Genomic DNA, 72,089 nt, shown 5'->3' with positions numbered 1-72,089 from the left:
CGAGTGCGTCTACTTGAAGTTCAAGATTTAGATTTATTAGAGGATGACACGGTCTATGCCTCACATTGATCAATCTAGATGTCTAGGATAGAAGGACAATGTCACATATTGTGAGGAGTCACAATTAGTAGTCACAAGGTGATGTTGGATCTCAACATTTCTTGTAACTTGGGTAGCAATGATGTATTGCTAGATGCCGCTCATTGCTTATGTTTCTAAAAGAGTTTAGAAACATTGCCAACGTTACAAGAACCTATTGGGTCACACACAAAGAACATGTAGATGGAGATTAGGTTCATATGATGAACCAATAGGATTAGGTTCATATGATGAACCAAAGATTGGATTCGAATTAGACTTATTGAGTTAGACTCAATTAGATTCAATTGTTGAATGAGTCTAATTTACATTTGATTTATTGAGTCAATTTATATTAATGAATTGAGATTCATTAAATTAAAATTGACTTGAATCAAAGCTTGGATTTAACTCAACAAGGAAGAGATTGGGTCAAGTTTGACTTGACCAAATTGGAAGTTGAAACATCAAGTTTGACTTGATGCATTGCCACATCATGTAGGTTGACTCATCCTACATGGCATGACACATAGTTGCCACATCACCTCCACCTCATGAGGTGTGCCACCTCATTGGAGGTTACACTCTCCTTTCTTTAATGTGGCCGGCCACATTAATGAGAGGAGTTATGTGGCCGGCCACACTTAATGGTGTGGAGTTTTTTCATTTGTGTGTATTGATGTGGTTTGATTGTATCATCTTCCTTCTTGCTTCCTCTCTCCATGGCTGATGGTTGCCGTTCACTTCATTGGGAGGAGAGGTGTGAGTTAAGTCCAAGACAATAAGAGAGTGTGAAGGTCACAAAGGAGAAGACTACTAGAGCAGTGGTGAGATTCTTCTTGTTTTCTCTTCTTTTCTCTTCTTTCCAATCCCATCCGAGAGCATCTAGAGAGTGCTAGCACACTTGTGGTGCTCTCTCTTCCATCCTTGAGAGTTAGAGAACCCTCCTTGTTCGTGTGGATACCGAGAGAGAATTGTCTACGTTGACAATCTTGAGATCCGACGATTTTGGACCTTGTGGATTGCGAAAGGCACGCTACAAGGGTAAACACTTTTTCTCGTAGATCTAAGTAGTAGATCGGTTTTTGAACTCATACAAGAAATAGTTTTTCGAATTTTGTATATGAATCTTTGCACGGATCTACGGCTTTGGGTCCTTCGGGGTTTCCGCGACGCGGAAAAGCCCAACAGTGGTATCAGAGCCACGTGCAAAGACTTGTACGAGTTAGTTTTTGGTTTTTGGAAAACAAAAACTTCTGTGATTTTCTGTAAAAATTCAATTTTTATGTTTTTATGGGTAATTTTTCCTTATAGGCGAAGCACAAGTGTCTCGGCACTTGTAGGCTTCGGCTATCGGGAAGAATTTTCCCAAACGGCTTCGTTTCGACCCAAAATCTTTTGGGACAGCGGACTCGGGTGCCTTTAGATCACAACGGAGCAACTCACGATGGTTAGATCGTGGGTAGGGGTGTTGCCCCTAACCCCGCAAGGGGATTTGCTCCGCGATCGCACCCAAAATCGCTAAAAACGAACCCGTCGGGAAGATTTTTCCGAAACGGTAATGTCTCGGCCCAAATCGTTTTGGGACAGCGGGTTTGGGCACTGTTGGATCGCAATGGGACCCTTGCGATGGTTAGATCGCGGGTAGGGGCGCTGCCCCTGGCCCCGCAAGGGGATCCGTTCCGCGATTGCGCCCGAAACCGCTAACCGAGACCGCCGGGAAATTTTACTTGTAAAATTGTAAAAAAAAATTATTTTTAAAATTACAGAAAATAAGAAAATATATAATTTTGAATTATATATTAATTTTGTGATAGTCATGGCCCAAAACCCAATATGATTGGTTGTGTTGTAATTCATAATACGGCCTGCGTGCCGTGTTGTATTTATTTTATTATTCGCGACCTGCGCGTCGTGCCTCGTCTTTTATTCTTGTTGTAAATTAGATTTAGACTCGAATGTAACTCGAGTTTCAAATTGTAATGTACAAATTGGAGCGGTGGAGGGTCCACACGAGACGGAGTTCCGAGGCGGGCACGAGCAACACAAGGTGGTCAAAGGGAGGAGCTTGGAGAAGCTGTTGACCCTAGGTTGACCATTCGATCTTCTCATTGGCTTGAGAAGATCGTAGTAGGGCCATGACTAAATCACAAATAGATTAATTAATTAATTATTATGTATCTGATGCATGTTTAATAGTTAATTAATTAATTAGTGCCTTAACGATTAGATTAGATCTAAGTCGTGCACATGATGCACCCTTGCGATTAGATTAGATCTAAGTCGTGCACAAGATGCATCCTTCTCGATTAGATTAGATCTAGATCGAACCAACTCTAAATGCCTAACCGTGCCGTGATACCTATCACTACCTCGATCACATGTATTGTTGAATCTGCCAAAGCAGAGCAATACATATTATCTTGGTAGAGTACGGAGGGACAATCTTGGTCCCGCCTATCAACGCATGGGTGAATACAAACTCAATTAGATTGATTATTCCTAGTTACTCGGTTGGATCGAGTCAACTATAGGCATTATTCCAATGGTTGGAAAAGATAGGTCAAAATCACATCTATATTAACTCTCGGGCGTATTAGCCGAAGCTAACTCGAGTTTTAATATAAATGCGGATATTGATTCTATAAACAAGAGTTGCATAGAGATGTAATTGGTAATCGTTACCTACCGATCATACTAAGCCTTGGGCGTATTAGCCAAAGCTAACTCAAGGGTTAGTATGATGTGGATCTTGTCCCACAAGAATTATAGAATTCAGTGGGAGCATCATTTAATTAAAAGCCTAATTAAATGATTTTTAAAGAATATGATATTTATTTCTGCAAATTTTTGTTGTAGATAACCATGACGTCAAATACGAACACTTTCTCCCTGCGTTCTGTCCTTGAGAAGGACAAGCTCAACGGAGCGAATTTCCTGGACTGGTACAGGAACTTGAGAATAGTTCTCACCCAGGAGCGTAAGCTGTACGTTCTGGAGCAGCCCATTCCGGAGGCTCCTCCTGCCAATGCCCCGCGAGCCGACAAAGATGCTTATAAGAAGCATCAAGACGACGCATTAGATGTGTCCTGTCTAATGCTCGCGACCATGAACTCAGAGCTTCAGAAGCAACATGAGTTGATGGGCGCTTACGATATGGTTGAGCATCTTCGCCAACTATATCAGGGACAAGCGAGGCATGAGAGATTTGAGATCTCGAAGGCACTGTTTCAGTGCAAGATGTCAGACGGGGCTCCTGTAGGTCCTTATGTACTCAAGATGATTGGGTACATAGAGAACCTACAAAGACTGGGGTTCCCACTTGGCCAAGAGCTGGCCACTGACTTGATCTTGCAGTCCTTGCTGGATAGCTATAGTCAATTCGTTCTCAACTATAACATGAACGAGATTGACAAGCCACTGCCGAGCTACTTAGTATGTTACGAACTACTGAGATTAACCTTAAGAAGGTTAAGCCCATTCTGATGGTCCAGAAGCATAAGGGCAAAGGCAAGCCCAAAGATAAGGGAAAGTCCCAAGCCAAGGGCAAAGGCAAGGCACTGAAGCCTAAAGGAGGGGTCGCCAAGGATGCTACCTGCTTCCACTACGGTCAGACCGGGCACTGGAAGAGGAACTGCAAGGTATACTTGGAGGATCTTAAGAAGAAGCGAAGTGACACTTCCACTTCAGGTATATATGTTATAGAAGTCAATCTATCTATTTCTACATCTTGGGTATTAGATACTGGATGTGCTTCTCACATTTGTATTGATGTGCAGGCGCTGAGAAATAGCAGAGCATTGACAAAGGGCGAGGTGGACCTACGAGAAGGCAATGGAGCACGGGTTGCTGCTGTTGCTGTAGGGATTTACTTTCTATCTCTGCCCTCTGGGCTTGTACTAGAGTTAGTCGATTGTTGTTATGTGCCTGCTCTTACTAAGAACATAGTTTCAGTTTCTTGTTTAGACAAGAAAGGATACTCTTTTATAATAAAAGACAAATGTTGTTCTGTTTATTTGAAAGATATGTTCTATTGTAGTGCACCACTAATAAACGGACTCTATATTCTACACCTTGAGAGCCCTATCTATAACATTAGTACCAATTGGTTCAAGTCAAATGACATGAACCAAACATACCTCTGGCACTGTCGCTTAGGTCATATAAATGACAAGCGTTTATCCCAGCTCCATAAGGATGGTATGTTGGACTCATTTGATTTAGAATCATATGAGATATGCGAGTCATGCCTACAAGGCAAGATGACCAAGACCCCTTTAGTGGGCATAGCGAGAGAGCAACTGATTTGTTAGGACTCATACATAGTGATGTATGTGGCCCTTTCAATGTCGTTGCTAGAGGCGGTTATAGATACTTCATCACATTTACTGATGACTTCAGTAGATACGGTTATGTGTACCTGATGACACATAAATCTGAATCCTTTGAAAAGTTCAAGGAATTTAAGAATGAAGTACAGAACCAGCTTGGCAAGAGTATTAAAATACTTCGATCAGATCGAGGTGGTGAATACTTAAGCCATGAGTTTCGTGACTATCTAGCTGAGTGTGGGATCCTATCCCAACTCACTCCTCCTGGAACACCACAGAGGAATGGTGTATCCGAAAGGAGGAATCGCACCCTATTAGATATGGTACGATCTATGATGAGTCACACAGATCTTCCAACATATCTCTGGGGTTATGCTCTAGACACGGCAGCTTTCATTCTCAACCGAGTTCCATCCAAGGCCGTGATAAAGACACCATATAGGATATGGACTGGGAGAGATGCCCAGGTGTCTTTCATGAGGATTTGGGGTTGTGAGGCTTACGTACGACGTCAAGTCTCAGACAAATTAGGACCCAAATCTGACAAGTGCTATTTCATCGGATATCCCAAGGAAACTAAGGGATATTACTTCTACATTCCCAGTCAGCACAAGGTAGTTGTGGCAAAGACTGGGGTCTTTCTAGAAAGGGACTTTGTTTCTAGAAAGACTAGTGGGAGCGCGTTCGATCTTGAAGAAGTTCAAGATGCGAACAATAGCACTGATGCCTCGATGGAAGTTGAACTGGAACCACAAAGTGTTGTGGATGATGTTGTTCCACAAGGAGTTGAGGAACAACAACCGATTCAAGTAGACATACCTCTTCGCAGGTCTGATAGGGTACATCGTCAGCCTGAGAGATATTCATTTCTCGTGTCTGACCATGATGACGTTGTGCTCATAGAGGATGAGCCTAACACCTATCAGGAAGCTGTGATGAGACCAGATTCCAAGATATGGCGGATGGATATCAAAAACCACGTTTCTGAATGGAAACATACTCGAGGATGTGTACATGACACAACCTGAGGGTTTTTGTAGTTCCACAGCCATAGGATCTATCATGTATGCCATGTTATGTACTCGACACGATGTCTCGTATGCTATGAGCATGACGAGCAGATACCAGTCAGATCCGGTGAAAGTCACTGGATAGCGGTCAAGAATATTCTTAAGTACTTGAGAAGGACAAAAGAATATTTCTTGATATATGGAGGCGATGATGAGCTAGCTGTAAAGAGTTACAGTGATACTAGCTTCCAGACCGACCAGGATGATTAAATCGCAGTCGAGGTTCGTGTTTTGCTTGAATGGTAGTGCTATGAGCTGGCAGAGTTCACAGCAGTTCTACAACGTTTCCATCTCATTCGAGAGATTATCGATAGAGGAGATGTGAAGATTTGCAGAGTACTTACAGAGGCTAACATTGCAGATCCCTTGACCAAGGCTTTGGCACAGAGGAAGCATGACGGTCACACTAGGTCTTTAGGCCTTAGAGGCTATACTGATTGGCACTAGTGCTAGTGGGAGATTGTTAGTTAGAGCCCTAGAGCCAATCATTTGATGATTGTATGGACTCATGTATATCATATTATTATATTAATAAAGGCAATAGTTTGGTTATTATGCTTATTTGTTTTAGTGCCAAATAAACTAAGTATAGTAACGTCCTTGAGTAGAGCGTTCTTACCTATATCAATAGATTGGTTGAATCGATAGTGAGATGATATAGGGAACACTACTCTTAATCATTCCTAGTCGAGTATTAACATTCAGGGACGATGTTAATGCAATAAGACTAGCATGTAGGTCAACTCGATGACTTGATCTCACAAGTCATGGATATGGAGATATCAAGTTGACACATGGGTATATATTGGAGAATGTATACTGAATGACCCGCCATGAGAAAGTATCATGGATCGTTATATGAGTGTCATATACTTTCTCATGTGGCTATTAGTATGACTATTAGTCCTTAGACCTGAAGTCACCATGGATCCCTACATAAGGAGTTATGTACTTTGATTTCGTCAAACGTCACCCGTAACTGGGTGGACTATAAAGGCGATTACTGGGTATATAACGAATTATGCAGAGGGATGTGAGTGATGTAGATGGGATCTATCCCTCCCATATGACGGGAGCGACATCGCTATTCTTGATAGAGTGAGACCACTAAGTGCATGGCCATGCCCAAATGAGTCAACATTAGATGTTGAGCTCATTTGATCGAGTGCGTCTACTTGGAGTTCAAGATTTAGATTGATTAGAGGATGACACGGTCTATGCCTCACATTGATCAATCTAGATGTCTAGGATAGAAGGACAATGTCACATATTGTGAGGAGTCACAATTAGTAGTCACAAGGTGATGTTGGATCTCAACATTTCTTGTAACTTGGGTAGCAATGATGTATTGCTAGATGCCGCTCATTGCTTATGTTTCTAAAAGAGTTTAGAAACATTGCCAACGTTACAAGAACCTATTGGGTCACACACAAAGAACATGTGAATGGAGATTAGGTTCATATGATGAACCAATAGGATTAGGTTCATATGATGAACCAAAGATTGGATTCGAATTAGACTTATTGAGTTAGACTCAATTAGATTCAATTGTTGAATGAGTCTAATTTACATTTGATTCATTGAGTCAATTTATATTAATGAATTGAGATTCATTAAATTAAAATTGACTTGAATCAAAGCTTGGATTTAACTCAACAAGGAAGAGATTGGGTCAAGTTTGACTTGACCAAATTGGATGTTGAAACATCAAGTTTGACTTGATGCATTGCCACATCATGTAGGTTGACTCATCCTACATGGCATGACACATAGTTGCCACATCACCTCCACCTCATGAGGTGTGCCACCTCATTGGAGGTTACACTCTCCTTTCTTTAATGTGGCCGGCCACATTAATGAGAGGAGTTATGTGGCCGGCCACACTTAATGGTGTGGAGTTTTTTCATTTGTGTGTATTGATGTGGTTTGATTGTATCATCTTCCTTCTTGCTTCCTCTCTCCATGGCTGATGGTTGTCGTGCACTTCATTGGGAGGAGAGGTGTGAGTTAAGTCCAAGACAATAAGAGAGTGTGAAGGTCATAAAGGAGAAGACTACTAGAGCAGTGGTGAGATTCTTCTTGTTTTCTCTTCTTTTCTCTTCTTTCCAATCCTATCCGAGAGCATCTAGAGAGTGCTAGCACACTTGTGGTGCTCTCTCTTCCATCCTTGAGAGTTAGAGAACCCTCCTTGTTCGTGTGGATACCGAGAGAGGATTGTCTACATTGACAATCTTGAGATCCGACAATTTTGGACCTTGCGGATTGCGAAAGGCACGCTACAAGGGTAAACACTTTTTCTCGTAGATCTAAGTAGTAGATCGGTTTTTGAACTCGTACAAGAAATAGTTTTTCGAATTTGTATACGAATCTTTGCACGGATCTACGGCTTTGGGTCCTTCGGGGTTTCCGTGACGCGAAAAAGCGGTTTTCGCGGCTCGAAGAACCCAACAGCAGGTTCTGATTTGTTCCAAGCTCTATAAGAAGAAGCTTGGTATGACCGGCCAAGATGATGAAATTAGACTTGGTTAAGGTCTAATTAGTAGTCTACAAGTACTCAAGAGTTTCCCTTGTGTCCAAGAGGTCTTGGTGAGTTTGTGGTGAGGTTTCTCCACTCACAAGGAGGTTTGAGCTAGCCGGAGGTCTTTCGGGGAGTAATCCACCGACGGATAGGGATCGTCTACCTTACGGACACGCCGTGGAGTAGGAGCTTTATCTCCAAACCACGTAAATCGGCGTGTGTTGGTTTGTTTGCTCTTTCTTATTCTTTGTATTTGTATTTAGCTTTCGTATTTGTGTTTGTATTATTTGTATTCCGCTGCGAAACTAACAAATACGTAGAAAGCGAGTGATTTGGGGACGCCGTCTATCCAACCCCCCCTTCAAGCCGGCCACCGATCCTCCAACAATTGGTATCAGAGTGAGGCCGCTCTCCGTCGGACTAACCACCGAGGAAGCAAAGATGACCGGCTTGATAGATCCGCCAAAATTCGAAGGAGGAAGCTTATGGGACATCACCTTTTGGATGGTGAAGATGAAGAACTTCTTCGAGACGGATTGGGACACAATGATGGTGGTGGAAGAGCCATTTGAAGTCCCAAGAGACAAGAAGGGAAAAAGACTCCGACCATGACATTGGACGGAGGAGCAAACCACACGATCGGAGGCAAATTCAAAGGTAATATCAATGTTGATTGAAATTTTGCCTTCTAACGTGATAAGTGGTGTAGGTGAATATAAGAACGCCCATGATTTGTGGAGCAAAGTGAAGAAATTTCCATGGGAGGAATTTTTGCCTACACAAGAAGAAGAAGAAAAATCCGAAGAAAGTGATGAAGTGATCCAAGAGGAGAAGAAGGACCAATCGGATGTGGAGCCCAAGGAGATGGGCTTAGTAGCTCAAGAAGAGGATGTGGAGAAAACGGAAGTTGAGTCATGCTCAACATCCGAGGAGGAGGAGAAAGATGAGACATCGTCAACACCCTTAAGAAGAAGAATCCAAGACAAGTGAAGGTGAAGAACAAGAAGTCTTGGAAGTAAACATAGCAAGCACCTCCACCGAAGTAAAATCAAAAGACCACATCATTTGCTTCAGGTGCAATGAGAAAGGACACTACAAGAGTAGATGTCCTATGGGTAAGAAAGAGGTAAATTCTAAACCCATTCAAGTTGATTTGAATACTAATGTGGGTTGTGGAAATGATGGTGCCAAGAAGAAGAAGGAGAAGAAGCACATTAGATGCTTCACTTGTGTTGAAATAGGGCACTACCACACCAAATGCCCAAAGAAGAAAGAGCTCAAGAAGTTGGCGCATTTGAAAATGTGGGAGAAGAAGTGGAGGAAGAATGGAGGCTCATGTCAAGGGGGAGCTCCAAAGTTAAAGGGTAAGGTAAACCCTAATTTAAATTTGAAGTCAAATTTAAATTCCTCCATGCATGCTAGGAAAAATAATGATTATCATTATGTAGCCATGCAAAATTTTGGATTTAAATATCATGATAGAAATAGGGTAAATTTGGATCATAACCCTAGGAGACCTATGCATGATAGACCTAGGAAAGTTAAATTCTCATTACCTAAAGAGAAGAAGGTAATAGAGAACCAAGGCATTAATCCCAAGAAGGGGAGACATATGCCTAGAAAGGGTAGGTCTAGGAATGTCCAAGGTGGACATGTTGACTCTAGGTTTAGGAACCTAGAAAGGGAGAATCAAGCTTTGAAGGCAAAGCTTGATGGTTTAGAGAAATTCCTTAAGAGATTCACTATTGGATCTAAGGGATTAAGTATGGTGTTGGGGAGTCAAAAACCCAACAATGATAGATCGGGTTTGGGATACCGATCTAGTCCCTCCAAGGTCAAAAGGAGACCATGTGCTAGGGTGGCACATGATAAGGGCAAGGGAGAGTCATCCAAGGCCAATAAAAAGAAATATGCTAGGGTTGCATATGATTATGGCAAGGATGATGTGTCCAAGGTCAAGAAGATAAGGAGATCTTCTAAGAGACATCATTGTGGTTTGGTCACAATAGATGAGTCACCTAGGGAGATGGCTAAGGCTAAGAGCTCTAGGGAAAGCTCAAAGAGTCAATTTGAGACCCATGGCCAATGGATCTCAGGTGGGTTCTACTTGGGATTCTAGATGAGTCATGGAATGTGCCAAAAGGTTTAGAGACGGATTTGAGTCTCAACCTTAGGGAATTGGCATAATTGGTGTGTGTTTCATGCAAGAAAATATGACATTGGGGTCATATAGCATGATAAATGGTTTTGGATGTATAGATGCCATATAAACCAATGCTAGGGATGCATTGTGGGTTGGTATGGGCAAATACATCAAGAGGAAGCCAAAACTTGGACTTTAGGTCAATGTTCAATTGAACAATTTAGATAGTTTTGGATTTTTGTGTCAATCTTGGGATTGGTGATAGATATATTTTGTAATAAATTTTTCCCAAGTATAAACTAGTACAATAGACCTCTCCACAAAATTTGGGAATTTTTGGAGGTCTAGGGAATTTCTGGTGCATTTCTGAAGTTGGCCTGAAAAGGTTGATTTTTGCATAATTAAGGTACCAGTCGACTGGTGCAGATACCAGTCGACTGGTAACAATGTTTTTGAGCACAGAATGGTTCTGTAAGCTCATTTTGACGAGGGCAGTAGACTGGTACCGACACCAGTCGACTGGTAACAGTATATTTCGACCACAGAATGGTTCTGTAATGATGCGTCGAAGGGGGCAGTCGACTGGTACTTGGGGCAGTCGACTGATACCAGCTTGAAAGTGCTTTTCAGCACTGTTCTTGACCATGTCAACTTGTTTAGATGTATGGGATCCATGGGGGATAAATACATGAGTTTAGGGTCAATTTAGATGACAAATTTTCAACAATTGGGATATTGTTGGAGAACTTTTTGGATGTTAGGCAAAGGGGGAGAAGTAAGGTTTAGTTGGGAAAACCTGAAAGTGCCTTTGAGTAGGGGGAGCCTTGGGATAGGTTCTTAAAAAGCCCTGTGGGAAAATCCTAGCTCAATGGGGAGCTTAGGTGTAGGGGGAGCCTTGTGATAGGTTCCAATGCTTGGTGCATTGTTTTGGCGGTTGCCAAGTGTGTAGCCTTGGCAATGTAAGTCCATTCGGCGGAGTAAGTCCAAGTGTGTAGCCTTGGCATCGTAAGTCCATTATTTTTAGCTTGTTTATTTGCTATATGTTTTCCCTAACTGAAACGTATTGCCAAACACCAAAAAGGGGGAGATTGTTGGAGCAATCCCAATGGTCCGCGGGACCATGTGTTTTGGTGTTTGGGCAAAGGGTTTAAGTTAGGATTACCCTGGTTATTTGATATGTGTACTTGAGTTGTGCAGGACTGTAGGTGACACATGTGACTCAGGTTGACGGCTTCGGGTCCGGTGAAGGATCGAGCATCCGAGGGACCGTGGACAAGGCAGCGAGGACAAGGGCCGAGGGAAGCGACTTCGAGGCATACGCGAAGGATGGCATTGGGGACGAGCCACGGGCTTGGATGCATCCGAGGGACGAGAGCCAAAGGAAGTAGGCTTGAAGGTAAGAGGTCAAAGCTGTAAAGAAAGCATCAAATGAGTCATAAGGGTGAGGGTACGAGTGCATGAGAGATTGTACTCGGAGTAAAATCCTAGTTTTAGGGTTTTACTGTAGCGGCACTGTAGCAGTTACTGTAGCGTACTGTAGCAGTTACTGTAGCGTACTGTAGCAGTCGACTGGTGATGGATCAGTCGACTGATGTACTGTAGCAGAGCCGTTGAGAGAGCCGTTGGGCTGGCACCAGTCGACTGGTGCAAGGACCAGTCGACTGGTAACGGGCAAATCAGGTTCTGATTTTTTCCAAGCTCTATAAGAAGGAGCATTGGTATGACCGGCCAAGGTGACGAAATTAGACTTGGTTAAGGTCTAATTAGTAGTCTACAAGTGCTCAAGATTTTCCCTTGTGTCCAAGAGGTCTTGGTGAGTTTGTGGTGAGGTTTCTCCACCCACAAGGAGGTTTGAGCTAGCCGGAGGTCTTCCGGGGAGTAATCCACCGACGAATAGGGATCGTCCACCTTACGGACACGCCGTGGAGTAGGAGCTTTATCTCCGAACAACGTAAATCGGCGTGTGTTGGTTTGTTTGCTCTTTCTTATTCTTTGTATTTGTATTTAGCTTTCGTATTTGTGTTTGTATTATTTGTATTCCGCTGCGAAACTAACAAATACGTAGAAAGCGAGTGATTTGGGGGCGCCGTCTATCCAACCCCCCCTTCAAGCCGACCACCGATCCTCCAACACTAACTACATAGCCCTTAGGGCTCACAATCATCAGCTAACACGGCTGGAACATATACCATACAATAATAAGACAATCCATACAGTTAATAATAAATCAGCCTCCGGCTGACTACACAACCACACAGTTTATAATAATACCTACTCCACTACAACGAGGAAAAATACAACACAACATAAAACCTTTGTAGCGGAAAACATGGGCATCATACCCAAAACACAATATAAAAATCCATAAGTACAAGAACTACACATCATAAGTATGTAAACATAACAAAGCAAGGAAACAAATAAAGTCCAAAACCAGAAAGTCATCTCGACACCTAGTGGGGGACTAGTGACTGGAACCTTCTGACAGCTTCAATCTAAAATAGAAAATAAAGTAACGGTGTGAGTCCAATGACTCAGCAGGTATCAAGCTGACATGCATAGTAAAATATCAAAAGAGATAAGTCAAAGGTACCGACCTCAAAAATGGAGATTGTATCAGATAGATCCCGCGTCGAGACACTCATCTTGAATCCAAGTCCTGTAACAACATGCATATAAATTTTAGCTAATTTCAAATGCAACTAGCTAAACTAAATCCTAATCCTCAATTTGGATTGTCCTAAACAATCCAACTAAATTAGCTAACCCAAATTGGATCTATCATACTTATTTATCAATTCCTCCGTAAACAATAACCACCAAAAATCAACACATCCAACATCAACATCTAGGTTGATTGCTAAATCTAATCCCATACTTAATGTAATAAATCCATAGCACAACTTACCCAATTCTGAAGCCTCAGCCGGTGATCCACGACCGAAGATAACTTGCTGCTAGAAAAAAGTGGCTGGTCCTAGGAGAAGTTGCTGCTGGAAACCATGGATGGAGCCACCTAAGCTTGTGCCGACAGCTTTCTCTTTGCCGGAGACCTAATAGAAAGCGATTGTTGATATATAGGTGAAGAGAAAACTGGCGATAAATGGCATGGCGAGGATAGCACTGCACAGTGGGTGATGCAATCGAAAGAGGGCAGTGGATCCAAGCTAGGGCACACGGGATGAGTGGCCGATCGGTGGAGATAGAGGAGGAGAGGGTCGACGTCAAGTGATCGGGAGATCTAGGGCCCTTGTAAGCCTTGAGTGTCCACCTAAAGGAGGAAGATAGTGGCTGGAGAGGGTGGTGGTAGTGGCGTCGTTGTTGAGCGATGTGTAGGGGGAGTCATCATTGATCATGGCGGATGAGAAGAAAAAAAATCGGGAGAAATGGTAGGGGTCGACGCTATTTGGAGAAGAGGAAGGGAGGTGTTGGGTTGGGGAAGTCAAGGAGCTCATGGAAGAGGAAGCGCTCCATGCCGCGAGAGGGAGAGGCGGCGTCGGGTTGGGGAGGAGAGGAAGGAAGGGTGTTCGGCGCAAATGAGGGAGAGGAGATCGGGAGGAAGGAAATAAAAGGAATAAAAAATAATTTTTAGGAAATTAAACTTAGGTATTTTTAATTAAAGACTAGGTTCAATTCCTCAATCAACTCCCACTTTTGGGTACTCCAAATTGGCTTTTCCCAAGCCTATAAATTTATCCCCTTAAACTCGTCATACGAGCTCTAAAAAAATCTCATAAAATTTCTAAAAATTCCTAAAAATTCTAATAAGATTATTTCGTCAAATAACCTTATTATTAAATTATTAGTTAGGTGCCGTATTTTACAGTAGTTTTAAGATAACCTCGCCATTGTCTTGGAGATAATATCTCGATCCCTTAACTCTGAAGTATCTGTAGAGTCAAGGAGAGAAAAGTAATATCGATTAGCTCAATCTTGCTAAGGGAGAGAATGACCCTATCCAGCTGAAAGAGGTATACTAAACAAAGTTAGCACAGAATAGGTATACTAAATGAAATATTGACAGTCAACGAACTGTCCGGGTCTGACTTCGGATTTCTAATCGGAAACCCTAGGTCGACCTGACGCTTACTGTTCCCTCTACGGGGAACGCGCCCTCACCTACTCCCCTCAGGAGAGATTACCTGGTGCCAGTCCGGTCCTCCAGACCGACTGGACTTTCTGCCTAGGGTTACCACCCCCTAGGACCTAGGGTTACCACTCCCTAGGGTTTTTCTCCACCTAGGGTTACCACCCCCTAGGACCTAATATTACCCCCCCTAGGATTTTCCTCCACCTAGGGTTACTGCCCCCTAGGACCTAAGGTTACCGCCCCTTAGGATTTTCCTACCACCTAGGGTTACCACCCCCTATGACCTAGGGTTACCACCCCCTAGGATTTTTCACCTGCCTAACCGCAGTTAGGACTTTCCTGCAATCTCATTTAAGCACATTAGATAACAAGTAATCTTAACTTTGAATCCCTTTGCCATTATCAAAACTTGGGTTCAATCGTCGGATGCTTCCTGCACCAACAATCTCCCCCTTTTTGATTATAGCAATCGAAATTCAAAGTTAAGTAAAAAGAAAAGACAGTGATAGCACAAGTATGAATTTAGCAAAAACATATAAAACATAAGCATAAATTCAGCACACACATAAATAAGCACATATAAAGCTCCCCTAAATAGAAGCTTACAAAAGATCCTCCTTAATAAAAGCTTTCCCTTTAACTTAAAATTTTTATTTGAATTTCCTTATACTCTCCCCCTTTGCCATATATCAAAATAAAAGGAGAGTAAAAAGAAAGTGAGAGATAAATGGCCTTAGCTAAAAAAAACTTTTTAATACTTAGCTTAAATTTTGAAGTAATACTTTGGTAAATTTTGAAAAGCTTCTAAAAAGTTAGGTAAATGCTTAGAAAACTGAGTTGGAAGGAATTTTCTAAACAATACTTAATTAAATTCGAAAAGTTTTTGAGAAAAATATTTAACTTAGTTAATTTTGAAAAAAGACTATAGAAGACACTCAGCTAAATTTGAAAAGAAACTTTAGAGAATACTTAGCTAAATTTTAACAAGCCTTTTGAAAAACACTTGGCTCAATTTGAAATGGTTTTGAAAATACTTAGCTCAATTTCAACAAAAATTAACTAAACTTAATCTTTTGAAACTAATTGTTGTTTGAAAAATGAGCTATTAAAAAGATTTTGACAAACACTTAAAGGTATAAATACTTAACCCCTTTTTTAAAAAAAAGATTATTGATAAAAGATTTGCTTAAGTATTTAACTTTAAAAGGATTTTCATAAAAACTTAACTTAAGTACTTAGCTTTGAGAGACAGTTTCTTGCAAAAAAAAACAAAGTAAAAGATTTGGATAATTTTAGTGCTTAGTTTTGAAAAATGATTAACTAAAAATCCAAGCTTTTAAAAATAATGTTAATTCAATATTAAGCTTAATATCATATCTATTTTAAAGCTGAATCAAAAATAATTTTTTATTTTAAGTCAAGTCAAAAATAATTTTTAAAACCAAGTCAAAGATAATTTTTATTTTAAAGAAAAACTAACTTGAGAAAAAAAATTCACTCCCCCTTGATTAATACCTTAATAAATTCTTAGGATCATTTAGTCCAAGCATGTATTTAAGAATTATTTTCCAAATTTTCCATCTTACTCATTTTAGGTTATCAAGCATGTTCAGCTTATGAGTGAGTGTGAGATGGAGTTGCCTTTATTTAAGTTTAAGTTTAAATTTCAAATGAGTGAATATTTAGAATTTTGATGAATATACTAAAATTAATACTTTGATTGAAATTAATTAGCCTTTAAAAATTAATTATGATTTGAACCTTAATAATTAAAGAATTAAATAAAATTTTTGAAATAATATAGAATTAAATAAGATTTATGATTTTAACATTAATTATAGAATTAAAATGTTTTTTAAATAATTTTAAAATGATTTCCAAATGTTTTTAAATGATTTTCAAATGTTGTTTTTAAATGATTTTCAAATAATTTTGAAATTGATTTTAAAATAATTTTAAAAAATTTTGAAATTAATTTTAAAATATTTTTCAATAATTTTGAAATTGATTTTAAAAGATTTTTCAATAATTTTTAAAAGGATTTTAAAATATTTTTAAAAGGAAAAACGATTTTTTAAAGATAGTTTTTTAAAAGGATTTTTAAAATGATTTTTAAAAGGGTTTTCAAATGATTTTTAAATGATTTTTTAAAATGATTTTCAAAATAATTTTCAAAGGATTTTTAAATGATTTTTTAAAAGAATTTTAAAAATAATTTTTAAAGGATTTTTAAATGAATATTTAAAAAGATTTTTAAAATAATTTTTTAAAGTAATTTAAAATGAATTTTTAAAATGATTTTCAAAATAATTTTTAAAGGATTTTTAAATGATTTTTTAAAAGAATTTGTCAAAATGTTTTTTAAATAATTTTTCAAATAATTTTTAAAATATTTTTAAAAAAAAATTCAAATAATTTTTTAAATATTTTTAAATAATTTTTTAAAATGATTTTTAAAATAATTTTTTAAAGGAATTTTAAATGAATTTTTAAAATTATTTTCAAAATATTTTTTAAAGGATTTTTAAATGATTTTTCAAATAATTTTTCCAAATGATTTTTAAATAATTTTTCAAATAATTTTAAAAAGATTTTTAAATATTTTTAAAAATGATTTTCAAAATAATTTTTTAAAGGATTTTTTAAATTAATTTTAAAAGAATTTTAAAAATAGTTTTTAAAAGGATTTTTAAATGAATTTATAAAATGATTTTCAAAATAAGTTTTAAAAGATTTTTAAATGAATTTTTAAAATGATTTTCAAAATAATTTTTAAATGATTTTTAATAGAATTTTTAAAATAGTTTTTAAATGGATTTTGAAATGATTTTTAAAAGAATTTCAAAAATAGTTTTTAAAAGGATTTTTAAATGATTTTTAAAATAATTTGACATTATTAATATATTTGAATTAATTAAATTAATTATGTTTAATTGATTTTGACTAAGTTCAACCTATATCCATCTCACCCGATTCTAAGTTATCAATCAGGTAATCTTAAGTAATTTTGTGAGATGGTTATCTTTAATTTAGGTTATTTCTAAGGATTAATTTACATTTGTGTTAAAATTAGGTTTTCCAATTAGTGAATTAAATATGTATTTCAAAGATTAGCTCCCAGGTTGTGGCGAGGCACTCGGCCTTCTTGGGTATGAGATCATCCACCACTTCCTAGACATAGCCGGTCAAAAAAAATATATATTTAATTTTCTTTTTGAAACCCCTAGGTTTAACTAACAAGTGTAAATTACGCCTAGGTCCTTAAACTATCTTAATCTAAGCATGCATATTACTGATAAAACAAATAAACAATCATCAAGCATTCAATTTATCAAGATAGTTTTTCTATTGGCTCCCCCTGGATTATAGCCTCGATAAAGTCTATCAAGGTAATATACTTGATTCTTGGGGACCCAATGTTGACCAAGTCCGACTTGATTAGCCAAGGTTGACTTGGGGACCCATGCTTGGACCATATTTCTATTTGATCTATTTATAATTGACAAATATGATTTATATTTTCGTTTTCGCTTAAATCCAAGTCCGGATTTATTGTAAACGGTTCTTTGTTTTCCAAGAATCAAATCAAGATTCTTGAAACCCAACGTGAACCGTTCCAATATGTCTTTAAGTTCTTTAACTTGAGTTTTCAAATTGGAATTTTCTTCCTCAAGTTGTTGAACTTTAGTTGAACTTCCAATTTGAACTAGCACATTTAAAGAACTCGAGTTAGTCGCTTCCTTAAGGGATATTACCTCCTTTTGGAGTGACTTGACCCGGACGTTGGATTTAGCCAATTTCTTTAATAAGTAAGGAATTAAGTTTTCCGTATCATCTAAGTTAATACTAGAAATTAAAGAACTTACAGTGGATTTGGGTCCCTCGGAAACAGATACGGATCTATGGCTTTTCTCGGACTCGGATCCGGATTCGCTCTCGGTATCTGTCTCGTATTCAGACTCAGTTTCGACCACAGATGCTAGTACTGGTAGTGCAAGGAAGCTTGTCGGTTCTTCTTCATCAGTCTCAGATTCGTCTGAAGACTCGGACCATGTTGCCTTCATCATCTGTCTCTTTCTAGCTTCCTCTGTCTTGCTTGTACCTGCAACCAACGTAATACCTTCCTTGGCCAAAGTAGTATCATACTGTTCATCTAATTCAAATAAATTGTCTATTAAATTATGCTTACTTACTTGGGTACCTTCGTGTAACTGAATCAGATTCTCCCACAGCTCCTTGGCACTTGAGAATGAGCCGGCGCGATTCAGCTCCTTATTCATTAAGCCGCACTGAAGTGTATACGTTGCTTCTGCGTTTGCTTCTACCTTTTTGATAAGGTTCGCATCCCAGTTCTCGTACGGTAGTGGCTTGCCGGCGCCGTCAGTTGGCAGTTGAAGCCCGATTTTGACGATCATCCAGACTTCAAAGTGAGTCTGGAGATACGCCTCCATCAGACCCTTCCAGTATCCGAAATCATCTCCGGAGAAGAGCGGTGGACGAGCAGTGTTGTAGCCTTCTTGATGAACCATTTTAGAAAGACAATCTCGCAAAATAAACACAATAAAACTTGTTCCAAGACTTAGTCTTGGATTAGTAGTGCGAGAGAGAAATAAAAATAATAATTCAGGAATTTTGAAAAAAATTATAATAAAATAATATTAAAATAATATTACCATAAATTTTTGAAAACGTGATATTTCACTAATTCCAACCAATGGTGAAAAGATGAGAATGCATTTTTTGAAAATAAATTTTTTGAGGGAAAAAAACGAAAGGCGTAAGGTTTTATTTTTACCCTAAACGAACGAGAAAGCGACGAAAAAAGATGCTTGAACGGTAGTTGTACTAATTCAGAGCAACCCCGCTCTGATACCAATTGTTGGATCGAGAAGCGCTAGAGGGGGTGAATAGCGCTCGTGGCTATTTCGTTCGATTCGTAAAACTCGAGTGTTAAAGCAGTGGAAATAAAAAGAACAATACACAAAGACAGATTATTTACTTGGTTCGGAGCCTGTGGAGACTCTTACTCCAAGGCTCGTGATCATTAATCGCTTTCGATGGGCAACAACTATAATATCGTAAATGAGAGTACAACTTTGAAATAAAATATTAAAACTGGAATACAAATTATACCGACGATGAAAATCACTATCTCGGAGCTTCAGGTCGTCGGGGACTTGCAACAGCACTTCTGGGCGTATTTTGGAGTAGCACGTTGATGAAAGATCGCATTTTTTCTAGTTGTACAAGGAGCTGCTCGAAGTCCTCTTTTATACAGTGCTAGAGGCGCCTCCAATACCATCCAAGGCGCCTCCAGGCCTCTGAGTCAACCGCGTGGATCACTACTGAACTCGTCGCACCTTATCAGCTTGAAGGCGCCTTCATGGCCGTCCAAGGCGCCTCCAATCCCTGGTCCAAGGCGCCTTCAGTCCCCATGAAGGTGCCTCTAGCTCCTCTGGACAGCTGACTTCGGCTTGCACCCGAGGCACCTCCAAGCTCTATGGAGGTGCCTCGGACACTGTTCATCCGAGGTATAAGTTGCTTCTTTATTCCTGCAAAATGTGTTAGTCCCAAACACATACCCTGTAAAATAAAGTTAGCACAGAATAGGTATACTAAATAAAATATCGACAGTCAACGGACTATCCGGGTCTGACATCGGATTTCCAACCGGAAACCCTAGGTTGACCCGACACCTACTATTCCCTCTACAGGGAACGCGCCCTCACCTACTCCCCTCAGGAGAGATTACCTGGTGCTAGTCCGGTCCTCCAGACCGACTGAACTTTCTGCCTAGGGTTACCACCCCCTAGAACCTAGTGTTACCGCCCCCTAGGGTTTTTCTCCACCTAGGGTTACCACCCCCTAGGACCTAAGGTTACCCCCCCCTTAGGATTTTTCTCCACCTAGGGTTACCACCACTAGAACCTAAGGTTACCGCCCCTTAGGATTTTCCTACAACCTAGGGTTATCACCCCCTAGGATTTTTCACCTGCCTAACCGCAGTTATGACTTTCTTGCAATCTCATTTAAGCACATTAGATAACAAGTAATCTTAACTTTGAATTCCTTTGTCATTATCAAAACTTGGGTACGATCGTCGGATGCTTCCCGCACCAACATATTATGGTTTTATTTTAGTATCTATTATTTCCCTTATGAGACTGTATATTGTTGGCACTCTCTATTTGTATATTATGTTCATGCACTTTCTTTCTTTTACCCGCTGAGTCCCAGTATTCACCACCCCACAAAATGATTTTTCCTTCGCCATGTAACAGGTAGATGAGTCATGGATGCTTGGAAAGATGTTGTCTGCCAGTCCTGTGTCATATCCGAGGAATGATTTTGGTTTTGTTTCTCTTTACTTGCATTTCGTATTCATTGGATTTGATGCTATGAGAACTAACTATATTTTGATACTTGTTTTGTGGACTTTGTATCTGTGATGTTATGTGGACTTTGCATTTGTGAGTTTTTCTTTCCGTTATTCCGCTATGTTTTCAGTGCAGTCATGTGGGTTGTTAGTGTTTTAAACTGTGTGGGTGTTGTTGTTTTGTTCCAGCCGAGTAGGCTGTATTATATAAACTGTGTGGTTATGTGTGTTCCAGCCGTGTGGGCTGATGAATATGTTATTATGTTGTTTGTGTATGTATATTGCTTTATATTATCACCAGTACATGGGAGATGCTGCAGAAATTTTGTCGATAGGGACTCTTCTAGGGGCATGACAGTTATTGCATATATATTTTCCTAACTTAAATGGGATGCCAAACATCAAAAAGGGAAAGATTATTGGAACAATCTGAATACCCTAGTTTTTGATGTTTGAGCAAAGGTTTAAGTTAAGTTTATTGTTGTATTTTATATGCATTACGAGTGTGCAGAATATAGATACAATAAGGAGAGTCCAAGTGTGATCTTGGCAAAGGAGGAAAGTCTAAGGGTGAGTCTTGGCAGTGTAAGTCCAAGCATGTAGTCTTGGCAACATAAATCTAAGTGTGACTTGGCAATGGATGAAGTCTCAGAGGTACAACCTCTTAGCAAAGGAAGACTTCACAACAATGACAAGATCGATGGAAGCTCCAGAAGGTAAGGAGTAAAGGATAGGAAGGCATCCGAGGGATGCGAGGTTGATGGAAGAGACTAAAAGGCTAGATCTAGGTTGTGCAAGTAAGGATGAATGCATGAGAGACTGTACTCAAGGTAAAATTCCAGGGTTCTATAGAATTACTATAGTATTTCTGTAGCATTACTGTAGCAGTCGATTGGTGTTTTCATCAGTCGACTAGTATTGAGTTGTCGGCCTGTAATGGTCAAAATCCATGAAATCCAGTCGATTGATAAGTATGGTAGTCGACTGGTGGCGGAAGCATTGCTTGGATGTTTCCATCCGAGCTCTATTTAATGGAGCTCGGGATGCTTGAGCAAGGTGATGAAATTAGTGGTGGTTAACCCTAATTAGAGTCTCCAAGTGCTCAAGTGATCTAGTGTGGTCTTGTGCGAGTTGTGGTGAGGTTTCTCCACCCACAAGGAGCTACACGAGCTAGCCAAAAGTTCTCCGAGGAATTATCCACCGACGGATTGAGATCACCCACCTTACATATAGTAGTGGAGTAGAAGTAAGTGATCTCTGAACCACGTTAGATAAACGTGTTAAAGGTTTGATTATCTTGGTTATTGCCTCTAGGTTTAGTTTTCTATTTGTTTGTTTTGTTTTGTATTTTCACTGTGTACTAACAAGCGTAGGAAGTGACGATTTGAGTGACGAGCTATTCACCCCCCTCTAGCGGTGTCAAGGTCCCAACCGAGTTTTATCTTGGTGTCAAGTTCTCTATGTTGGATCGAGTCGCACGTGAGGAGGGGATAAATCACGTGATTTAAAAACTTGTCTTTTCTTTTTAAAAATAAAAGCAAAGTACGCAGCGGAGAAAGGAAGTCAGAAAGTGAAGTAAAAGAACAAGCGAACAACAATGCAAACATAGTCAGTTTACTTGGTTCGGAGCCTGCGACGACTCCTACTCCAAGACCCAGGTCCCGTGGATCTATGAATGGATAATCCACTAAAATATCTTTTCTAGTACCTCCGAAAAAGGGAATCAAGTACACAGAAAGACGGAATAAGTGCAACAATCTGCACTTGTCCTTTTGCAAGTAGTAAAGTGTACAAAATACAAATTTGTTACCCAACACCTTCAAAGATTGTCAGCTTAGGCTCGGTGTTGGTCGGCTACTTGGTAGTAGTCGGGCATAGTAGCATCGTAGCAAAGTCACAGCAGAAAGCCGGAGTAGTCAGATTTTCAAATGGACGCGTATAAGTTTGTATGGATGTTGTTATAGAAGCTTAGGTTGAAAAGCCTTTATAAAGGCTGTGGAAGGCACCTCCAAAGGCCTTGAAGGCGCCTCCAACTCAACAAATTTGATCCTGAACAAGCTGGCCCTTATCCGCGATGAGGTCTAATTCTTATCTTGCGGAAGGCGCCTTTTATAAACAGTGTCAAGGTGTCTTCCATCACCTGGAAGGTGCTTTGGGTACTATTCACCTGAGGCTTTTAGTGCTCTTCTTGCCCTATAAAACGTGTTAACCTGCAAGACAAGGGTTAGCACAATAATACTGAGTCATAATTAGACTTTGTCTCCCCGAGAGCAGGATCTAATTAAGGTCTCAATTTAGGAATCCGAAATGGACCTAAAATGGACCGACGCCTACTATCCCTCAATCGGGATGCGTCCTCATCGAGTCATTCTCCTCTAGTGACTTACATTTACTTACCTACCAAATATCTGGCCCTTCAGATATGTTTGTACTTTCTCTGGTCTTACTTAGTATCTGACCAACTTGATCTAATAAGACTTGCCTGCAACACTGAGTTAGCACAAAATGGTAAAGACAAAATAGTGTTAGCATTATTAACAATTCGCTAGTCCGGTCGACCGAAAATTAGTTGATCACATATTATCTAGAGTTACCTACCCCTAGGGTTGCCCAGCTTCACTCACTAGGACTTCCATTGTCTAGCTTCACTCACCAGGACTTCCACCACCTAGCACTCACTAGGGTCCGATTTCACTCACCAGAACTTTCCCCTTGCATAACCTCCAGTTAGGACTTACCCTTGCTAGTCATCTAGTCTTTGTTGGATCGTGAAATGTCGATAGAGGGGGGGGGGGGGTGAATATCGATTCAAAAAAAAATGCGTTAATAAGAGTTAAGCGCAGCGGAATAATAAAAAACATAGGCAAACTAAACAAGGTGTTTTTTTACTTCGTTCGGAACCTGTGACGACTCCTACTCGAAGGCCCGTACTCCGTGAGTACTTTCGTTGGGCAATCACTATCAATTCGAATGATAATTACAAAATAATTCAGTACAAGAATTGACAGAATTAAAATACCGACAAGAGAAGAAGAATTAGACTTAAGAAAACACTTTGTCGGAATAGCCTCGCGGCGTCGCAGGAGCGTAGAGCAGCAGAGCAAGCAGTAGATTCTCAGTTGATAGTTGTTGTTATGAAGCTCCCCTCTGACCCTCCTTTTATATGAGGCTCGGGGCGCCCCGGATCCCTTCCGGGCACCCTGGTGGGACGTGGCAGATCCAACCAGCAAGCTCCACGTGGCGACGCGCGAATTTGGATGAAGTTTACCTCCCGGGCGCCCGGATCCCTTCCGGGCGCCCGGACCCTATTTTCCCGCAGAATCCGTCCTGCAAGACAAACGTTAGTCCGGAGGCAAATTTACCCTGCAACAAAGATTGTTAGCAAAAGCAAAGTGAGTATGAATTAGCAAAAAGGAGTATGACTTAGATTCCGTCTTTCCGAGACCGGAATCTAGTCACGATCTCGACTTAGATATCCGAAATGGATCTAAGCCGGATCGACGCCTAATGTTCCCTTCCTGGGAACGCGTCCTCGTAGTCACTCCCCTCCAGTGACTTACCTTACTTACCTGCCAGACGTCCGGTCAGCCCGTCGACCCCTCTGGACTTCGTGCCAGCTATCCGGTCAGCCCGTCGACCTAGCTGGACTTCATGCCTAAGCGTTCGGTCAGTCCGTCGACCCGCTTGGACTTCGTGCCAGCTATCCGGTCAGCCCGTCGACCTAGCTGGTCTTCGTGCCAGACATCCGGTCAGCCCATCGACCTGTCTGGACTTCTCCTACACACTCGATCAAAGTGTCAGACAACAACAAACTAACTTAACCTGATTTGTCATTCATCAAAATCTGGGTTAAATCGTTAGTGCTAACCGCACCAACAATCTCCCCTTTTTGATGGAATGACAACCTGGTTAAGTTAGTGAAAACATATGCAAGAAGCCGCATTTTAAAGTTAGTTTGTATTTTCAAATTGGTTTAGCTAACTTAACCACCTAACCCTCCCCCTTTGGCATTCATCAAAAAGTAAGCATGGATAAAGTAAGCATAGATATAGACTTCAGACAAAGCAAGAAATAATGTCAAGTTAATCTGGGGGAGTTTAGAACATAGATTATTTAGCTTTTATTTCTTAAAAAAAACTAAATCTTGAAAGATAGCTGATTTTTCAAGTATAGTTTATAAGGTCAAAGTTTAAAAGTTCAAGGTTTCAAACATAAGTTTTCAAAATCAAAATTCCAAAACTAAGTTTGAAAAATCTATTTTTCAAAACTGATTGAAATTTATTTTTCAACACTAAGTTTGTAAAAGATTCAATTTTCAAAATTAAGGAAAATGATTTTGAGAAGCTTAGTTTGTAAACTTAAGTTTTGAAAAATCTAATTTCCACAATCTTCAATAACAAAGCAATTTTTAACAACTAAATTTTGTAAAAGTTAACTTTCAAATCAAAATGTCAAAATTAAGTAAAATCAAATTTTAAGAACTAGAGTTTTAAATTCAATTTTCAAAACTAAGTTAAATCTAATTTTCAATAAAAAGTAAAACCCAATTCTTAAAAACAACTTAGTTTACTTAGTTTAATAAGAGTTAGTTTTCAAAAATAGGTTTAAGAAATTGTTAAGAAAACATTTTTCAAAACACAAATTTTAAAATATTTTAAATAAAGGGAAAATTTTAATTAATTCCTCCCCCTGAACTTGACATAAAATTTTGAAAATATTTGCTAAGAATATTCAAAGTAGAATTTTTTTTTATTTTTTTTTAAAATAAGGTAGAATTTTCTAGAGAGATTTAAAAAGAAGATTAAAAAATAACACTTAATGAGATAATTAAAAAATAAACCTCCCCCTGAATTTGATACTCCTTTATTAATCCTCCTTATTTATTACTCCCCCTTAATATAATGCTAAGGTTTGAGTGTGTTAAATTTCAAGCCCTAACACATTTGTCTACCTAAGTGTTCTAGGGGATTTGGTAACACTTATATTATTTACATATTTATCTCTGTATCCTTGATATAATTGTTTATTTGAGTTTGATTAATCAATAATTAATATTAGATTCAGGCGCTTAAGCTTCAGTTTAAGGTTTAATAAGATAAACTTTATTAAATTAAAAATAGTTGGCCATTATCAATAATTTATTGATTAATTTTTACTTGATGTAACAATTTAATACTTAATAAAATAATTTAAATTTCAGATTGAGTTGGTCAATGAAAGTGTTAGTTATAATTATTTTTTTTATTTACTTCCTTTTAAGTGGGATTAATTTAATTTGAAGTTAGCATGAACAAAATTATTAGACACAGTTAAGTAAGGTTTAATTCAAGTCAATTTTAGTTCTCAAATGAAGTTAAACTTAAACAGTTAAGTTCTACTTATTAATTACATAATTAAGTTTAAAGTTAAAGTTAATGAATTTAAGTTTTTAAGTTAGGTGTCTAAGTTTTAAATGAATTTAAAAGAATTATTATTATTATTATTTTTAAGGGATTTCTAACCGGATTTCTAAAACAGTGTTTAAAAGGATTTTAAAATGATTTTTATAACTATTTAATGGCAATTAACATACGTTCAATTCAGTTTTCATTTTAGATTTAAATTAATATCAGTGATTAATTTAAGTTTAAATTAAAATTTTTAATTGTAATTTCAATATTAAGTTTTAATTTTCAGTTAAGTTAAATTAAGTTTAAAAATAATTTTAAGATTAAAATAATGTTTAAGATTAAAAATAAGTTTAAAGTCTAAATACTAATTTTTATAGTGAAAATAATCTATAAAAATAAATTATTATTATTATTATTATTATTTTTATTTTTAAGAGTTAACAAAATTATATTAAAGAGAAAAATAATATTTAAAATATTTTTTTTAAAATGTTCTTTAAAAATTTTAAAAGGATTTTTTTTAAAGTTTTTAAAATAAAGTTTAAAAGAATTTTTAAAATGATTTTTTCAAAGTTTTAAAAATAATTTTTAAAATGATTTTTAAAAGTTTTTAAAATAATTTTTAAAATGATTTTTAACGTTTTTTAAAAGAATTTTTAAAATGATTTTTTTTTTAAGTTTTAAAAGAATTTTTAAAAGATTTTTAAAAATGATTTTTCAAAGTTTTTTTTTTAAAAAATAATTTTTAAAAGATTTTTATCATAATTTTTTTTTTTAAAGAATTTTTAAAATAGTCTTTTAAAGAATTTTCAAAATAGTCTTTAAAGAATTTTTAAAATAGTTTTTAAAAAATAGACTTTAAAGAATTTTCAAAATAGTTTTTTAAAAAAAATTTAAAAAAGTTTTTAAAGAATTTTTAAAATAGTTTTTAAAGAATTTTTAAAATAATTTTTAAAATAGTTTTTAAAGAATTTTTAAAATAGTTTTTAAAGAATTTTTAAATAGTTTTTAAATAATTTTTAAAAAAGTTTTTAAAGAATTTTTAAAATAGTTTTTAAAGAATTTTTAAAGAATTTTTATATAGTTTTTAAAGAATTTTTAAAATAGTTTTTAAAGAATTTTTAAATAGTTTTTAAAGAATTTTACAAATATTTTTTAAAGAATTTTTAAAAAAGTTTTTAAAGAATTTTTAAAATAGTTTTTAAAGAATTTTTAAAGAATTTTTATATAGTTTTTAAAGAATTTTTAAAATAGTTTTTAAAGAATTTTTAAATAGTTTTTAAAGAATTTTACAAATATTTTTTAAAGAATGTTTAAAATAGTTTTTAAAGATTTTTTAAAATAGTTTTTAAAGAATTTTTAAATAGTTTTTAAAGAATTTTTTAAAGAGTTTTTAAAGAATTTTTAAAATTGTTTTTAAAGAATTTTTTAAAATATTTTTTAAAGAATTTTTAAAATAGTTTTTAAAGAATTTTAAAATAGTTTTTAAAGAGTTTTTAAAATAGTTTTTAAAGAATGTTTAAAATAGATTTTAAAGAATGTTTAAAATAGTTTTTAAAGAATTTTGAAAATAGTTTTTAAAGAATTTTTAAAATAGTTTTAAAATAATTTTAAAATAATTTTTAAGTTTAGAATAAATTTTTTAAAGTTAAATTTTTAAGTTAAATATAAAAAGTTAAAATTTTTAAGTTAAATATAAAATTTTTAAGTTTAAAATAATTTTTAAAGTTAAATTAGTTTTAAAATAATTTTTTTTAAAGCTAATTTAATTTTTAAAATAGTTTTTTTTAAAGTTAATTTAATTTTAAAAATAATTTTTTTTAAAGTTAATTTAATTTTTAAAATAATTTTTTAAAGTTAATTTAATTTTTAAAATAATTTTTAATGTTAATTTAATTTTAAAATAATTTTGTTTTAATTCAAAATTTAATTTTAATTTGAAATTTAAAATTTAATTTGAAAATTAATTAATTTAATCCTTATTCATTTCACCCGATCTAGATTATTAATCAGGGAATCCTTTAATTTTGTGAGATGAATTAGAGTTAATTACAGAGTTTGATTTAACTTGTGTTGGATTCAGGTTTAGCTTTGGTCTCAACAAATATGCATTCTTCGGATAAACTTCTAAGCTTGGTGAGTCACCTGGACATCATTAGAAGTAACCAACCCTTCGAGGTTTTCCGAATAGTCTTATCCACGTAGCTTAGTACTAAACCTTGGTCTACCTAGTTAGGATCCGTAAGGGGTAGCTTCAGTCAGTTCCACTTGGCCAAATGCACCAGATCGAAGCCATATCTTTCTAGACATGCGATGCCCAAGCTTCCCCAACGTACTATCATCCAAAACTTCACCAGTACTACTTGTCAAGTTAAACTTTTGTCTCTATTTATTCTATTCCTAACTACCTTGCCAGGTAGTCTACTCTTATTTTACCCTTGTCGGGTAGATTAATTTTGGAGGTGCCAGCTATTCTGGAGCCTCCCCTGAATTATTGGCCTTTAATTTAAGATTTTTGTATAATTAGAGTTGGTTTTAGTTAAGTTTTAATGTTTAATTTTAAATTTAAGTTTTTAATTTTGAATTAATTAAATTGGTCAAATTGTCTTTCTTTAAGAGAGTGTATTTAATATTTGAATTTTCTTTCAATTTCAATTTGATTGAGTTAATTGAATTATCTTTCTTTAATAGTTTATTTTTAAAGTTTAAGTTTTTATTTATTTTTAAATTTGAATTAACTAAACTGTTTAAATTATATTTTCTTAACGGTTTATCTTTTAGCTTTTTATTAATTGTTAATTTTGAAATTTCTAGATTATTTTTGTTTAATATGTTATCTTTAACATTTAATTTTAAGTTTGTTAAATTCCGTTTTGATTTTATCAAAGTGTTTGATTTTATCCTTATATTTTCTTTGCCTTTTAAATTGATATGGTTAATTGAATTTATTAGATTAGTTTTATCTTTAAAGTTTAATTTTTTATTAATTAAATTATCTTGGTTTTGGATAGCATTTTCTAGACTGATTTTATCTTGATTATTAAATATTTTATCAAGGTATTTATTGATTTTATCCATTTTCTCATTCTTAGCATTTAAATTCAAATTTATTTTAATGTTTGACTTATTTATGTCTAAATGCTCACCTAATTTCAAATTTTCTGAATTAATTAAATTATTTGAATTGATTTGGTCATTGTTCTGTTTAACCAAGACAATGTTGATGCCAAATTGATCAGAGTCTTGATTGACTTGATCAGAGTCTAGATTATTTTGTGATTTTGAATTTAAATCTAGATTATTATGCACCATACTTGGACTAATTTCATACTTATCATCATGCTGATTATTTAAACTACTATTAGCAGGGGTATTTTGGTAAATATTACTAACCTTGAGCGTAACCCCTAATTCAGTAGGCTTCTCCGTTGGATTTGACTCGAGTCCATATTTGACTTTAACTTGATCTTCTAGCTCCATCGGCGTCTCGTGAAGCTTGATCAACTGGGTCCACAGCTCATATGCATTCTTGTACTTTTCTAATCTGCATAAAATATTGTTAGGTAAAACATTACAAATAATGTTACTTACCTTTTTGTTCAGTTCCGAGTTTTGAGAAGGTTTCCTCAAAATTAGCATATAATCGATGTCTACGCTTCCTAAGAAGCATTCCATTAATCGCTTCCAGTAGTTGAAGTCTTCATGATCGTAGGGTGGTGGTTCGCAGGGGTTCCGTCCTTCTAGAAGAGTCATAATTTCTTGCACACAGAGAAACAAACAAAAGATCCCAAGACTTGGTCTTGGATTAGTAGTGCTGAAAAAATAATATTTCACTATAAAAAAAAACTAATAAAATATTATTAAAATATTAATAAAAAATATTATTTCAAATTTTTGAAAATGTAATATCTTGTCAATGCTAAGCAATGGTGAAGAGATGGCGATGTAATTTTCAAAAATAGTTTTGGAGGGAAAAAACGAAAGGCGTAAGGTTTTATTTTAAAGACAAACGATATCTAATTTTTCTTTCAAAAAGTCCCCCCTTTGCCTGATTGGTGGTTGCACCAAATCAGAGCGGTACCTGCTCTGATACCACTTGTTGGATCGTGAAATGTCGATAGAAGGGGGGGTGAATATCGATTAAAAAAAAATGCGTTAATAAGAGTTAAGCGCAGCGGAATAATAAAAAACTTAGGCAAACTGAACAAGGTGTTTTTTTTACTTCGTTTGGAGCCTGTGACGACTCCTACTCCTAGGGATAAAAAACTTGTACTGGATCGTGTTAGCATTATTAACAATTCGCTAGTCCGGTCGACCGAAAATTAGTTGATCACATATTATCTAGAGTTACCTACCCCTAGGGTTGCCCAGCTTCACTCACTAGGACTTCCATTGTCTAGCTTCACTCACCAGGACTTCCACCACCTAGCACTCACTAGGGTCCGATTTCACTCACCAGAACTTTCCCCTTGCATAACCTCCAGTTAGGACTTACCCTTGCTAGTCATCTAGTCTTTGTTGGATCGTGAAATGTCGATAGAGGGGGGGGGGGGGTGAATATCGATTCAAAAAAAAATGCGTTAATAAGAGTTAAGCGCAGCGAAATAATAAAAAACATAGGCAAACTAAACAAGGTGTTTTTTTACTTCGTTCGGAGCCTGTGACGACTCCTACTCGAAGGCCCGTACTCCGTGAGTACTTTCGTTGGGCAATCACTATCAATTCGAATGATAATTACAAAATAATTCAGTACAAGAATTGACAGAATTAAAATACCGACAAGAGAAGAAGAATTAGACTTAAGAAAACACTTTGTCGGAATAGCCTCGCGGCGTCGCAGGAGCGTAGAGCAGCAGAGCAAGCAGTAGATTCTCAGTTGATAGTTGTTGTTATGAAGCTCCCCTCTGACCCTCCTTTTATATGAGGCTCGGGGCGCCCCGGATCCCTTCCGGGCTCCCTGGTGGGACGTGGCAGGTCCAACCAGCAAGCTCCACGTGGCGACGCGCGAGTTTGGATGAAGTTTGCCTCCCGGGCGCCCGGATCCCTTCCGGGCACCCGGACCTCCGAGCGCCCGGATTCCTTCCGGGCGCCCGGACCCTGTTTTCCCGCAGAATCCGTCCTGCAAGACAAACGTTAGTCCGGAGGCAAATTTACCCTGCAACACAGATTGTTAGCAAAAGCAAAGTGAGTATGAATTAGCAAAAAGGAGTATGACTTAGATTCCGTCTTTCCGAGACCGGAATCTAGTCACGATCTCGACTTAGATATCCGAAATGGATCTAAGCCGGATCGACGCCTAATGTTCCCTTCCTGGGAACGCGTTCTCGCAGTCACTCCCCTCCAGCGACTTACCTTACTTACTTGCCAGACGTCCGGTCAGCCCGTCGACCTAGCTGGACTTCATGCCTAAGCGTCCGGTCAGCCCGTCGACCCGCTTGGACTTCGTGCCAGCTATCCGGTCAGCCCGTCGACCTAGCTGGGCTTCGTGCCAGACATCCGGTCATCCCGTCGACCTGTCTGGACTTCTCCTGCACACTTGATCAAAGTGTCAGACAACAACAAACTAACTTAACCTAATTTGTCATTCATCAAAACCTGGGTTAAATCGTTAGTGCTAACCGCACCAACAGTCTTGACTAGATTTTTTTCTTCCAAACATCAAGTCTTGCTTAGATCAATCCTTGGTCAAACTGACCAGACTAAGGTACATTATCAAAACATCGAAACCTTAGAGGTTGATTGCACCAACACTCTAGACTTGTCAATCTATACACACTGAGTAAATGCATTAGATCACACTAATATTTAACTTAACTAACTTGTTATTCATCAAATCCTGAGTTAGACTGTTAGTGCAAATTGGGGCGCGCCCTCAACAAGTCACTCTCCTCTAGTGACTTACCTTTACTTACCTACCAATATCTGGTCTTTCAGACTTATTTGGACTTTCTCTGGCCCTGCTTAGTATCTGACCAAGCTGATCTACTAAAACTGGCCTGCAACATTGAGTTAGCACAAAATGGTAGAGATAAAATAATGTTAGCATTATAAATAATTTATTAGTCTGGTCGACCGCGTGCGATCGACCGAAAACCAGTTGATCACATATTACCTAGGGTTACCTCCCCTTAGGGTTGCCCAGCTTTACTCACTAGGACTTCCATTACCTGGCTTCACTCACTAGGGCTTCCATTACCTGCCTTCACTCACTAGGACTTCCATCACCTAACTTCACTCACTAGGGCCCAGCTTCACTCACCAGGACTTTCCCCTTGCCTAACCTCTAGTTAGGACTTACCCTTTCTAGTCATATAGTCTTGACTAGAATTTTTTTCTTCCAAACATCAAGTCCTGTTTGAATCAACCCTTGGTCAAACTAAACAAACTAAGGTATATTGTCAAATATCGAAACCTTAGAGGTCGATTGCACCAACACTCTAGACCCGTCAATCTAAGCACACTCAGTAAATGCATTAGATCACACTAACATCTAACTTAACTCACTTGTTATTTATCAAAACTTGAGTTAGACTGTTAGTACAAATTGCACCAATATGAACTAATTATGATGTGTTGTGGATGTATGAATTATGTTTTTGGGCATTTTCTTATGTTATGATATGTTTATACCATGTTTTATATGTTTTGTGTCTTGTATGTGTTTGATGAAATGTGTGTGAGGTATATGCATGTAGATTGTGGTGGAATTGTCACTTTATAGAGAAGTACTAGATTGTATGGCCATAGAGCCCTATGACAGGAGATAACCCTTTAAGCAAACTTTCTAGGATAATCCTCTTGCAAGGAGACCATTTCACTACAAAGAAATATCTAATTAGAGTTTAGAGTGTTTCTCCCAAATTAATGTTAGGAAGTGATCTGTGTAATCTAGCGATTATATGACCGCGGAGGGGGCTATAACAAAGCGTAATTCTTTAACCAAACTTTTTAGGTTACGTTTTCTACTTAATTGCATTAATCTACCGTTAGGAAGTAAATTGGTTGACTCTAGAGATTATATGACAGGGGAGCTCTTGGATAATTCTTTAACCGGTCTTTCTATAGTTGCTCCTTTACTTAATGTCGTTAGGACTCGGGTGAACTCTCTAGTGCGACCTGCGTGGGGTTATGTCGAACCTTAGTTAAAATTTTTACACGAGTGAAGCATGAAATTAAATAGATAAATAATACATAAGGACATTAACTAGTATCATAATAAAATCAAAATCTTAAAATCTATTGTTCTTCACTTATCTATGCTCATTTACTCTCTTCTCTCTCTCCTTTTCTATTCTCTTTCTCTATTAAGCGTTTGGGAGCCAACTTTTTATTATCTAGATAATTAATGGTGTGAAATTAATTAATATTTAATTAACAGTTTTTATGAGATTAATATTTTATTAGTTGATAATATCGATGTCAAAAATGAATATAAGCTATGTTATATATAAAATATAAACTTAATAAAGCATTATATGAAATAAAGGAAATATAATATATACAATAAATACGATATATCATAATAAATATATCATAAATAGAGGATATATCCAAATATCGTACTCGTGTTTCGTGTTATCTCCGTGTCTTTGCAACCTTCAACTACATGCTGTAGCATTTAATTCGTGTAGATATTGTTCTAAAGGACTGCACCTAGTTTTCGTTCCTGATCACCGACAACCGAGCAGCTGTTACATTCTAAAATCCAGATACCCGACCTATTAACAAAAAAAACACGGCGCAAATCCACCGTGAACAAGTCATAAGCGAGATCACTCATGCACTCACGTACTAAATTGTGTGAGGTATATGCATTGGATTACGGTGGAATTATTATTTTCTAGAAGAAAAGTATTAGATTGTAAGATCGTGATATCCTGTGATAAAGGGTAATCTTTTAAATGGATTTTCTAGGGCAATCCTCTTGTAAGGAGACTGTTTCACTATAAAGAAATATCTAATTAAAATTTAGAGTGTTTTTTCTAAATTAATGTTAATAATCTAGTAATTATATGACCGGAAGACCCTGTGATAGAGGATAACCCTTTAATCGGACTTTCTAGGTTACTTCTTATATTTAATTGTATTAATCTATCGTTAGGAAGTAAATTGGTTAACTCTGTAGATTGTATAACTGGAAAGCCCTTAGATATCCTTTAACCGGACTTTTTAGAGTTAATCCTTTACTTAATGTCATTAGAACTCAGGTAAACTCTCCAATGCGACCTACACGGGGTCGTGTCGAACCTTAGTTAGAAATTTTACACGAATGTAATCATGAAGTTAGATAAATAAACAATGTTTAAAGACATTAACTAGCATTATAATGAAACTAAATCTTATAATCTATAATCCTTCATTCCCCTCTCTTCCCTACTTTATCCTCTCCTCATTTCTTTCTCTTTTAAGCATTTATGAACCAACTTTTTATTATCTAAATAATTCATCGTATGAAGTCAATTAATATTTAATCAATAATTCTCGTGAGATTAATATTTTATTACTTGACGACATATGTGTACTTACAAAATGTACTACATCATATTCTCATATATTTCAAAAATAAATATAAGTTAAGTTTATATACAAAATATCAATCGAATAAAGAATTATATAACATAAAGGAAACATATTATATACAATAAATAGGATATATCATAATAATTACATAAATAGAGGATGTATCCAAATATCATATTGGTGTTTCTTGTTATCTCCGTGTCTTCGCAACCTTCAACTGCATGCTATAGCATTTAATTCGATTAGATAATGCTCTAAAGGACTGGACCTAGTTTTCGTTGTTGATCACCAACAACCGAGCGGCTGTTACGTTCTAAATCCAGATACCCGACATATTAACAAAAAAAAAAAACACGGAGTAAATCCAACGTGAAAAGTCATAAGCGAGCTCACGCACTCACGTACTAAATTGTGTGGTAGGACCCCGTCGTCCTCGTGGCGTTGGTCAGTACCAGTCAAGACCTCGTCTCCACAGTCATCTCTCAAGTTGCATCACACTTGGATCATGCCCCAATTCCCAATCCCCCACTGCCCTCCACTCTCCTCCCACCAATCCGACGACGACGACGCCTTAATTATTGGCGGAGTGACGTGTTGTGTGTCAACCCCGCCATTCCGCCCACCAACTGCTCGACGAAACGCCAAGTGTTCCCTGCACCGTCCCATGCTCCTCGTGGCCTCGCCTCGCTCAGTGCCTCTGCACGATTCTTGCATCTTTCCCATACGACAGCCTTTCCTCTATTTCAGTCTCGTCAATTGCGATGTCACTTTTTTTCTTCGACCAGATATTGAAAAAAAAAAAAAAACACCATTACCATTTAGATCCCTGCCTCTACCCGGTTTGTTAGATTCTCTTATACCACTGCGTGTTCTTTCAATTCAACGTTGACTCGTTTTTGCTTCTCTGTTTTTTTACATTTTTTAAAAGATGAAGCTTTATCTTTGTTCTGATGCGTAATTGAGGTGGCCCGATAAGATTCGAGAGATATCATATCTGTTTAGGTGCATCGTAGAGTAAGAACAGTGTCTTTGATGGGGAATCATGCATTAGGTGGTACGTGAACACCAGCGACAAACAAGGAAGGCCAATTGACCTCACTCCCCATCATAATCGAACAGCACCCGCCCCCACCCCACTTAAGAGTCCCTCTCCTCTTCCAGTTTCCTCCCTCCTATATAACAATTTGCAGAGGCCTTCTCAATCTCATTGTGTTTTCTGATTTGTGATCTTCCTCATGGCTCTTTTCACATTCTCCTTCTCTTGTCATCTTCTTGGCGCAGCTGCCTCAAATTACCAGAAGAGCACCACCTCTTCCCCTTTTATTACTGAACTCCATTACCAGCAAAAGCACAGCAGATCTCTCAAGGTTGGTCTTCCATTGATCATGTCCTAACTTTGTTTGTTGATTAATTATTTGAATTTACCTACTTGCAGCCTAAGAAAAGAAGTTCATGGGTTTGTGCATCACTATCAGAGATTGGAGAGTACCATTCACAGAGGCCTCCAACTCCACTTCTGGACACCATCAACTATCCCATTCACATGAAAAATCTCTCGCTCAGGGTATGCTAAAGACTGAAAGCAGTATCCACTTCAGATGCATGCTCTTTTCGTTTGTTCCTGAACTCCTTAAATTTTTGGTGATTTGAATTGATTCAGGAGCTTAAGCAGTTATCAGAGGAGCTCCGTTCCGATGTCATCTTTAACGTCTCCAATACCGGAGGCCATCTCGGTTCGAGCCTCGGCGTCGTCGAGCTCACCGTTGCCCTCCACTATGTCTTCAGTGCTCCACAAGACAGGATGCTTTGGGATGTCGGACACCAGGTTTCCTTCTTTATTCTCATTTCTTCATATATATTTTCCCCCCTAACAAAATGAATTAATTCTAAAATATTGGAGTGGCTCGCAGTCTTATCCTCACAAGATACTAACTGGAAGGAGAGACCAGATGAAGACTTTGAGGCAAACTAATGGTTTATCTGGGTTCACTAAGCGTTCGGAGAGCGATTACGATGCCTTTGGAACAGGGCATAGTTCAACCAGTATATCAGCAGCCCTTGGTGAGAAAAAGCTTAGATCAAAATATTGATTTGTTTCAAATTGTTCCTCTGATGAAGCTATAATTCCAAGTGAACAGGGATGGCTGTGGGGAGAGATCTGATGGGAAGGAAGAACAATGTGATAGCAGTTATTGGTGATGGATCCATGACTGCAGGCCAAGCGTACGAAGCCATGAACAATGCAGGGTATTTGGACTCCGATATGATTGTGATACTAAACGACAACAAGCAAGTTTCTCTGCCCACTGCTACTCTTGATGGCCCTGCGCCACCTGTTGGGGCTTTGAGCAGTGCCCTCAGCAGGTTGCAGTCAAGCAAGCCACTTAGAGAACTGAGGGAGGTGGCTAAGGTTAGTATCCATGTGTGATATTCCCTTCAATCGAATTCCTATTTCTTCTAGATTGTCTTTTTTGTTCTTAGCCAAGACTGTTTGAAGGAATCAAATAGTTTGTTCGGCACAATTTTATAATATACAGAGTAAAACAATAACTGGAAGACATATGCTTATATATTCCAGCGAGTCGAAGAATCTTTCCTACTTCTTGACATTGATTAATCAAAATAAGAACAACAAACAAGAATCTAATTTTGATTGGCCGACTCGTGTTGTCCTGAATAAAAGAACAAGAAGTAAGAATTTAAAAAGAGTTCTTTTGACATCGCAGGGGGTGACGAAGCAAATTGGTGGATCCGTGCATGAGATAGCGGCAAAAGTTGATGAATATGCCCGAGGAATGATCAGCGGATCCGGCTCGACTTTGTTCGAAGAGCTTGGCCTCTACTACATCGGTCCAGTGGATGGGCATAACATAGATGACCTCGTCGCCATTCTCAACGAGGTCAAGAACACAAAGACAACAGGTCCAGTTCTCATGCACGTCGTGACAGAGAAAGGTAGAGGGTACCCTTACGCAGAGAGAGCTGCAGATAAATATCACGGTGAGTAATAGTTAATGCTTTAAAAATTACTGGATTAGCGAAGAGTTCTGACTTCTTAACTCGTTGTTGCATTTGGCATCTGAAGGTGTCACCAAATTCGATCCGGCAACTGGGAAACAATTCAAGTCGAGCTCTCAAACCAAATCTTACACGAACTACTTCGCCGATGCGCTTGTAGCAGAGGCGGAGGTGGACAAGGACATAGTGGCAATCCATGCAGCCATGGGAGGTGGAACGGGGCTTAACTACTTCCTTCGTAAGTTCCCAGACAGGTGCTTCGACGTAGGCATAGCGGAGCAGCACGCGGTGACATTTGCTGCCGGGCTGACTTGCGAAGGCCTCAAGCCTTTCTGCGCCATCTACTCTTCGTTCTTGCAGAGAGCTTATGATCAGGTGATACACGATGTGGATTTGCAGAAGTTGCCGGTGAGATTCGCGTTGGATCGCGCCGGCCTCGTCGGGGCTGACGGGCCGACGCATTCGGGGGCGTTCGACGTGGCCTACATGGCCTGCCTGCCGAACATGGTGGTCATGGCGCCGTCCGACGAGGCGGAGCTGTTCCACATGGTGGCCACAGCGGCAGCCATCGACGATAGGCCTTCGTGCTTCCGCTACCCGAGAGGAAATGGCATCGGCGTTCCTCTTCCTCCGGGAAACAAGGGCGTTCCTCTAGAAGTAAATACTCTATTTCTTCAGGATCCAGATCAATATTTGTGCTTCCGTTTGTTTGATTTTTACTTGTTTGAACAAATTACAATTATTCGGCAGATTGGGAAGGGGAGGATTCTAATTGAAGGCGAAAGGGTGGCGCTGCTGGGATATGGAACGGCGGTGCAGAGTTGCTTGGCCGCGGCTTCCATGGTCGAACTCCAAGGCCTCAAGATCACTGTGGCCGACGCAAGGTTCTGCAAACCACTTGACGGGAGCTTGATTCGAAGCTTGGCTAAGTCGCATGAGGTACTCATCACCGTCGAAGAAGGATCAATCGGCGGCTTTAGCTCTCACGTAGCTCAGTTCATGGCTCTGGATGGTCTGCTCGATGACAAACTCAAGGTAATTGAAGAAACAAATTAGTATGATAATCAAAGAAACAAACAAACAAATTTCTGAATTGATGCTGATTCTTGCAACAGTGGAGGCCTTTGGTTCTTCCTGATCGATATATCGACCATGGATCGCCAAGTGATCAGCTAGCAGCGGCCGGATTGACACCTTCTCATATCGCAGCGAGTGTGTTCAACATCATCGGACACACTAGGGAGGCACTTAAAATGATGTCGTAGGAAGGCATATTAAAAGTAGTGTTAATTTTATTTTTATTTTTAGTTTTAGTTTTTTTTTTAATTGTGTTGATAAAGGAGCTTTGTTTAATCTCCAGTAATAAACAATAAAGACAATAAATATGGAGTGCTATATGTACATTTCAGCTTTGAAGACTTCGTTACGTGTATAATAATAATAATAATAATAATAATAATAATGTCCATGCTTTACTCGTTCTAATTATTCGTCAGAAATCATTTAATTTATCACTTATAGTGACCCTATCGGAAGATGGTGGACTAAATAGATAGCTATAGATGAAGACCTTTGGATTAGAAAAAAAGACTCTTAACTGATGCATTAAGTTCTCTATATACACTCAATCATTCATAAAACTGGAAGAGATTTTAGAGAACATTGCTATTGTACTATATACTCAGAAGTAGAATAGTAGGAATGAAGAACAAAATGCACGTAGTACGTACAATGTATCAAGTGTGTGTAGCTTGTCGTCGGAGAGGACCCCTTATTTATATATCACCTCTATAACATCTACAATCATGAGATGACAGAGAATGTCGGGTGTCAGAAGTTATTAAGCAACGGAGTATATGCATCCTGGACGGTGTATAGCCAGTTTGAGGAATCTTCCGCTACCCGTGTGCACCTTTTTTGTGACTGATGTCATTAATGAGGTAGTTGAAGGAATATGCGATCATAATGTATCAACTGAGGGGAAGCATAATCGCCTCCAAGGAAGGTTCTCTGAACCTGCATCATCTTAGAAGAATATTCTCTGACAGATGGTTGTTATTCTCTGACAAGTTGTTAAGATTCTCTACAATGTTATTCCTTGAGCATATCTTGGTTGGGTGTTGACCTGATCGGGCGAATAATAATGGAGCCTTGAGTTTGATAAAGCTAGCCTGCACTCTACACTGATATGATATATATGTATGGTAATGCTAGAGATCTACGTGAGATACTGCCCTGTTTGTAGGGTCGCTCGAATATATGCTGGGAGTTTGGATATCTAAGTGAAATATCGTCCGATTTTTAGGGTCACTCGAATATATGCTGGGAGTCTAGAGATTTGAGTGAAATACCGTTCAGTTCTTATGATCGCTCGAATATATATTGGGAGTTTAAAGATCTGAGTGAAATACCATTCGGTTCTTATGATCGCTCGAATATATGTTGGGAGTTTAAAGATCTGAGTGAAATACAGTCCAGTTCTTAGGGTCACTCGAATATATGTTAAGAGTCTAGAGATCTGAGTAAAATCATAGAAGCAGACCCCTTGAGCCCAAACGGCTTTATGGTCGTCCTGCCATATACAGGGTTGCTCGTCTTATAGAGAATGGAAAACTAAGTCCTCAGGCACTAGACCAACCTTTCGATTGGGCATCCTTACTACTGGGGATTGGTCTCTAATCACTAGAGTAATATTTTGAGCTGTTCAAATCCAGTCGGATCATTAACTGTACCTAAGACTGTGATGCTCATTCCTCAGGCGTGACTGATCATCCTTGAATTGGGGGGGACTTAGTAACTGATGAGAGGCTGAGCTCTACCCAAGAGTGATCCTTTGACCACCACCTTTTTTTTAACTTGGATCTCCACCTTGTAGAAATTTAAAAAAAAATTAATCATATTATTGAATCCAAAATTGATAATTAGAAACACAAAGTATAAGGTTATATAATTCAGTTAAGAAACCCTAAACTCTAAATATAAAAAGGAAAAAGACCAAATTACCCTAAAAGCTATAAATAAATAAATAAATATATAATCTAACATCCCCTCTCAAATTCACGATGCTACAATTAGAAGCATTGAGAGTTTGTCAAATAAGAAACGAAAGCGTGAAGCAGAATGTGACTTGGTAAATATATCAACAATCTATAATTTTGAAGGAACAAAAGACAATGTGATGGTGTCAATCTGAAGATGATGATGAGTAATTTGACAATCAATTTCAATATGTTTCGTCCGCTCATGAAAAATTGAATTGCGTGTAATTTAAATAGGACTCTGATTATCATAATATAACAGAGTAGGTTGATGAAGAGAGATAATCATATTCGCAAGCAACCAGCGCAACCAAACTATCTCACAAGTAGTTAAGGCCATAGCATGATACTCAGATTATATGAAAGATCTAGAAATAACATTTTATTTTTTACTCTTCCAAGAAATGAGGGAATCACCAAAAAAACATAGAAGCCAATGGTAGATTTATGATCCGTAGGATCTGTTAGCTAGAGCCCTAGAGCCAATCATTTGATGATTGTATTTTTGGACTTATTGTATCATATTCTATATAAATAAAGACATTTGGATTTTGGTTATTATACTTACTTGTATTGGTGCCAAATAAACTAAGTATAATAATGTCCTTGAGTAGATGGTTCTCACCTATATCAATCGGTTAGTTGAACCGATAGTGAGATGATATAGGCAACACTACTCTTAATCATTCCTAGTTGAGTATTAACATTCAGGGACAATGTTAATGCAATAAGACTAACATGTAGGTCAACTCGATGACTTGATCTCACAAGTCATGGATATAGAGATATCAAGTTGACACATGGGTATACATTAGAGAATGTATACTGAATGACCCGCCATGAGAAAGTATCATGGATCATTATATGAGTGTCATATACTTTCTCATGTGACTATTAGTATGACTATTGGTCCTTAGACCTGAAGTCACCATGGTTCCCTACATAAGGAGTTATGTATTTTGGTTTCGTCAAACGTCACCCGTAACTGGGTGGACTATAAAGGCGATTACTGGGTATATAACGAATTATACAGAGGGATGTGAGTGATGTAGATGAGATCTATCCCTCCCATATGACGGGAGCGACATCGGTATTCTTGATAGAGTTAGACCACGAAGTGCATGACCATGCCCAAATGAGTCAACATGAGATGTTGAGCTCATTTGATCGAGTGAGTCTACTCACTACAACAAAAACTCTCATAGACATCAGTGGAACAACAACAGTTTTAAGCAAAAACCGATGTCTTTGAGTATTTTACACCGATTTTTCCAAAAACCGATGTCTATGAGCGCAGATTTTCGCTCATAGACATCGGGTTTTTAAGCGATGTCTATGAACGCCTTTTTTTTCGTTAATAGACATCGATTTTAACAACGGTTTTTAAAATCCGATGTCTATGAATCAAAATTTTGACGGACTTACTTAGCACACTTTTTTTAGGCTTCTCCTCGCCCACCATAAATCAAAACCCTAATCCTCAGGCGCCGATCCCGCTCCTCAGGCTCTTTCTTTTGCCTCCCGCTCCTCAGGCGCCGATCCCAGCTCCCCCTGCCAACTGCACTTCTCCCCAGCCCCCGGTGCCGTCCCGCAAATCGAGTCCCTCCCGCTCTTCCGCGATGTGCCCGTACTCGAGCGCCAGGCGCTCTTTCTCCGCAACCGGATCTGCTCTGTGCTCTTCGACTTCTCTGACACGCTCAAGTCAGCCCGCGAGAAGGAGGTGAAGCGGCAGACGCCGTCGGAGCTCGTCGACTTCGTGCAATCCGGCTCCGGCCGGCTCAACGAGCAGGTACAGGAAGAGCTCGTCCGACTGTGTCTTCATAAGATCGACTCGGTGTGATCGTCGGGCAGAGTCGGAAGCAGAGGAGGGAGGGTGCCCGGCCCGTCGTCACCGCGAGAGTCAAGTTTGGCAGCAATCTGACGAGTCTTGGAAGGCAGTCTAAGGTGGAAAACACGGGGCTTGGCGTGATATCCGGGAGCTAAAAGCTTCCACTGTTTAGGCCGCTGCATTAGGGGATCCGAGGGAATGACAGCGGGCTGGTCGCCAATCTCCCCAAGGCGCACGCTAGGGCGACGCTGCCGCTTGGTACCGGGTAAAGGCGCGGCCAGTACATCAATCAGCTCGGCCGTGCCGCCATTGGACGGTGGCTCCGGCAGTTGGAAATCCTCCATCGAATCGAACGCCGGGCACTCCGCCGCTGTCCGTTCGTCCTTCTCCATCCCAAGCTCTTCGCTCAAGTTCTGACCTTTTTCCTTAGCACTCCCATCATCCCTGATTCGCTTCGTGCCGTTCTTTGCCGCAGATCGTAGATGCCCATCCGGAGTTGGAGTTGTTCGTGGGAATGGATATGGATGCTTCAATCCATGACCAGGCCCGGGCTCAGATAGAGAAGCTCTTGGCCGTGGATTCGCGCGGCAGCAAGTTGAAAGCTTACACTCATGTCAGAAACTTCAAGTACATCAAGTCGATGCTTGGCGGCGTCGATGAGAACCTGCTTGACGTTGGGGTGAACGGCATCTTGATGGACCTTGGAATCTCATCCATGCAGGTTATTGTTCAGTTGCACTTCTCATGTTTGATGAATTGCCGAAAAGAACTTACTTTGAATCTAATAAGTTGGTAAGCTATTTAACAGGTGGATGACTCTAAAGGGGATTTAGTGTGCAAGGTGATGGACCTTTGGATATGCGCATGAATCCTCAGGTTAGAGTTCTTAGATGAAATTTATCCATTAATATATTTGCTTGTGAAGGTGTCAGTCACTTTATCTATTACTAATGCTTATACATGGAGAGTTTTTTCTGCAATGAGGATTGTAAAAATCAATCATGAAACTGAATGAGAAATCATGGTATGAATGGTTATTTAGTTACTAATATAAAAAAGATGCATTTAATATTATGTATGAAAACAAGATGTTCATTCAACAATTTCTATCTATGAAAACATGCCCAGGGCAATTGTTATATTTTTTGTCCTTTTGAAATGATATGAACAATAGCCTGTATGCTAGTGTTTTTGGTGAGCATGTAGCACTTGATGCTAATGATATGCCCTATGGTAAGTGAGATTTCAGAAATTAAACTAGTATGTACTCAGAGAACTTGTATGTGTTTTTGTCATATAGATTTTGAGGAGATGTTTTTGTTCTCTATCATATCATCTAACTTATGAAATTAGTTATTTAGGTGATTTATTTTATTTTATTTTATTTTATTGTGGTACTCAGTACCTTTTGGGTTCTTGATCTTGCCACAGGTAAGAGCAATTAAATTTTCCATAGTTTTGGATGCAGAGTAGCAGACCATGTATAATACTCATTTTGGTTGCTTGACCTTTATGTTTGACAACTGGCATAGTTTAAGCTAAATCCCAAGTTTTCTTTTAGTCACGTTGCTTGAATTTATAAAACATTATTTCTGTTATGATATTTCATGTACAATCATTTGTGTCCTTAGCTAAACATAGCCTAAAAATGTTCACTCATATTACTAACTAAAAATGTAAATTCATTTTTCACAGTATTCTTTAGTGACTTATGTTTCTTGTGATTTCAACAGTGCTGGCAAAAAGAAGAAAACAAGCTTTTTTTTCAGAGCTACAGAAGCCAACACCACAAGTATGCTATTACTCTTCATCACACGACTCGTTTTGGTTGTAGTCACCTTATAAATGCAATGTGCATGCTGCTACTCTTCATTTGCCTTTTACTTAGATATTTTAATGTTTTTTAGCTTTGTAGTATGATTTATTCTTCTGTTTACAATCTAGTCATTATAGTTCACTTTCCTAGTTTCTTATTACCATCATGCAACCTTAGTTTGATGCCTAATGTTTCTCATATTACTGACAAATGCCTATTTAACAGGTGGATGACTCTAAAGGGGATTTAGTGTGCAAGGTGATGGACCTTTGGATATGCGCATGAATCCTCAGGTTAGAGTTCAGATTGGGAGTTTGCTCAGCGCCCGCGCCATACGAGTGCAGTCAAGGTGTTTGCTTTCGATCCTGAGAGAAGGATTTGTAACATAAAACTATGGAAATAATGCTTTTTTTTTGTTTTTGAAAAAAAAATATGAAGAACTGATGTTCAAAAGCTGGCATTTTACTACGAGTGGTTGGCCAACAGCTCAAAGCTTGCCGGAAATAATATCACTCCCTTTCATGTTTTGCCACTACTGTTACCTCTGAAATGCAAAAATAGTATCAGTACTATCACTCATTTGCAAATTGCCAGAGTTTTTTTAGTATCATCTTAATTTGACTATCTTGCAGGTTAAGAGTTGATCATGTGAAAATTTTGATAATGTGTTGAAGGGAGCATCAGTAGAAGATGGTAGGAGTATTGTAGTTCTTCAATTTCGGTCAAACCAGCTCCTCCCGCAAGTTGCTGGCACTCAATCGACACAATAGTGGTGAGATTGCATCTTGCAAGACGTAAATAATGTACATGGACCTATAACTTTCTTTTAAGTTAGAACTCAAGAAAACATATACAAACCTTCAACTTTGTTGCTCGAGTTAAATTATTGAAGATTCCTTCGGTCATATTTTACTATCATAATTCCTGATCTTGCTGCCTTCACAGGTCTTGAACCTCCTAGAAATAGCTTAGAGGTTCCTCCTATGAATACTTATCATAATTTTCAACGGGTTCATGAAGGCATTCAAGTAAGTTGTTGGGTTTAAGAATTGTTCTTCAGAGTATTCATGGCTTCTTTAGGCAAGCATTTCACTGATTTAGCAATAAGAGAACCAAAATTACTATCATTTGTGTATATCTGAACGTACATGCTTCTGGTTATGTTTCTGATTTGGTACTTGAGATTTTTCTTCGTCGATTTATGTGATTCTTCTTGTGGGGATTTAACAAGAACCGAGAACAAAAATTGATTCCCTTTTTATATTCACATGATTTCAGTGCTCAAGTTACTATAAAGAGGACATTTGCCAACAATCTCACACCAAAAAATTGATTGCTGTTGAAAGGCTCCACAGAACAAAGGATCACCAAAAAATCGATGTAAGTATTTTGATGTGGGAATACAATTCCCACGGGTTATATGCATGTAGGGCCTTGAAAATGTATAATGCGGAGGCTGGAAGGAAAGGGAAAAAACAACCGACATGGGTAGTTGTCAAGGTATGTCCTTTTGATTAGCAACTGTTTCACTATCCTTGAAGGAGTTGTTCCAATATTTCTTTTCTAACATAGGCTCCTCAACAACCGGATGCGGAGCAATGTGGTTTTTATATCATGCGATATATGAAAGATATAATTGAAAAATTTGGAGTTGACCACAAGGATTCACTTCCAACAATGGTAATAATACAATATTTACCCTTGGTGATTTTGATAATTTCTATGCTTTTCCCCTGGTGCTTGCTATGATTTTTTTGATACAAACCGGATGCTATACTTTTGTTACAATGATTTTTTTTATACAAACCGGATGCTATGCTTTTGTTACAAACCATATACTAGTTGGAGACTAAATGATTGCCTAAGAAGAAAGGAATTAGAGATTAGGAGCTGCAGTGAGTAGAGTGGCTGGATAAGCTATCTTAAATGGTAACCTTAGGATTAAAGGATTGATTACATTTTTTGAACCTGCTCAACTTCCTCTAAATATCTAACACATTGATACTCGAATTTAACCTAACCTATTAAGATAAATGGGTAATCAATACTAATCTTAATTTAATTGTTTAAATGTTGGGCTCCTGTTTCATAGCAAGGTTCATTTTGTGACTCAAAACTAAGTTTTTTTTAGAACCAATTTTCTGAATTTTGAGAACCAATTTTTTTTGTACATCTATCATCAAGTATGACCCTACTTTATTAGATGCTATCATGTTTCTTTTTTTGCTTCAATTGACAATCTGGTGGTTCGTAGAATTGGAGTGGACAATCTGTTAAGGTTGTCTTTAATCAGATTTCGATTGTGCTACTAGAGATTCATAAATGAATATTTGTCAATCTAATCAGCTGGTTTGGCTTAAGAATAAGATCAGTAATAGCCAACCAAAGTCTAGTAAAAATGCCCTCAAAAGTAACTAGAGTGGCCGAAAAGAGGGAATTAGAATTGGAGAAAGAGATGGAGATTATTAAGGATATCAATGTATATATTAGTCTCTTTCTCTCTTTCCTAACAACTTAGCTTTTAGGATAAATAGTCAGCCAATCAAATTTCAGAGAAAAAGAGAGGAGAACCTTCACTAGTGCAATTGGCGACCATGCACCACTCTTGTTGTCCGCTGTGCTGTAAGGCAGAGTTGACGGATGTAAGTGAGATATGTTAGGATCTTTATGTTCTTGAATTTGGGATCGTTTCCAAGGTTTTTCTGAAGTAAAATTGCTGCTTAGGATCTCAGCGTCCTATCATAATCGATGTTTCTGAGTTTTGTGACCTAGTGCCCTATGATTACAGTAATTGGCTAGTTTGCATCAAGAAAATTCCCTGCTCTTGATAAGAAAGAAGTCCATTAAATAGCTTCCTGATTGTGAATACTTCATTAGTTGTAAATTAACCAGATATACACTTTTCAGTTGATTTGTTACAGTAAAAGCCAATAATACAAACTACTTAACCATCCAAATCTCCTGTACAAAGATTTAGACCCCCATCTTCATGCACATCCACTTAATTAACACTTTCACTGCATATCATCCCACCTTGTGTTTGCCTGCTTCATTGATTGTGTGGTGATGGTGAATTTTATAGCTTTTGCTCCTTATTGTATTATGTCTATTAGCCATGTGTATACAAAGGGCACAGTTGCATTCTTGCTTATGAGATTTGGAAGATGGCATCAGAGGTAGTACAATAAATAGTATATCTCTTCATTTGCTTGTTAACTATGAACATCTTCTTTGTTCTTCTATGCTTCCTTCACTGTTATATTCGTTATCTTCCACAACAGCCTTTAAAAACTTAGTATTCTATTTTATTTGATACATGCACACATTTGTTTTAGTTATTTGACATATGGTGAATTTATGTGTTTTTACAGTTTACAAATCTCAAGTACTCCAGAGTTGAAATTGATGAAGTGCGGTTCGAGTGGGCTGAATGCATGCTAGATTACATTTGAGACAGTTGTACCTTAATGTGTTAACAGAATGTTATACTTTGATTTTGATATCTATTAGCTAGCTTTTGATGTAAAATGAATATTTGGGTATTTTATGAATATTGTTGTAAGAAGATTATTTATATAATTTGTGAATATTTGTGTATTTTATGGATATTATTGAATGAAGAATATTTGTACAATTTGTGAATATTTGTGTATTTTTTTTTGTTATTGTCGGTTTTAAAATCAAATCTGTGCTGTTAGAAAAAATACATATTACATTGGTTTTCCACCGATGTAAAACCGGTGTAATAAAGTAATATTACATCGGTCATTTACCGCTGCCAAAACTGGTGTTATTAACAAAAGCTATTACATCGGTTTTACACCGTGTATGAAACGGTGTCGTTAAGTGATACTACACCGGTTAATAACCGATTCGAAAACCGGTGTCGTTAAGTGATACTACACCGGTTTTAACCCGATGTCTAAAATGGCAGACTTTTAACATCGGCTTCATAGACATCGGTCGAAAATCAAATAGACACCGGTGGAAAACTGATGTCTATGAGCGATTTTGTTGTAGTGACTTGGAGTTCAAGATTTAGATTGATTAGAGGATGACATGGTCTATACCTCACATTGATCAATCTAGGTGTCTAGGATAGAAGGACAATGTCACATATTGTGAGGAGTCACAATTAGTAGTCACAAGGTGATGTTGGATCTCAACATTCTTGTAACATTGGGTAGTAATGATGTGTTGCTAGATACCGCTCATTACTTATGCTTCTAAATGGGTTTAGGGGCATTGCCAACGTTACAAGAACCTATAGGGTCACACACTAAGGACATTTAGATGGGGATTAGGTTCATATGATGAACCAAGAGGATTAGATTCATTTGATGAATCAAATTGGATTAAGAGTAATCCTAATTGGGCTAATTGAGTTAGACTCAAGTTGATTCATGTGTTTAATGAGTCTAATTTGGGTTATGACTCATTAAATCAATTTAATTAAATGAATTAGATTCATTATATTAAATTGGCTTGAATTAAATGGTTGGATTAGATCAACCATGAGAGAGATTAAGTCAAGTTTGACTTGACTTGAGAGGAAGATGAAGAGTCAAGTTTGACTTGACTTTATGCCACCTCATTGGTGAGTGGACAAGATGTGGACCAATGATAATGCTCCACATCATCATGGTTGCTTATGTAGAATGCCATCTCATGGGAGTTACCAAGAGTTGTGACTCTTGTCATTCCATGGGAGTTACTCATGCTCTTAATGTGGCCGGCCACATGAATGGGTGAGATAAGTTTCATTTTGAATTAATCTCATTCATTCCTTCATCTTCTTCCTTGCTCCAATTTTGCTCTCCCTCTCCTCTCTTGGCCGAACCATCCAAAGGTGCTAGCACACCTTGTTTTGGTCATCTCCACCTAGTGTGTTCGTGTGGATACATATAGAGAAGTATCTATCCTTGATACTTTCGAGATCCGACGAATCTTGGACGAGCGGGATATGAAAAAGGGCACGCATCGAAGGTAAAAATCTTCATCATGTAGATCTAGAAGTTTTGTAACTCGTACTCGTATGTCTTCGAATTTTTCTTCGCACGAGATCCGTTGGCTAGGGTGATTCGGGGTTTCCGTGACACGGAAAAGCGGTTTTCGCGGCCCGAAAAACCCAACAGTGGTATCAGAGCCACGTGCGAAGCTTGTACGAGTTTAATTTGATTTTTATGAAAAATTAAAGCTTCTGTACATTTCTGTAAATTTATGATTTTTATAGTTTTAAGAGTAATATTTCTCGTAGAAGCGAAGCACAAGTGTTTATACACTTGTAGGCTTCGACTACCGAGAAGTTTTTCTCAAAACGACATCGTTTCGTCCCAAATCTTTTTGGGACAGCTGGATAAGGTGCTCTTGGATCGCTTAGGAGCAACTCGCGATGGTTAGATCGCGGGTAGGGGTACTGCCCCTAACCCCGCAAGGGGATTTGCTCCGCGATTGCGCCCGAAATCGCTAATCGGGACCGCCGGGAAAAATTTACTCATAAAATCTGTAAAATTATGAAAAAATTACAGAAATATATAATTTTGAATTATATATTAATTTTGTGATAGTCATGGCCCAAAGACCCAATTCGATTGGACAATTGTGTTGTAATTCATAATACGGCTTGCGTGCCGTTATGTGATGTGCGTGCTTGTATTTTATTTTTATTTTATTTTTCGCGACCTACGCGTCGTGCCTTTCTTTTATTCTGGTTATAAATTAGATTTAGACTCGAATGTAACTCGAGTTTCAAAGTTGTAATGTACAAAAAATTGGAGTTGTGGAAGGTCCACTCGAGACGGAGTTACGAGGAAGGCGCGAGCAACATAAGGTGGTCAAAAGGAAGGTGCTTGAGAAGTTGACCTTAGATTGACCATCCGATCTTCTCATTGACTTTAGAAGATCGTAGTAGGGCCATGACTAATCACAAAACTTAGTTAATTACTTGTGTATATGATGCATGTTTAATTAAGTAATTAATTAGTGCCTAGCGATTAAGATTAGATCTAAATCGTGCACAAGATGCACCCTTACGATTAGATTAGATCTACATCGTGTACAAGATGCACTCTATCGATTAGATTAGATCTATTTCATGTATATGATACAACATCATTTAGATTAGATCTAAATCACGACAACTCAAAATGCCTACCATGCCGTGATGCCTACCACTACCTCGATCGCATGATGTTGTTGAATCTGCCAAAGCAGAGCAACACATACTATCTTGGTAGGGTACGGAGGGACAATCTTGGTCCTGCCTATCAACGCATGGGCGAGTACAAACTCAATTAGATTGAGTATTCCTAGTTTACTCGGTTGGATCGAGTACAACTATAGGCATTCTTCCAATAGTTGGAAAGGTAGGACAAAATCACGTTTATATTAATTCTCGGGCGTATTAGCCAAAGCTAACTCGAGTTTTAATATAAATGCGGATTTCATCCTATAAATAAGAGTTGCATAGAGATGTAATTGGTAATCGTTACCTACCGATCATACTAAGTCTTGGGCGTATTAGCCAAAACTAACTCAAGGGTTAGTATGATGTGGATCTTGTCCCACATGAATTATAGAATCCAGTGGGAGCATCATTTAGTTAAAGGCCTAATTAAATGATTAAGAATATGATATTTATTTCTACTTTTATTCTGTTGTAGATAACCATGACGTCAAATACGAACACCTTCTCCCTGCGATCTGTCCTTGAGAAGGACAAGCTCAACGGAGCAAACTTCCTGGACTGGTATAGGAACCTGAAAATAGTTCTCACTCAGGAACGTAAACTGTACGTTCTGGAGCAGCCCATTCCGGAGGCTCCTCCTGCCACTGCCCCGCGAGCTGACCGAGATGCTTTTAAGAAGCATCAAGATGACGCATTAGATGTGTCATGTCTAATGCTCGCGACCATGAACTCTGAGCTTCAGAAGCAACATGATTTAATGGGCGCTTATGATATGGTTGAACATCTTCGTCAACTATATCAAGGACAAGCGAGGCATGAGAGATTTGAGATCTCAAGGGCACTGTTTCAGTGCAAGATGTCAGACGAGGCTCCTGTAGGTCCATATGTACTCAAAATGATTGGGTACATAGAGAACCTACAAAGGTTGGGGTTCCCACTTGGCCAAGAGCTGGCCACTGATCTGATCTTGCAATCCTTTCCGGATAGCTACAGTCAATTCGTTCTAAACTACAATATGAACGAGATTGACAAGCCACTGTCTGAGCTGCTTAGCATGTTAAGAACTGCTGAACTAAACCTTAAGAAGGCTAAGCCCAACACTGTTCTGATGGTTCAGAAATATAAGGGCAAGGGCAAGCCCAAAGGCAAGGGAAAATCCCGAGCCAAGGGCAAAGGCAAGGCACTGAAGCCTAAAGGAGGGGTCGCCAAGGATGCTACCTGCTTCCACTGCGGTCAGACCGGGCACTGGAAGAGGAACTGCAAGGTATACTTGGAGGATCTTAAGAAGAAGCGAAGTGAGACTTCCACTTCAGGTATATATGTTATAGAAGTCAATCTATCTATTTCTACATCATGGGTATTAGATACTGGATGTGCTTCTCACATTTGTACTGATGTGCAGGCGCTGAGAAATAGTAGGGCATTGACAAAGGGCGAGGTGTACCTATGAGTAGACAATGGAGCACGGGTTGCTGCTGTTGCTGTAGGGACTTACTGTCTATCTCTGCCCTCTGGGCTTGTACTACAGTTAGTCGATTGTTGTTATGTGCCTGCATTAACTAAGAACATTATATCAATTTCTTGTTTGGACAAGAAAGGTTTCTCGTTTACTATAAAGAACAAATGTTGTTCCGTCTATTTAAACGATATGTTCTATTGTAGTGCACCTCTGATAAACAGACTCTATATTCTAGACCTTGAGAGCCCTATCCATAACATAAATACCAAGAGGTTCAAGTCAAATGACATGAACCAAACCTACCTCTGACACTGTCGCTTAGGTCATATAAATGACAAGCGCTTATCCCAGCTCCATAAGGATGGTATGCTAGACTCATTTGATTTTGAATCATATGAGGTATGCGAGTCATGCCTACGAGGCAAGATGACCAAGACTCCCTTTAGTGGGCACAGCGAGAGAGCGACTGATTTGTTAGGGCTCATACATAGTGATGTATGTGGCCCTTTCAATGTCGCTGCTAGAGGCGGTTATAGGTACTTCATCACATTTACTAATGACTTCAGTAGATATGGTTATGTGTACTTGATGACACATAAGTCTGAATCCTTTGAAAAGTTCAAAGAATTCAAGAATGAAGTACAGAACCAGCTTGGCAAGAGTATTAAGATACTTCGATCCGATCGAGGTGGAGAATACCTTAGCCATGAGTTTCATGACTATCTAGCTGAGTCTATCTAGCTGAGTGTGGGATTCTATCCCAACTCACTCCTCCTGGAACACCACAGTGGAATGGTGTATCCGAAAGGAGGAATCGTACCCTATTAGATATGGTGCGATCTATGATGAGTCACACAGATCTTCCGACATACCTTTGGGGTTATGCTCTAGACACGGCAGCTTTTATACTCAACCGAGTTCCACCAAAGGCCGTGATAAAGACACCATATAGGATATGGACTGGGAGAGATGCCCAGGTGTCTTTCATGAGGATTTGGGGTTGTGAGGCTTACTTACGACGTCAAGTCTCAGACAAATTAGGACCCAAATCTGACAAGTGCTATTTCATTGGATATCCCAAGAAAACTAAGGGATATTACTTCTACATTCTCAGTCAGCACAAGGTAGTTGTGGCAAAGACTGGGGTCTTTCTAGAAAGGGACTTTGTTTTTAGAAAGACTAGTGGGAGCACGTTCGATCTTGAAGAAGTTCAAGATGCGAACAATAGCACTGAAGCCTCGATGGAAATTGAACTGGAACCACAAAGTGTTGTGGATGATGCTGTTCCACAAGGAGTTGAGGAACAACAACCAGTTCATGTAGACATACCTCTTCGCAGGTCTGATAGGATACGTCATCAGCCTGAGAGATACTCATTTCTCTTGTCTGACCATGATGACGTTATGCTCATAGAGGATGAGCCTACCACCTATCAGGAAGCTGTGATGAGACCAGATTCCGAGAAATGGCTAGAGACCATGAGATCCTAGATGGAATCCATGTACACCAACCAAGTATGGACTTTGGTTGATCCACCTGAAGGGGTAAAACCCATTGGGTGTAAGTGGGTCTTTAAGAGAAAGACTGACATGGATGGACTTATCTATAAGGGTCGCTTGGTAGCTAAAGGTTTCAAGCAGATTCATGGTATTGACTATGATGAAACCTTTTCTCCAGTAGCGATGTTTAAGTCCATTCGGATCATGCTTGCTATTGCAGCCTACCATGACTATAAGATATGGCAGATGGATGTCAAAACCATGTTTCTGAATGGAAACCTACTCGAGGATGTGTACATGACACAACCTGAGGGTTTTGTAGATCCACAGCATACTAGCAGAGTATGCAAGCTGCATAGGTCCATTTATGGACTAAAGCAAGCTTCTCAGAGCTGGAATCTTCGATTCAATGATGCAATCAAACAGTTTGGTTTCATCAAGAATGAAGATGAGCCTTGTGTCTACAAGAAGGTTGTAGGGGATATAGTTGTCTTCCTCATATTGTATGTGGATGACATACAACTCATTGGGAAGGACATCCCTATGCTTCAGTCTGTCAAGACTTGGCTAGGAAGTTGTTTCTCAATGAAGGACTTAGGTGAAGCATCCCGCATTCTAGGGATACAGATCTATAGAGATAGATCAAGAGATTGCTTGGCCTAAGTCAAAGTACATACATTGACAAGGTACTCCTTCGATTTGCCATGCAGAACTCCAAGAAGGGATTTCTGCCAATGTCACATGGCGTGAGTCTTTCGAAGACTCAAGGTCCCTCTTCTAGAGAGGAGAGAGACCGCATGGATCAGATCCCTTATGCGTCAGCCATAGGATCGATCATGTACGCCATGCTATGTACTCGACCTGATGTCTCGTATGCTTTGAGCATGACGAGCAGATACCAGTCAGATCCAGGTGAAAGTCACTGGATAGCGGTCAAGAATATTCTTAAGTACTTAAGAAGGACTAAAGAATACTTCTTGATATATGGAGGCAGTGATGAGCTAGCTGTAAAGGGTTACAGTGATGCTAGCTTCTAGACCGACCAGGATGACTATAGATCGCAGTCGGGGTTCGTATTTTGCATTAATGGTGGTGCTGTCAGCTGGAAGAGTTCGAAGCCGGATACAGTAGCTGATTCTATTGCTGCATCAGAGGCAGCAAAGGAGGCAGTTTGGATCCGCAAGTTCATCACTGAACTTGGGGTGGTTCCTAGCATTGCTGACCCCATTGAGCTCTATTGTGACAACAATGGAGCTATAGCACAGGCGAAGGAACCTCGCTCACACCAGCGGACCAAACACATACTACGGCGCTTCCATCTCATTCGAGAGATCATCGAGAGAGGAGATGTAAAGATTTGCAGAGTACCTACAGAGGCTAACATCGCAGATCCCTTGACCAAGGCTTTGGCATAGAAGAAGCATGATGGTCACACTAGGTCATTTGGGCTTAGAGCCTACACTGATTGGCACTAGTGCTAGTGGGAGATTGTTAGCTAGAGCCCTAGAGCCAATCATTTGATGATTGTATTTTTGGACTTATTGTATCATATTTTATATAAATAAAGGCATTTAGATTTTGGTTATTATACTTACTTGTATTGGTGCCAAATAAACTACGTATAATAATGTCCTTGAGTAGATGGTTCTCACCTATATCAATCGATTAGTTGAACCGATAGTGAGATGATATAGGCAACACTACTCTTAATCATTCCTAGTCGAGTATTAACATTCAGGGACAATGTTAATGCAATAAGACTAGCATGTAGGTCAACTCGATGACTTGATCTCACAAGTCATGGATATAGAGATATCAAGTTGACACATGGGTATACATTAGAGAATATATACTGAATGACCCGCCATGAGAAAGTATCATGGATCATTATATGAGTGTCATATACTTTCTCATGTGACTATTAGTATGACTATTGGTCCTTAGACCTGAAGTCACCATGGTTCCCTACATAAGGAGTTATGTACTTTGGTTTCGTCAAACGTCACCCGTAACTGGGTGGACTATAAAGGACACTGGTATATATTATGAGGAGATGTAGTGATGTAGATGAGATCTATCCCTCCCATATGACGGGAGCGACATCGGTATTCTTGATAGAGTTAGACCACGAAGTGCATGGCCATGCCCAAATGAGTCAACATGAGATGTTGAGCTCATTTGATCGAGTGAGTCTACTTGGAGTTCAAGATTTAGATTGATTAGAGGATGACACGGTCTATGCCTCACATTGATCAATCTAGGTGTCTAGGATAGAAGGACAATGTCACATATTGTGAGGAGTCACAATTAGTAGTCACAAGGTGATGTTGGATCTCAACATTCTTGTAACATTGGGTAGTAATGATGTGTTGCTAGATACCGCTCATTACTTATGCTTCTAAATGGGTTTAGGGGCATTGCCAACGTTACAAGAACCTATAGGGTCACACACTAAGGACATTTAGATGGAGATTAGGTTCATATGATGAACCAAGAGGATTAGATTCATTTGATGAATCAAATTGGATTAAGAGTAATCCTAATTGGGCTAATTGAGTTAGACTCTAGTTGATTCATGTGTTTAATGAGTCTAATTTGGGTTATGACTCATTAAATTAATTTAATTAAATGAATTAGATTCATTATATTAAATTGGCTTGAATTAAATGGTTGGATTAGATCAACCATGAGAGAGATTAAGTCAAGTTTGACTTGACTTGAGAGGAAGATGAAGAGTCAAGTTTGACTTGACTTTATGCCACCTCATTGGTGAGTGGGCAAGATGTGGACCAATGATAATGCTCCACATCATCATGGTTGCTTATGTGGAATGCCACCTCATGGGAGTTACCAAGAGTTGTGACTCTTGGCATTCCATGGGAGTTACTCATGCTCTTAATGTGGCCGGCCACATGAATGGGTGAGATAAGTTTCATTTTGAATTATTCTCATTCATTCCTTCATCTTCTTCCTTGCTCCAATTTTGCTCTCCCTCTCCTCTCTTGGCCGAACCATCCAAAGGTGCTAGCACACCTTGTTTTGGTCATCTTCACCTAGTGTGTTCGTGTGGATACATATAGAGAAGTATCTATCCTTGATACTTTCGAGAACCGACGAATCTTGGACGAGCGGGATACGAAAAAGGGCACGCATCGAAGGTAAAGATCTTTATCATGTAGATCTAGAAGTTTTGTAACTCGTACTCGTATGTCTTCGAATTTTTCTTCGCACGAGATCCGTTGGCTAGGGTGATTCGGGGTTTCCGCGACGCGGAAAAGCGGTTTTCGCGGCCCGAAAAATCCAACAGGATCACCAGCCCAATCCGCATTAGAGTATGCACGTAGTTCCAGAGATGAAGTAGAAAGAAATAAAAGACTTTGAAATTGAGTGCCCCAAAGATACCTAAGAATACGAAGAATAGTAGCCCAATGAACTGTAGTTGGTGCAGCAATAAATTGACTAATTACATGAATAGCATACGTAATATTTGGACGAGTCATAGTTAGATAAACCAAGATTCCAACAATATGTAATGACCCGGCCCTTTGGGCCCTTTGGGCGGCCCATTTGGCGACCTCTATGTCGTCGACCGGCCCCTTGGGTGGCCCAGCCGACGGCCCATTTGGCGACTTCTCATGTCGTCGACCGCCGGCCCTTATGGTCGTGCCGTTACTCACTAGGACTTTCCACCCCTGGCCAGTGGATTTTTGCCTCCCCCAGGATTCGAACTCTAAACCTCCAGGCTTAAGTATTAGAGTTTATGAATCCTGGTAACCAAGTGAGATGAATCCTGGGGGAGGCAAAAATCCACTGGCCAGGGGTGGGAAGTCCTAGTGAGTAACGGCACGGCCAAGGGTCGTCGGTCGACGACATGAGAGGTCGCCAAATGGGCCGACGACATAAGGGCCGCCAGTTGGGCCGCCACAAGGGCCGCCCAAGAGGCCAAAGGGTCGGGTCGTTACACAATAGTTCTGTATAAACTAGGATCCGACAATGGTGAGCTATCAGATGGAGAATATCGAGCATTAGTCTTAATAGGAGTATTAACAACTCTATTATCAGTAAGATGAGCACGCTCAAACAGATCAGATATATACTTTACTGGATAAAAGATAACCTTTCAGGGAATAAGCAACCTCAATGCCCAAAAAGTAGCATAGTATACCCAAATCTTTCATAGCAAAATAACGAGCCAACTCAGACTTTAGGGAAGCAATTCCATCAGAATCATTACCAGTAATAATCATGTCATCAACATATAATGATAAAAAAAATATGACCTGCACTCGTACATCTAACAAATAATGCTGAATCATGATTACTAGGATAAAAATCAAGCAAAGTAATCACTGTAGAGAACTTCTCAAATCAAGCACGAGGTGCTTGTTTGAGACCATAAAGCGCTTTACGAAGCCTGCAAACTTTACCAGGTTGGTGTGAAATACCAGGAGAAGGTGTCATATAAACTTCTTCATAAAGATCGCCATTTAGAAATGCATTCTTGACATTTATCTGAGATATTCTCCATCGACAAACAGAAGCAATAACAATCAGAGTACGAACAATTGTCATTTTACAACAAGAGCAAATGTTTCCTCATAATCCATGTCATACTTCTGAGAATAATCTCTAGCAACAAGACGAGCTTTGTATCGCTCGATAGATCCATCAAATTTAGTTTTGATCTTATATACCTAATGAGAACCAATAATGTGTTTTCCTAGTGGCAACAGAACCAAATCCCATGTATGAGTCTGATGCAAAGCAGTTAGTTCCTCAGCCATAACACTCTACCAAAGTGGGTTACAAACAACTTCTCTATAGGATATAGTCTCAGAAAGACATTGAATAGATGCAACAAATAAAGCAAAAGAATGTGAATAACAAGAGTAAGTAAAATATGGAAGTTTAGTAGACTTACGAACACGAGTGAATTGACAACGGTAGAGAGAAGGATCATCCACAAGCTCAGGAGATGATTGAGTAGTGGCAGAAGGAGGAGCATGTGGAGCGGATATCTCAGGAACCAAACTACCAAATTCAGTTGAGCTACCAGTAGGTGTTGTAGGTGAAACTTCCTCAGTGTCGGTATTAAAAGGATTAAATACAAAGTAGATCTGACTTTGTCATATTATGCGAACTAGCTGAATAGAAAAGAATGGAATATGCTCAAGAAACACAACATGACGAGCGACATACAATTTTTGACTAACGGGATCAAAGCAACGATATCCTTTTTGAGTAACACCATAACCCCAAAAAATACAAAGAGCATATCGAGAAGCTAATTTATTACGCTCAACTTATGGATGAAGGACAAAGCAAGTACAACCAAAAACATGTAAAGAGGAATAGAGAGGAGAATGCCCATATAATTTTTCAAAAGGTGACAAGCCTAAATTGTGTGAGTTTGGAATTTTATTAATCACGTGAGAAGTGGTAAGGATTGCTTCCCCTTAAAAGGTACTAGGAACACTGGTAGACAATAAAAATGAATAGGATATTTCAACAAGATACCTATATTTTCATTCAACCACACCATTCTGTTCAGGAGTGTCTGCACAAGAGGTTTGATGAATAGTACCATCAAAAGCAAGTAATTGTGAAAAATGATTCGAAATGTATTCACCCTCCAAATCACAACAAAAATATTTTATGACACTAGAATACTGAGTTTTTACAAGAGCTCTGAAGTTGTTGAAAATGGCAAGATAATCAGACCTGTGTTTCATAAGATAGACCCAAGTGTAATGAGTGTAATTATCAATAAACGAAACATAATACTTTGACTCCCCCCTTTTGTAGGAATAGGAGAGGGTCCCCACACATTAGAATAGATAAGATCAAATAGAGCAGAAGAAAATTTTTTTTTTAGAAAATGGTAATGCAGAAAATTTATCCAGTTTACAACCACTACAATCAGAAATGTCAGAACTTTTTAAAAGTCCTAATACTCTTGTAGAAGCTAAAAATTGTAAATGAGATGCTGAAATATGACCTAAATGAGAGTGCCATAAATAAAAATCAGAAGATGAATGATTCAGATGAAAAGATGATAAATTCACACTTGAAGCTACAACTTCTGGTATTTTGAGTTAATCTAAAACATAGAGTCCTCCTTGCCTACAACCTGTCCTAATCAGCTTCTGAGATTGTAAGTCCTGAGTATAACAATTGGATGAAGAAAAAGAGACTAGGTATCCAGATTCACATAATTGACTAACATAAATAAAATTTAAAGTAAGACTCAGAATATAATAAATATCAGAAAGAGATAAACAAAATGTAACAATTGAACCAACACCTACTAATGACATAGGAGTACCATCAGCAATCACAATAGATATAGATGAGCGGAGAGAAAAAGAAATAAAAGATAATAAATTAGATGACATATGATGGGAAACAGCAGAGTCCAAAATCCATAAGGATGAAGATATATCTGAAATATCAGACGATGACAAACCTATATGAGAGAAAGCTGACATGGCAGAGTGTTGTGAAGCAAGGAACTGTTGAAACTACTCCAACATATACGGATTAGATTTCCATGAAGCATCTGCACAACCAAACATGATGACAGTGTTGGTTGCTACTAGGAATATCGTACCGGTTCCCCTATATAAAATTTTATACAAGTCCTGAACCTTTCCTAACAACCTATTGTGTTATTTAGAAATTAAATTCGGAATTGCAAACAGAAGTTAACATTATTGATTCCAAATTTAACTTATCTGTTTTTAGAGGTTTAGACTTGGATCGCAAACGATACTTAACATTATAAATCCAAATCCACCCATGTTACAAATTCAATTAAATATTTATTTTAGAGATCGGCTCCCAGGTCAAACATGGCGAGACACTTGGCCTTCTTGGGTATGGGAACATCCACCACTGCCTCTACAAAGCCTCTCAACAAAATTCAATATTTAATTTCCTTTTAGTAACCCTAGGTTTAACCAAAAAGAATAATCGAATCACAAGATCGAAAAAACAAAAGAAACATAACTTCGAATCATAAATCCAAAAATCTAGAATCACTAGCCTCTTGTGTTTGGTATTTCAAAATCCATACAAAGAAAACTAATATGATGCGGAATAGAATTACTAGTTATACCTTTTTTGTAAGCAACAACCTCTTGATCTTCTATCGTATTCCTCTTCTTATCTCAGATGTTGTGTGGGCAACGATCTACCGAGATGAGAACCACCAAGACACCAGCTTCCTTCTTGCAAGTTTCGGCCACTAACCTTCAAGCTCCAAAGGATGCTAGAACAAAGCCTCCTTTCTCTCCTTCTTCTCCTAGCAAGAATCAACCACCACAAGAACTCCAAGAGAGGGATGCACCGACCACTAAAGAAGAAGAGAAAAGGAGGAGTATAGGGCTGGCCACACCAAGGAAGAGAAGAGAGAAACTATAGAAGATATGTTGTGAGGTGAGACACCTCTACCCTTTCTTTTATATTCCTTGGTTTTGGCAAATAAGGAAATTTAATTATTATTAAAATTCTCTTATTTCCCTTACCATTGGTTAATAAGGAAAATTTAATTAAAAATTCCTTTTAACCCTTCTCATGGCCGGCCCCTACAAGTGCTCCAAATAAGGTAAGTTTTAAACACAAAATTAAAACTTCCTTATTTGTTTCCAGAAATTTTAAAAACAAAATTTCTCTTTAAAAATTCTCTTCATGGTTGGTTATAAAAGGAAACTTTTATAAATTAAAACCTCTCTATTAAAACATGTGGATGATTACAAAAAGGAAAGTTTTCTCAAAATTAAAATCTTCCTTTCAATCTACAAATAAGGAAAGATATCAAATCTTTTCTCTTAATCTTTTGTAGAAACTATAAAAGGAAAGATTTAATTTTAAAACTCTCTTTTAAAATCATGAGGATGGTTACATAAAAGGAAAGTTTTATAAAAAATTAAAATCTTCCTTTTAACTACAAATAAGGAAAGATATCAAACTTTTCTCTTAATCTTTTGTAGAAAACTATAAAAGGAAAGATTTAAATTTTAAACTCTCTTTTAAAACTATGGCTTCCACGTAAGAAAAGATTTTTTTAAAAATAAAATCCTTTTATTTTATATGGTCGGCCACACCAAGCTTGGGCTCCAAGCTATGGCTGGCCACCCTACTTGGCTCAAGCCTTTGGCTTGGCTGGCCCAAGCTTGTGCTCCAAGCTTGCTTGGCCGGCCACCTAAGGGTGGGTAGGAAGTGGGTATTTGGTTGATATAATTCTCTATAAATAAGAGGCTGCGATAGGGACCGAGAGGAGAAATTGATTTTGGTCTCCCGATGAAATTAAGCTTCTCGTGTTCGCCCCGAACACCCTACTTAATTTCATCAATAATAATTCATACCACTAAAGAATTATTATTGAACTACCGCACTAATCCCAAATTATATTTTGGGCTCATTCTTATCATGAGTGTGTTAATCTCTTTGTGTTTAAGATGTCAAATGCCCACTAATTAAATGAGTTACTGTCAACTCACTTTAATTAATATCTTAGTCCAAGAGTAGTACCACTCAACCTTGTCGTCATGTCGGACTAAGTCCACCTGCAGGGTTTACATGACAATCCTTAAGAGCTCCTCTTGGGGATATTATCATCTAGATTACTAGGACATAATTTCATTCTATAATCAATAACACACCTTATAAATAATATTATTTCCCAACTTTTCGGGCCAATTGATTTATCGAACTAAATCACACCCTTTAATAAAATCAAAGAAATGAATATTAAGTATATGTGCTTGTTATTATATCATGATTAAGAGCACGCACTTCCATAATAACAAAGGTTTTGTTCTTTTATTCAGTCAGTATAAAAAGAACTTACCTTAAATAGTCCAGCTCAATACACACTGAGTGTACTAGTACAATTTTATAGTCAAGATAAATTAATAACAAATTACACTACAACTATTCCAATGATTTGTTCCTATCCATCTTAGTCGTGAGCAACTGTTTATAATTTATAAAGAACTGATAACATGATCTTCTGTGTGTGACACCACACACCATGTTATTTACAATATAAATTAATTGAACAACTACACTTGGCTTATAAATGTAGATATTTGACCAATATGATTCTTTTTTCTAAATAAATGTTTATACAAAAAGCTAGGCTTTTAGTATATATTCTAACAATCTCCCACTTATAATAAAAGACTATGCTGCTATATACCCTGTCATACATCTGATTCCCAACCCTTCAACATACCCATCAAAAGCTCTTGCCTTAAGGACCTTAGTGAAAGGATCTCCCAGGTTATCACCTGATGCAATCTAGGCGGTAACAACTTATCCTCGTTATACGATGTCTCGTATTGGGTGGTACTCGTGCTCTATTGTGTCTACTTGCCTTATGGACTTATGGTTTCTTCCAGTTTGCTACTGCACCACTATTATTACAATAAATTATAATAATTTTTGGGCAAACCAGAAATCATGTCTAAGTCCATCATGAAGTATCTGAGTCATACAACTTTTATGGCTGTCACAGAGGTTGTCATATACTCAACTTCCATGGCGAAGTCCGAAAAGCATCTATGCTTAACACTTCTCCATTATTATGGTTTCACCTCCTAAAGTAAACACAAAACCCCGAGGTTGACTTACTATTGTCCCTATCTGATTGGAAGTCAAAATCCATGTAACTCACAGGGATTAAATCATCTGCTTGGTAAACCTGCATATAATCTTTAGTCCTTATATGCTTTACGGCAATCTAATGCCCCTGTCTTTGGATTACTTCGATATCTGCTAACCATGCCCACGGTAAAACAGATTTCAGGTCTCGTGCATAGCATACATTAGGCTTCCGACAACCGAAGCATAAGGGACTGTCTTCATGCCCTCTATCTCCTTTGATGTCTTTGGAGATATCTCTTTTAGATAAAGCTACTCCATGCCTAAAAGGTAGAAAAACCTTTCATGGAGTCTTGCATGCTAAAGTGAGCTAGGATAGTATTGATATATGAAGCTCGGGATAAGTACAACATTCTTTTCTTGTGATCCCTTATTACTTTGATCACGAGAATATGTGTGCATTCTCCCAAGTCCTTCAAATCGAATTGCTTGGACAACCATACCCTTACTTCCGACAACATTTTGATATTGTTTCCAACTATCAAAAATGGCATTTATGTATAGTATAAAAAATACCACCACGTTTCTATCACACTTCTTGTATACACAAGACTCATCCGGACACTGAATAAATCTATACCGGATGTTCCAAGACCTTGAAGCTTGCTTCAGTCCATAAATAGACCGATTGAGCTTATATACAAGATGCTCTTTGCCCTTTTCAATGAACCCCTCTGGTTGCTTCATATGGATGCTTTCTTCAAGACTTCCATTAAGGAAAGCTGTCTTGACATCCACTTTCCAAATCTCATAATCCATATGAGTAGCAATAGATAAAAGAATCCGGATAGACTTAAGCATGACTACTGGTGAAAAAGTTTTCTTTTTTAACAAGCCTTGCTTTGAAAGTTTCCACTTTCCCGTCTGTCCCTCTTTTTTCTATTGTAGGCCTATTTACACTCAATGACTTTTACACCATTTGATTGTTCTACAAGCTCCCAGACTTCATTAGAATACATAGATTCTACTTCTGTATTCATTGCTCTTTGTCAAGATGTTGCATCTTTATCTTGGAGCACTTCGTCATATGTCCGGGAATTAGGTTCATGTTTACCAGAGATCTAGTCCAAAGACTTTCCCAAAACATGAATCTTTCAGGTTACCTAACAACCCTCCCACTACGACGAGGCACTGTCTGCAATTGTGCATCATTTGTGACTCGTGTTGCAGTTTCTTGTGGTATCTCATCTTGTATTGTTGGTACTAGATTAGACATGCCCTTTATTATTTCCTTAAAAACAACTTTACTTATAGGCTTGTGGTTCGTTACATAGTTCTCTTCTAAAAATCGGGCATTGGTGCCAACAATGACCTTCTTATTTTTAGGACTATAAACATCCTTTCGTTTTTCTAGGATAACCCACAAACAAGTGAACTCCTATCCAACTTATCAGTGTCTCCCTTCAGCACATGTGCTGGACTACCCCAAATCCGAATATGCTTCAGACTAGGCTTACGCCCATTCTACAATTCTATGGGAGTAGAAGGTTCTGACTTAGAAGATATTATGTTCACTTCTGTTTCCAGAGTATATCCCTAAAACGAATTTGGTAATTCTAAATAACTCATCATTGATCTAACTATTTCCATAAGAGTCATATTCCTTCGTTCTGCCACACCATTCTGTTGGGGTATACCAGGTGCAGTCAGTTGGGATTGAATCCCCACTTCTGATAAGTGACTCCTAAACTCTCCTAAGAGGTACTCACCACTACGATCTCACCGTAGTGTCTTGATACTTTTACCTTGACGTTTTTCCACATCAACCTTGTACTCTTTGAACTTATCAAAGCACTTAGACTTGCAGCGCATCAAGTAAATGTACCCGTATCTTGAATAGTCATCTATTAAAGAGACGAAATATTCGAAATCACCTCTTGCCTGGATAGTCATAGGTCCACACAAATCAGAATGAACTAATTCCAACACATCTTTGGCTCTATACCCCTTAGACTTAAAAAGCCTTTTGGTTATTTTTCCTTCCAAGTAAGACTTGCAGGTTGGAAAGTTTTCCACCACCAATGAACCCAAAAGTTCATCGGCTATTATCCTTTGAATCCTACTCAAGTTAATATGACCTAGCCTTAGATGCCAAAGATATGATTGGTTCATTTTCGAAGGTTGCTTTCTCTTATTAGAGTTAGAAGATGTGTTATTAATTTCCATTTGTTGCATCGTGGGAGTTATTGGATTATAAATTGCCAACCAACGTACCAGAACAGATAACTTCCCTATTTTTCTTGATAACAACTCTGTTATCAAAAGAGACAGAATATCAAGTTCTTTGAATAGTTTTAGAAACTGAAATCAAGTTCTTTCTAAACTTGGTACGTAAAGACAATTTCTCAAAATCCATATTTTATTCCTATCAAAGGATAAACATCTCCCACTGCAACAGCTGCTACTTTTGCAGGCGTGCCCATGTAGACGGTGATTTACCCTTCATATAGTTGTCGGGTTTCCTGGAACACCTGCAATGAATTACAGACATGATCAGTGGCTCCTGTATCTACTCACCAGGTACCGATAGATAACACCACTAAACATGTTTCAACAACTAATGAATAAAATACACATTTATTATTCTCAGTTCTGAGAAGATAGTCCACCTTAGTATCCAAGTTTTGTTTCCAATCATTATAATTGGGACTACTAAGTCTATTCTATAGTATAAAAGCTAGGGGATTGCCAAACATTTGAAATCCTAAGAATAAAAAAAAATATTTGGTCAAGACCAACATCTTAAAATCCCCATGAATTTTGTATGCCACGTTAGTGTGGACGTATACAAATTCAAACTTTAAGAGGAGATTTTATCCATTAATTTTATCTCGTCAACCTAACTTTATGACAAATAAAATTAATAGTTGGTCTGTCTTTGATCAAATATTTGATCAAAACTTTGAATTTAAAATAATATTGATTCCTCAAAATAATATCATTTAAATTCACCAACACCTCAAACACCGTGAATTTTGTATGCCACGTTAGTGTGGACGTATACAAATTCTGACATTTGTAAGAGGAGGGTCTTACCCATTAATTATCTTATCAACCTAACTTTATGACAATTCTAATTAATAGTTGGTTTTCCTTTGGTCACACAAATAATAACAATGACTCCGTTGGAGAGGATATTATTAAATGTGCCTAAGTGTATACCATCACTTGATTACTTATAGGATTGTGATCCTTCACCTAGAGAAGATCACACAAACCTAAACAATTTCCTATAATTACCCATAAAGGAAGTTTGATCTAGTGATCCACAATCAAACTCATCCGTTGTGGAGGAAGGCACTCAGAGCCAACACACAAGTTTGAATGCATCACCTACAAACCAGTAATTATAAAGGAAGTTTGATCTAGTGATTCACAAACAAACTCATCCGTTGTGGAGGAAGGCACTCAGAGCCAACACGTAAGTTTGAATTCATCACCTACAAACTAGTAATCATTCATAAAGAAAGTTTGATCTAGTGATCCGCAAACAAACTCATCCGTTGTGAAGGGAGGCACTCAGAGCCAACACGCAAGTTTGTTGCATCACTTACAAACCAGTAATGGAGACCATGGAATTTATTTACTAATCCCTTTCCCACTTAGTTTTTTTTATGATGAGGATTTTTGACTATGCAAGCATACATCACATGCACACACACATCACAGTAAATAAAGCAATAAATATGGAAATTAATTTTCCAACTATTATGGCTTCTTCCATCACTGTCCTCTATGCGCTGTCAACCCTAGGGTTCATGTCATCGGGTCCATCGAGCTTCCTTTTCTGCTCCGCCTCTGGTCCTCTGATAGTACCACGCCTCGCAAGAATACGATCCGCGACAAAAATAGAATTTTACATATATCGATCCTATATTCCACAAGGGAATGTACATAAAGTCTAGATCGAACAAAAAAGTAAAATCCTAGGGCTAATACAGCTCTTGCTGTATTTAATAAATACAATCATGCACATACATAAAATGCCCTTGACATGTCCAAGGATCCAATCACACACAATCACATTAAGCCATAATAGTTGGAGTCTGCAACCATAGAGTTAGCATATCCTACTATTATCCTGCCTAAAATATGTATGACATGTGCATAATTAAACTGAAAACCAAACACACAGAGGCAAACCCTAGCTCTGATACCACTTGTTGGTTGCTACTGGGAATAACGTACCGGTTCCCCTGTACAAAATTTTGTACAAGTCCTGTGTTAGTTAGAGCCCTAGAGCCAATCATTTGATAATTGTATGGACTCATGTATATCATATTCTTGTATATTAATAAAGGCATTTGTTTGGTTATTATACTTATTTGTATTAGTGCCAAATAGACTAAGTATAATAGCGTCCTTGAGTAGAAGGTTCATACCTATATCAATCGATTAGTTGAATCGATAGTGAGATGATATAGGGAACACTACTCTAAATCATTCCTAGTCGAGTATTAACATTCAGGGACAATGTTAATACAATAAGACTAGCATGTAGGTCAGCTCGATGACTTGATCTCACAAGTCATGGATATAGAGATATCAAGTTGACACATGGGTATGCATTAGAGAATGCATACTGAATGACCCGCTATGAGAAAGTATCATGGATCGTTATAAGAGTGTCATATACTTTCTCATGTGGCTATTAGTATAACTATTAGTCCTTAGACCTGAAGTCACCATGGATCCCTACATAAGGAGTTATGTACTTTGGTTTCGTCAAACGTCACCCGTAACTGGGTGGACTATAAAGGCGATTACTGGGTATATAACGAATTATGTAGAGGGATGTGAGTGATGTAGATGGGATCTATCCCTCCCATATGACGGGAGCGACATCGGTATTATTGATAGAGTGAGACCACTAAGTGCATGGCCATGCCCAAATGAGTCAACATTAGATGTTGAGCTCATTTGATCGAGTGAGTCTACTTGGAGTTCAAGATTTAGATTGATTAGAGGATGACACGGTCTATGCCTCATATTGATCAATCTAGATGTCTAGGATAGAAGGACAATCTCACATATATTGTGAGGAGTCACAATTAGTAGTCACAAGGTGATGTCGGATCTCGACATTCTTGTAACTTGGGTAGTAATGATGTGTTGCTAGATACCGCTCATTACTTATGCTCCTAAATAGGTTTAGGGCATTGCCAACATTACAAGAACCTATAGGGTCACACACTAAGGACAATTAGATGGAGATTTGGATCATATGATGAACCAAGAGGATTAGATTCATTTGATGAATCATATTGGATTAAGAGTAATCCAAATTGGGCTAATTGAGTTGGACTCAAGTTGATTCATGTATTCAATGAGTCTAATTTAGATTATGACTCATTAAATCAACTTAATTTAATGAATTAGATTCATTATATTAAGTTGGCTTGAATCATAAGGTTGGATTAGATCAACCATGAGAGAGATTTGATCAAGTTTGACTTGATTTGAGAGGAAGAGAAAAAGTCATGTTTGACTTGACTTTTTGCCACATCACTAGTGAGTTGGCAAGATGTGGACCAATAGGATTGCTCCACATCATCAATGTGTGCCACCTCATGGAGGTTACAAGCCTCCATAGCATTTAATGTGGCCGGCCCACATTAAATGAGGAGGTTACACTTGTTGCCATGTCATTTAGTGAGGTGGCAAGATGTGGACCAATAGTGTTGATCCACATCATCCTAGAGTGCCACCTCATGGGAGTTACAACTCTTAATGGTCTCCACATTAATTGGAATTAATGTGGAGGTTACACCTCCTTGAAGGTGGTCGGCCACTTGAATGTGGAGAATTTTTTTCATTTTGAAAATTATTCTATCATTCATTCTTCTTCTTCCTCCTAGAGTTCTTCTTGCACTCTCCCTCTCCTCCTTCCTTGGCCGAACCACATAGGTGCTAGCACACCTTGGTTTTTGGTCACCTCCATCTAGTGTGTCCGTGTGGATACTTCTAGAGGATCGTACACTTGACGGTCTGGAGATCCGGCACCATTTGGACGAGCGGGATTCGCTTGGGGCGCGCATCAAGGGTAATGATCTTAACTTTAGTGTAGATCTAAAGTTTTTACAAACTCGTACAAGAAAAAGGTTTTTTTCGAAAAGTTTTGTTTCCGAATCTTTGCACGAGATCCATGGCTTTGGGTGACTCGGGGTTTCCGCGACGCGAAAAAGTGGTTTTCGCGGCCCGACGAACCCAACAGTGGTATCAGAGTCACGTGCAAAGACTTGTACGAGTTCGTTTGTATTTTTATGAAAAATATACCTTCTGTGATTTTCTGTAAAAATTGAGTTTTTAGAGTTTTTATGAGTAATTTTTCCGTAGAAGCGAAGCACAAGTGTCTCGGCACTTGTAGGCTTCGGCTACCGGAAAGTTTTCTTTTAAACGGCTTCGTTTTGCCCCAAATCCGTTTGGGACAGCGGGACGATGGTTAGATCGTGGGTAGGGCATGTCCCCTAACGCCGCAAGGGAATTTGCTCCGCGATTGCACCCGAAATCGCTAAAAACGAACCCGCCGGGAAGATTTTTCCGAAAAGGCAATGTCTCGACCCAAATCGTTTTGGGACAGCGGGTTTAGGCGCTGTTGGATCGCAAAGGAACCCTCGCGATGGTTAGATCACGGGTAGGGGCGCTGCCCCTGGGCTCCGTTCCCGAAACCGCTAAACGGGACCGCCGGGAAATTTTACTCATAAAAATTGTAAAAATTATTTTTAAAATTACAGAAAAATTATAAAAAATATATAATTTTGAATTATATATAATTTGTGATAGTTATGGCCCAAAATACCCAATAAGATTGGATTTGTGTTGTAATTCATAATACGGCCTGCGTGTCGTCATATGATTGTGTGTGCTGTATTTTTATTTTTTTTCCACGGCCTGCGCGTCGTGCCTTTCTCTTATTCTGGTTGTAAATTAGATTTAGACTCGAATGTAACTCGAGTTTCAAATTGTAATGTACAAATTGGAGCGATGGAGGGTTCACACGAGACGGAGTTCCGAGGCGGGCACGAGCAACACAAGGTGGTCAAAGGGAGGAGCTTGGAGAAGCTGTTGACCCTAGGTTGGCCATTCGATCTTCTCATTGGCTTGAGAAGATCGTAGTAGGGCCATGACTAAATCACAAATAGATTAATTAATTAATTGTTATGTATCTGATGCATGTTTAATAATTAATTAATTAATTAGTGCCTTAACGATTAGATTAGATCTAAGTCGTGCACATGATGCACCCTTGCGATTAGATTAGATCTAAGTCGTGCACAAGATGCATCCTTCTCGATTAGATTAGATCTAGATCGAACCAACTCTAAATGCCTAACCGTGCCGTGATACCTATCACTACCTCGATCACATGTATTGTTGAATCTGCCAAAGCAGAGCAATACATATTATCTTGGTAGGGTACGGAGGGACAATCTTGGTCCCGCCTATCAACGCATGGGTGAATACAAACTCAATTAGATTGAGTATTCCTAGTTACTCGGTTGGATCGAGTCAACTATAGGCATTATTCCAACGGTTGGAAAAGATAGGTCAAAATCACGTTTATATTAACTCTCGGGCGTATTAGCCAAAGCTAACTCGAGTTTTAATATAAATGCGGATATTGATTCTATAAACAAGAGTTGCATAGAGATGTAATTGGTAATCGTTATCTACCGATCATACTAAGCCTTGGGCGTATTAGCCAAAGCTAACTCAAGGGTTAGTATGATGTGGATCTTGCCCCACAAGAATTATAGAATTCAGTGGGAGCATCATTTAATTAAAGGCCTAATTAAATGATTTTTAAAGAATATGATATTTAATTCTGCAAATTTTCTGTTGTAGATAACCATGACGTCGAACACGAATTCCTTCTCCCTGCGATCTGTCCTTAAGAAGGACAAGCTCAACGGAGCAAATTTCCTGGACTGGTACAGGAACCTGAGAATAGTTCTCACTCAGGAACGTAAACTGTACGTTCTGGAGCAGCCCATTCCGGAGGCTCCTCCTGCCAATGCCACGCGAGCTGACCGGGATGCTTACAAGAAGTATCAAGATGACGCATTAGATGTGTCCTGTCTAATACTCGCAACCATGAACTCTGAGCTTCAGAAGCAACATGAGTTGATGAGTGCTTACGATATGGTTGAACATCTTCGTCAACTATATCAAGGACAAGCAAGGCACTGGAAGAGGAACTTCACAGAATACCTGGAAGATCTTAACAAGAAGAGAAATAAGATTTCTACTTCATGTATAAATGTTATAGAAGTCAACCTCTCTATTTCTTCGTCGTGGGTATTAGATACCGGATGTGCTTCGCACATTTGTACTAATGTACAAGCACTGAGAAATAGCAGAGCATTGACAAAGGGCGAGATAGACCTACGAGTAGGCAATGGACCATGGGTTGCTGCCATTGCTGTAGGAACTTATCATCTATCTCTGCCCTCTGGGCTTATACTAGAATTAGATGATTGTTGTTATGTGCCTGCCTTGACTAAGAACATTATATCAGTTTCTTGTTTGGACAAGAAAGGATTCTCGTTTATAATAAAGAACAAATGTTGTTCTGTCTATTTAAACGATATGTTCTATTGTAGTGCACCTCTAATAAACGGACTCTATATTCTAGATCTAGAGAGCCCTATCTATAACGTTAGTACCAAGAGGTTCAAATCGAACGATATGAACCACACCTATCTCTGGCACTGTCGCTTAGGTCATATAAATGACAAGCGCTTATCCCAGCTCCATAAGGATGGTTTGCTGGACTCATTTGATTTTGAATCATATGAGATATGCGAGTCATGCCTACGAGGCAAGATGACCAAGACTCCCTTTAGTGGGCACAGCGAGAGAGCGACTGATTTGTTAGGACTCATACATAGTGATGTATGTGACCCTTTCAATGTCGCTGCTAGAGGCGGTTATAGGTACTTCATCACATTTACTGATGACTTCAGTAGATACGGTTATGTGTACTTAATGACACATAAGTCTGAATCTTTTGAAAAGTTCAAAGAATTCAAGAATGAAGTACAGAACCAGCTTGGCAAGAG

The 72,089-nt window shown here is 38.3% G+C and overlaps 1 protein-coding gene across 1 annotated transcript; it reads left to right on the top strand.

Annotated features, from left to right (window-relative positions):
- Positions 1-35,690: 35,690 nt before the first annotated feature.
- On the top strand, positions 35,691-38,952 carry LOC122056369 (1-deoxy-D-xylulose-5-phosphate synthase 1, chloroplastic-like). The gene is made up of 9 exons (XM_042618289.1): positions 35,691-35,883; positions 35,952-36,080; positions 36,177-36,341; positions 36,427-36,577; positions 36,655-36,926; positions 37,243-37,516; positions 37,602-38,191; positions 38,285-38,569; positions 38,650-38,952. The coding sequence occupies exons 1-9, from the start codon at positions 35,752-35,754 to the stop codon at positions 38,797-38,799; spliced, it is 2,148 nt and encodes a 715-aa protein (XP_042474223.1). The 5' UTR covers positions 35,691-35,751; the 3' UTR covers positions 38,800-38,952.
- Positions 38,953-72,089: the final 33,137 nt, after the last annotated feature.

The sequence above is a fragment of the Zingiber officinale genome, chromosome 3B (genome assembly GCF_018446385.1).
Source record: "Zingiber officinale cultivar Zhangliang chromosome 3B, Zo_v1.1, whole genome shotgun sequence".
NCBI lineage: Eukaryota > Viridiplantae > Streptophyta > Magnoliopsida > Zingiberales > Zingiberaceae > Zingiber > Zingiber officinale.
Note: the sequence above shows the minus strand (reverse complement) of the source record. Positions and strands in the feature narration are given on the sequence as shown.

What these genes read in the sequence shown, in the direction of transcription:
- LOC122056369 (XM_042618289.1), top strand. Translation starts at nt 35,752, where the DNA reads ATGGCTCTTTTCACATTCTCCTTCTCTTGTCATCTTCTTGGCGCAGCT. An exon ending in AGCTGCAGATAAATATCACG is followed by an intron (nt 37,517 to 37,601) that starts GTGAGTAATAGT and finishes TGGCATCTGAAG; the next exon opens with GTGTCACCAAATTCGATCCG. An exon ending in ACAAGGGCGTTCCTCTAGAA is followed by an intron (nt 38,192 to 38,284) that starts GTAAATACTCTA and finishes ATTATTCGGCAG; the next exon opens with ATTGGGAAGGGGAGGATTCT.